This window comes from Marmota flaviventris, chromosome 8 (assembly GCF_047511675.1).
Source record: "Marmota flaviventris isolate mMarFla1 chromosome 8, mMarFla1.hap1, whole genome shotgun sequence".
NCBI classification, from domain to species: Eukaryota; Metazoa; Chordata; class Mammalia; order Rodentia; family Sciuridae; genus Marmota; species Marmota flaviventris.
In genome coordinates this window covers 70,950,824-71,022,912 of record NC_092505.1, presented here as the reverse complement: position 1 = coordinate 71,022,912, position 72,089 = coordinate 70,950,824, and the positions used below count along the sequence as shown (strand labels likewise).

The 72,089-nt window shown below is 38.4% G+C and overlaps 1 pseudogene; it reads left to right on the top strand.

Moving 5' to 3' along the window:
- Window positions 1-37,166: 37,166 nt before the first annotated feature.
- On the top strand, window positions 37,167-38,970 carry LOC114098967 (ERI1 exoribonuclease 2-like; annotated as a pseudogene).
- The last annotated feature ends 33,119 nt before the right edge of the window (window positions 38,971-72,089 follow it).

Below are 72,089 nucleotides of genomic sequence, written 5' to 3'. Positions count from 1 at the left end.
ATTTTTAAAACTTTGTCTTTAATAGTCTCTTTTATAAAATGATGGATGAGTCCATATAACTTCTAAGCCTTTTCAGGCTTAAATGCCTTTAGTACACAGCACTTGGTAAATAAGCATAAGTTCTTTAGAAATTATTTCAACAGTAGAGAAAAAACTTGGGGTTATTTACACTTGAAACCTCAAGGGACCCAGAAGTCTAATCAATGTGAGCCACTGAGAAAAGCAGGTAAGATTGAAGATGTTCTGTCTGCATTCAGGGGTTTGTCAATGTAATGTACTATGTATTCTTCATTTCTTCTCTGGTAGATTTTATGTCAAGCTCTATCCACAACCTGACATCAACAATGAAAGAATATGTCTACGGTAGAGTTCAGTGGTAGAGCACTTGCCTAGCATGTGTGGGGCTCTAGGTCTGATCCCCAGAACTGAAACAAACAAACAAAACCACCACAATTAAAAATTAACAAATAAAGTTATTGTATCCATTTAAAAATAAAAATATTTTTTATAAAAGTAAAAATAAATTTCTCCCTTCCTTAAATACAAGAATAAGAATGAGATTTTTAAAAATTCTTTTTGTCCTATGGTTTTTGAATATAAACTGAAAGGATATAATATACACTTGGGTAAAGTTACTTGTATTTTTATTCTTACTTCCATTAGAGTACAACAACGAAGTCTGCACATTGTTTGTAACTACTAAAATTCTTATTCAAAATATTCTACTATTGTACAAAGAAAAAACTGATATACAGGGTATAATCCTATTATATTTACAAGGCATTTAATCAGATTCTTGAAAAGAATAAAGCCAAAGAAAAATACTTGTACAAATAAGTAGAAATTAACTTGTCACAATTTAAAAATTTTGGCACATAAAAGAAGACCCAAAAATGTAGTTGGAACAATTCCTGAAATTGATTTTATATCAACTATGAAAAAAGTGAGTAAAACAAATTAAGTATAAATAGATAAATTCTTGTTAAGTTTTGATTAGTTTTTAAGTGACCAAACATACTTTGCTAAGGCATATAATATTCAAAATTACGAAAGAGTTTATATTTCCTTTCTTCATGGGTGGAACACAACTCAAGTAAATTTTCAAGAATGTTACTTTAAAGGGATGGGGATGTGGCTCAAGCGGTAGCGCACTCGCCTGGCATGCGTGCGGCCCGGGTTCGATCCTCAGCACCACATACAAACAAAAATGTTGTGCCCGCCGATAACTAAAAAAATTAATAAATAAATATTTTAAAAATTCTCTCTTTACACTCTCTCTGTCTCTCACTCTCTCTCTTTAAAAAAAAAAAAGAATGTTACTTTAATAAAAAATAATCCACTATGTATTATACAATAGTCTCTCATAAACTTTTATAACTTTGTCATTTATTACAATGGTCCCTGTGACATAAGGACAGAGTAGTATCAGTTTCAATGACAATAAGCAAACCATTAACCTAAGTCTCCTTTATAGAAAAAGTTACAGACAGACTGATGGAACACTTGTTTTTGGCTTAGATTTAGGCAATCTCCAAGTTTCTACTAGCCTAAGCAAACAGAACATCTGGAAATTCATTAAAAAATAGAAAGAAACGACCAAATTCTTCACCTTCAATGAAGCCAGAAGCAGACTTACTGATCTTAAAGGTACACATGTGTCTTGCTTCGTCTGTGATAGTTCTGGTTCCCATTTTCAGGGAGGCGTGGGCGCAAGAGGAGGATTACTGGGGATTTAGCCGAAGAGACTTTACCTCTGAGCTACATCTCTAGACCTTTTTATTTTAAATTTTGAGACAGAGTCTCGCTAAGTTGTTGAGGCCAGCCTTGAACTTGCAATCCTCTTGTCTCAACTCCTGAGTCACGGGGATTACATGCATGCACCACCACACCTGGCTGAGTGGCATATTTTTAATAGCAACCCCATTTATTCTCAGAAGAGCCCTATCTGGATAATAAACTATTGTGATGACTATAATGAGATTCGCCAGTGAATTTCATTCTTCAAAGGCCTTAAACAGGCAGGGCATGCCTGTAACCCCAGCTACACCAGAGGCAGAAGTAGGGGGATCACAAGTTCTAGGCCAGCCTAGGCAACTTTTAAGACTGTCTCAAAATGAAAAAAAGGTGGGGGGGTGGGTGGCATGCTGGGGATGTAGCTCAGTGGTAGAGCACTCCTGGATTCAATTCTTGATTCCGCAAATTTTTTTTTTAAAAAAGGCCTATAACTCATTCCCAAGGTATGCTATATGTGAAGGGCGAAACTCTCCTCTGAGGTGAAACAATATGGGATAACTTACAGAGAATGTGTACAATAAAATTCCCCTTATAGGAAAACCTTCTTTTTAATCATCTCTTTCTAACCCCACATCACCCTACTCTATTCCAAAGAAAGCAAACTCACCTCTCTGCACACAGCAGCGATCTGTGCCTCATCCATGCAGGTTGCTGTAACAACATCAGTCAGTGGCCCACCAGCAGGTATTCCATTACTACAAGCAAATCCTCTCCTACCATGTAAGTAAAACTAGAACATAAAAAACTTTTTTTTTAAACATCTGACACTCTATGTTCAAGTTCCAATATTCAGCACCATAAGGATAAAACAACAGAGCTGATAGTTTGAGAGCAAAGAAGAAAACTGGAAAGTTAATATGTAACAGCACAAAAAAATGTATGAGGGTCATTATGATTTGAAGTCAGTGTTTGCCCATAACAGTAGTCTGGTAAATAAGCATAAGTTCTTTAGAAATTATTTCTAAATTATTATTATTTGGAGTTTTCCGGCCCAAATAACCCTATAATGTAGGGATTATTGGTCTTGTTTTGAAGAAACAGAGATAAAAGCTTGGAGAGGTTAAGTAACTCCTCTTAGATCACATAGTAAGTGACAGAATCAGCATCTGAAGTCAAGTTCTAATGAATCCAAAGCCTATGGCTTATCTTAACCAGCATTCCATGCTGACTTGAAATATTATTTTAAAAAGCAGAGAAAGGTAAGACCCAAAGACCCCATTAGATTTTGGCTATAAAAACTCCCTCGTGCCGGGTCCCTCTCTCTTGCTCTTGCTTTCACTCTCTCTTTCTTCTCTCGCCCCTTTCTCTCTCTCTCTCTCTCTCTCTCTCTCTCTCTCTCTCTCTCTCCTCCTCTTTCTCACTGCTGCAATAAAGATCTCTTGGTCGCTCCAAGTATTGTGGTCACTTTCCTTTCATAATCACTTTTTTTAAAAAAATTAAATAGTACACTTAATTTTTTATTTTGTGTTTTTTTAACATTAATCTCTAAACTACAAGAGCTTTTTTTTTTTTTTTTGAGGTGAGGGGTAAGGGGTTTGAAGTCAGGGGCACTCAACTACTGAGCCTTATCTCCACCCCTATTTTGTATTTTATTTAGAGACAGTGAGTTGCGTAGGCCCTTCCTAAATTGTGGAGGCTATCTTTGAACTCAAAATCCTTCTGCCTCAGCCTCCTGAGCTGCTGGGATTATAGGCGTCTGCCCCATCACCTGACCTGTTTCATAACAGTTATTGAAACATAGCCTTGTGTCTAAATGGTAAAACAGCCCCAAGAAAGATAAAAAATCCAAACACTGGAGAAATTGCATTTCAAGAACAGATTTTATAGAAAAAGTGCCTGTATCGACAAAAAAAAAAAAATCAAGCTTTAGATCCACCTTCATTGAAGCTCCACAAATAAGAAAGCAGTTTTCTCTACCAGTGGCACACCAGATAGCCTGGCATGGTGGCACAGACCTGTAATCTCACTGACTCAGGCTGAGGTAGGAGGGCCACGCCCTGCAATTTAGTAAGACTCTTATCTCAAGAGATTGAGAGCACTACTTGGGTTCAAACCCAATACCACAAAAAAAGATGGGGGAACAAAACAATGGATTATGGACCCCAATTTCAAACTTGTATCATGGGAAAGAGACATTCTTAATAATGTTATTAAATTAATTAATATGTTATTTCTGGGTGGTAATACTATGGAGATTTTAAGTTGTTATATCTGTATTTTTGTTTTCACTTGGCTCACTGATAACACACCACCATTATCTCACTGGTACCTGAAGTAAAACAAAACATAATTAAGAGCTCTTGTCATAAGACAACACTGTTGTCTCACTTAGTCCATGAAACCATCCACTGTGCTAAGATACCAACTCTGCTAGGGCTGGGGATGTGGCTCATGGTAGAACACCTGCCTAGCATTTGTGAGGCCCTGGGTTCAATCCCCAGCACTAAAGAAAAAGATATTAGCTGTGCTTTACAAAGAAAGGTTAGATATATTAAGTAACTACCCTCAGGACACCCAACTAGCACAGAGTAGAGCTAAGATTCTTATGTAGGTTAAGTGACTAGAAAAACTCTGCTGTTAACATCTATTCTATGCCATCTCTAAAACAAGAAATAGCTATTTTTTCTACAAAAAACCTTGGGGCTGGACACCATTCACACACCTTATAATACTAGGTACTTGCAAAGCCGAGGCAAGAGGATTTTGAATTCAAGGCCAATCTGGGCAAAATAGTGTGAACCTGTCTTAAAAAATAAAAATGCATCTGCTAGGTTCTGCAACCAAAAACAATACACACCTCAGAAAGATTCCATCAATAAGGAAGGTTGAAGGGGCTGGGGTTGTAGCTCAGTGGTAGAGCATTTGCCTAGCATGTGTGAGGCACTGGGTTCGATTCTCAGCACCACATAGAAAAACAAATCCTCCTGTCTCAGTTTCCTGAGCTGCTGAAATTAGTGATATGCCACCAAACCTAGTTTAAAATCTATTTTCTAGCTAGTACAGTAGCACACACCTGCTTTCCAGCACTCAGGATATTGATATAAGAGGATTGCTTGAGCTCAGGGCCTGGCCAACATAGTGGGACTCTATCTCTAATAAACAAAAACCCACAAATTTTCCAGTGCTGAGAATTTAATCCAGGGGTGCTTTACCTAAATTGACCTAAATTTCCGGGACTTTGGGGGTTATTTTTATTTTTAATTTTGAGACATAAAACAATTCTCTTTAAGTTACTGATCCTTCTGCCTCAACCTCCTGGGTGACTGGCTCATCGATGTGCACCTCTGTACCCAACTCTATTATCAGTTTTGAAGTATGCCATACTTAACTGCAGCTACCATACTGACCATTATATCTCCAAAACTTATTCATGTTTAACTGAAACTTTGTAATTTCCAACTAAATATACTAGTCTATTAGAACTAATAATAAGTAAGTTCCCTTTCTATTTTATGGAATAGTTTCAGGGGCGCTTGGTATTATCCAGGCTGTTGGGTGTTCTCTCCTCTCCTTTCCAGCCCTTGCCAGGAAGCCAGCCAGGTCAGTCTCTGCAATTATTACTGTTGCTCATTTTAAGGATGAGAGCAATGTTAAATGTCTTGCTTAGAGCCAGGCTGTATTGGCTCCTGAGCTTGGGTCTCCAGAGAGCAATGCTCTTCTCTTCCAGGAGGGATTTGTTCCAGCCCCTCAGAGCCTTCCCTCCACCCCAAGGAAACATACTTCTCTGAACCTAGGACAAACAGGCAGAGTATCCCTAGGAAATAGCAAAAAATATGAGTATATAACAGGCATGGGGATCTTGGCACTCTCAATAGGGGAGTGAGTGAGGGCTCAGGCATGAAAGGCCCCCACACAGGGCTCAGGAGATGAACTTCTGGTGCAGGTCCTGGCATTGCTGGGTGGAAGGGTGAATGGGAAGCCAAGCCTCCCCTGGGGGAGCACTGGGCTGATGGGAAGCTAAACACAGAGTAGTACATGGGGGCTCTCCCTAACCTCAACCCGCAGCTCACAGTCAAGTCCCTGGGTGCTTGAGGCAGGACAGAGGAGAGGGCTGGCACCTCAAGTCCCTGGAAGGGCCCATGGTGGAGAGGGGAAACTGTGAGTTACCCACCCCACTACACTCCTTATGCTTCACTCCAAATGTTTCACCTCAAGTAAAAATTTCAATTAAAAAAAGAAAGACTCTTTTTTAAAGCATAAACTACTAGACTAGTCTCAGTCCTCATTAATAGCTGAGGAAACTGGGGCCCAGAAAGTTAAGGGACTGGCCCAAGGCCAACCAGAAAGTTAGTGGTTTAGTCTTTTCTCGTTGTCTATCCAGGGACACCTCAATGTGCTCTGAAGCCCCCTGACCTGGAACCTGCACCCTCCAGGTCCATAATCTCACTCCTCATTCTTCAAGTGCTTCAGTTTCAGGGGCTTCTCCCAATACATGTGCAGCCCACAAACACCCCTGTTTCAGGCACACCCACTATTCCTTACCTCCTATAAAAATGCAGACTCCCAACTCCCTTGGGGGCCCTGAGTCCTGGGCCCAGCCAGGTCTGTGTGCTTATGTGCTGGGGTGTACACCTCCATTGGCTCCCACTTGGTCCCCTGCTCCAACTGTAGACACACAGCTTCTGACATATACCTGGGGAGCAACAAGCCAAATGTAAGGGGTTACTACCCATATTGGCCTGGTCTCCCTGACCATACCTCAGCTTGGAAAGTACAAAGCCCAGGGCTCTCCTCTAGGGGGCTGATCCAGGCCCCTCTGCCCCATTTCTTGCCCTACAAAAGCAAGAAGAATGAAATTCCCAGGGGCTCCCAAAGTGCCCTGGACAAAACTACAAATGAAAGGAAAAGTGAGCATCAGGATCTTGGAGCTGTAGTGAGGGACCAGAGAAAGGGATCCAGCTTCACCCCACCCCACCAGCCCCAGGGTCCACCACTTCAGCCCCTGTTTTACCGACTTACTTGGGTCCCAGTGGCATACACATCATGATGTAACAATTTGTGAAGCAGCCTTGGTCAAGGGGATTGTCACGCTGGAGGGATATGGGGATGGAAAGAGGAGCTCAGAATCAGCAGGAGTGGGCAAGACCATCTCCCAGTGACCCTCCCTAAGTAGGTTAGTTAAATCAGGGCTCACCCCAGACCTGTGGCAAGATTCCAAGTACAGGGGAGCCCAAGAGTGACCCAGGGCCTTCTGCCTTCCCAAGCTCCTAGGAAGAGTAACCTCCCTTGACCCACTTGTGAGCAGCTGTCTTCAGACCAGTGCTGACACTGCACCCACATCTGCTGCCTTCTCAGGGCTCCCTCAACACCTTTTACCTCCCCCTTTGCCACATCCTTGCTCTATGTCCATTGGCCAAACATGTCCTCCTGCCATGTCCTTCCAGATACCTTTTAAGATCTTCCTAGTGCTGCTCTGCTCAACTGATCCAAAGATGGGATCACCTCCCCCACCCACTTTACTTTCTTATCTCTCAATTTTTCCTAAAAACATAGCTTCATTGAATTTCACTATCTGGGAGGGTGGTGATAGTGGGGATTCCCAATCATGTTTTCCTAGTTCAAAAATCAGCTGGCCTAGGAAAAGCTGGGCTGAAGACCTTCAGTACACAAAGCAGTAAAGGTCAACCTAAAAGGTCATGTCCTCCCATGGACACTGACTGGCTTCTCCTCTTCCTCATTCTCCTTTTTTGCTCCTTCCCCTGACTTCATCCATCAACCTCACCACCCCTCCTCTTCCCAGATCAGGTTAAGTCTCACCCCAACATCAAGAGATTTAGCTAGAAATATTCTGTTACATGGAGAGTGGCCCAGCAGCATGTCTGTCTACCCCCAACTCTCCCATTGTCCATGCATGAAGACTCTGATCTTCAATACTATTCTCCACATCAGAACCACTGTGGAATACATCCAAAAAGCAACACAAACCATTGTGCTCTATGAGGTTCTGCCTCCTTTAAGGTGCTCACAGCACCTAAGAAATCAGAATCCTACCAGATGCAGTGGCACACGCCTGTGATCCCAGTGACTTGGGAGGCTGAAGATGGAGGATTACAAGTTCCAGGCCAGCCTTAACAATTTAGCAAGGACCTCAGCAACTTAATGAGGCCCTATCTAAAAATGAAATATATCAAGGATTGGGGATGTAGCTTCAGTGGTAAAGCATCCCTGGCTTCAATCCCTACTACCAGAAAAAATAATAATTAATGGCAGAGTAGTAAAAAAAGAATTACGGAATTTTTGAATTTAGAGAAAGAATTTTTGATTAGATATGTATAAAATATAGAAAATGTGGATTGTACTCAATGTATAGAACAATGCTTTAAGAAATGATAATTAATAAATTCTTAAGAACTGAGCACTAAATTTGAATACCTTCGCCTCCTCACATGGAATCTTGTCAGACACAAATAGAATCCAACAGTTCTGAAGCACCCAAAACAGCCTCTCACACTGGCTCTACTACTGGGGCTCCTGTTCCCATTCTGTCTCTCAAATGCCCTCACACCCATAGGATCACAATCAAGTGGCATCTTCTTTTTGCCCCATCTTCTGACCAACTTCCTGCTGCCTCTCCTTCTTCCCCTGAACTTGTGGGGATCAGGGCATCAGGATTCTCTCTGTTCCTTTATCTCTTTTCTTCTATGTCAAATAGAAGAAAATAGTTGATTCTTTTGTTTGTTGGTTCACTCATTTATTCAGGTTTCTTTGTGTACTGGGGATTGAAGAACCCAGGGCCTTGCACATGCTAAGCACATGTTCTACTACTCAGATACACTCCAGCCAGAAATATTTCAGGGCATCAAAAATGTCTCAATCAAACCAGGCATGGTGGCACATGCCTGTACTCCCAGCAACTTGGGACACTGAGGCAGGAGTATCGCAAGTTTGAGACCAGCCTCAGCAACTTAGTGATATCCTGTTTCAAAATAGAAAATGTAAAGGGATGGAGGATGTAGCTCAGTGGTAAAGTGCCCCTGGGTGCAATACCCCATAGCAAAAAAATAAAGTCCAGTCATTGCTCTGGGTTTTGAAAACACTGCAAAGAGCATGGCTAGTCTACTCTCAGGGTGGTGAGGACAGCTGCAACATGAGACCCTGAGCACCATGGGGAGTGGCCAGGGTAGTAAAGGGAGAGGGTATCAAACGACCCATGTAGGCAACCTAGCTCACAGCACCCAGGTACATGCAGAAGAGAAGCCCGGAGCACTAAGCATAAGCACTAAGACATGCAAGAGGGTTATTTCAGCTCCTGGTTTCAGAGGCTCTGTCTATTCCAGAAGAGTAGTCTGGCTCTGCCCCTTGATGAGAGCTTCATCATGACTGCAAGGGCAGGGTCTGGGCTGATATGGGCCAGGAAGTGAAGGAGCTAGTGAGCATGGTCAACTCTTTCAGGGAATAAGGCACAGAGGGTACAGCAAGTAGAGTGGAGACCTGGGGTGGGGATTGCTTGGCTTTTAAGATGAGACACAAACATGCATAGATGATCCCAAGAAGGAATGTTACTAATAGCAACAGCAGTAGGTAGGGCACTCTCTGGTACCAGCCACTGTCCTATGTGTCTCACATGAATTAACCCACATTTCCCTGTTTTACAGATAGGGGCTAAGTAGCACAGCCAAGGTCTCCCTGCTGGTCAGTTATAGAGCTGTGATTTGGCTGATGTGCTCTCCCTAGAGTCCTTGCATCCAACCAGCACACAAGTGTCTCTAGGAGGATCTCTGGTCAGGAAATGGAGTAGGGAAGGGACTGGAAGTTGGAGCATGGAATTAGTGCCTATTTCAGGTGCTGCAGATAATGGAAAGGAGCCCTGTCTGGTGAATCCCAGAGTGCAGGCCACATTTAGGTCCCTTGAGACTGGGCAATCTGGACATGGGGGCCTCATTCTGAGCAGAGCAGAGGAGGAAGGGCAATGGCCTAAGGCCTGGAACTAGAAGAACCACAGGATGGGGGAAGGGAAAATGCTTCCAGGCAAACTAAATGAAGAACTGAAGCTGGAGAGAGGAGGAGGAGGGCAGGCCACAGGGCTGAGGAGTGAGGGCTAAGCAGAGGAGTCACAGGGGGGAGGGGACCAGATATGGCTGCGGTGAAAGGGTGACTAAGGATGGGAAGGGCTGAGCCCACAGGCTCCTCTGTCTTCTCAGCTGTCCCTGGGTCTGCAGCTTTCCCCTCCCCCATTGGTACTGCCCACCAGTCTTCCTGAAGGAGCCTTTAGAGGAGGTGTTTGTCCCGACCCCTCGCCGGCAAGGGAAAACACGACACAGGATTCTTCTTTCAGCAGTTTATTCAGGCCTTGATTCAAGTATCATCTTCTAGCGACCCCCCCCCCCGGCGGAGCGCCCAAGCATAGCCTAATAAAGCCTCCCGCATACCAATCTTAAGCCGCCATGTGGATCTTTCTCATAGGGTGGTCAGGGATTGCATGCCAACTCTCCATAAAAGGAGTTGTTTACCACAGGCCACAGTGGAAGCCGGCGCCATCTTCTAATGGCGGCCACGAACTATAACAATGGCTTACCACAGTTCCCCCTTCTATTTTAAATAACAATGCAGGCGAAAGTAGAGGTCCTATCCCACTGTGCAGAAGTGGCTGCAATGTATGGTTCAGTCCTAAGGAGGCGCCTTCCCCAGACCTGATCCCATATCAGCCGACGCCTTTTTTCGTAGGGCGGGGCGTGGACGTCAAACCCGCATGCAATAGGACATGCTTTCCTTGAGGTCCGTTGAGGGATCACTCAAGTGCAGTGCTTTGCCTCGCATCCTGCATCGTGACGACGGCGAGAAGTAGGATAACACAGGTAGCCTGGTAATAATAACAAAATTTAAGTTGGCAACACAATCCCTAAGCCCCAGAGGAAGGTAAAGAGTCTGTAGTCGAGAAGCAAGACCAGTCCTGAAACCCATCTGCGTGCAATGGTAACAAGACCTGCAGAGTGCAAGGGCTATTCAGCACTGGGAGAGAATAAGAAAGAGGACAAGCCAATCCCAGTGCAATGTGAAACTAACTTGGGGTGCAATGGCCCTGCCCAGAAATCACTGTTTAAGATGTGCAAGCCAGATTTGTGGAGAAATGCCATTTTCCAAGGCCGCAAGAGCCTGTACGATCATAGCCTTCTCTTGCGCATGGCGAGTTTTAAGGCGACAGAGAAGCCACAAACAAAGCACAACACCGAAGCAACACATAGCACCAAAAATGCCCACTCCCACCCATTCCTTAAAGAAGGAAAAAGCAGAAGATAGCCAACTGGTGAATTGACCCAAAGTCACTGGTTCGACACGGGTACTATTCAAAACAGCAATCTGAGTTAGTTGAGACTGGATCAAGTTTTCTGCTTCCATGGACCAGGTTCTGGATAGATACTCCCCGATGATGCGGGAGGCATTCCTGGAATCATTAAATCTGACAGAGGTTATACATAAATGTGCACGTTGATCGACACAACCCAAATGTACTAGATCAAACAATTCCTCAACTTGAGCTTGAAGTAGATCTATCCTTTGATTAGCAGCCAGAATCCCAGATAAAATGTGTTGATTAATTCTACTTTGAGATTCAAGTATAGTGGATGTTTGTTGAATAACCTGATTAATAGTGGCAGCAGTTTGTACCTGGCTGGCCATGACTACTCCAGCTGTAACTGCTGCAACAGCAGATACCGCCACAGCTGTCACTATAGCTGCCATAATTCCAAAATCTCTACGGGTTCTAATCAGTTCAACAATAGGAAAAGACTCTGGATCTGCAGTAACCGGGATCGGGACAAAGGTTGGAATTTTCATAATCACTGCCATAGTCCAGGAGCCATTCCAACACTCAGACAAGTAGCAGGTAACATTAGAACAATTAAGCATCCCCTGTGATGTACCATTAGCCAAAATAAACAGGAACGGAGATTGGAGACAGACTGCTGCGGAGGGTAATGTAGCATTAGATAATTGTGAATTATTTGCAGAAATTTTAAGCCTCCTGCCTCGCCCCGAGTCTTGGGTAATGCCAGAAACATTAAACAGCCAACTTTGGACTCCTCGTAATTGAGCCAAAGTGGAAATATCAGCTGTGGCCCCCTTTTTATTGGAAACCAACCATTGAAACCAGGACCAACCTGTTCCTACAGAGGAAGCATTGCTGGAAAAATTATACAAATATCTCTTAAGAGAGGGGGAAAAAGAGAAACCTTTAGCGACCTGATGTTTCTCCCAAGAATGATCTTGGCAAGGCGTGAATATTGGGGGGAAGCCATACTCAGGGGTGCAATAAGGAGAAGCCTTAAAATGAGTGGCATTAGAGGTCTGATTAGAAGGAGACAACGGAATTAACACCTAGGAAGTAATGGCCAGAGTGGTAATATTAAGCTCAGAAGTATTTGTTAAGTTTCCTGAGCCCTGGGTTTTCCCTGAGCTAATTTGGCGGAGCGCTGCACCCAAAACACTTTCTGGCAACAGGGCTGGATTTATGTGATAATTGAAGAACAGCAGCAGCAAGGCCAACATTAGTTAACGGCCCACCTATTTCTCTACAGACTTTCATCCAGGCCTCTATGCCTTTGTTTTTATAAGGAGTAATAGCTGCTTTACATTCTTTAGTACATTGTTCAAAGACAAGTTGTTTAATCAACGGCATTGCTCTATCAGGGTCACCAAAGATTTTTCCTGCGGCGTCCACCATCCTGGCAACAAAGTCTGAGAAAGGTTCTGAGGGGCCTTGTATAATTTTAGTCAAATTACCAGATACTTCTCCTCTATTTGGGAGTGATTTCCATGCACGGATACAAATGTTATTAATCTGTTCATATACCTCAGGGGGGTATCCTGTTTGTTGATTAGCAAACCTGCCTTGCCCCAAAAGCATATCCTTATCCCAGGCGGGGTGTCCCGCTGCATGATTTTGGGCAGCTTGCTCTACTGCACCCTCTAACATAAATGCTCTCCAATCCAAATATTTCCCTGGGGAAACACAAGCGCGGACTAGACTAGCCCAATCTGAGGGAGTCATGCAAAACCTAGTAATTCCCTCCACCTGAGTGAGAGTGAAAGCGGCATCTATGCCATAAGTGCGGACAGATTGTGCCAAGGTTTTAATTATCTTAAAGTTTAAAGGCTCATGATATCTTCCCCTGTTATTGTCCTGAAATACAGGGTATGCAAGTCCCATATCTGTATTAACTGTCCTCCAAAGTTGCACATGAAAAGACCTCCCGGAACCTTGGCTCCCCCCCACATACGGGGGTGGGGCAACTGGCACCATATCTTCTTCTAGATATTCTACCTCCTCCTCCTCAGAGTTTCCCTTCCCCTTCTTACAGTAGGCCTGCGTGCCCTGTGTCTCCTTTTTCTTCTTTTTCATTTTTATCTTACGTAGTTGTTGTAACAATATATCAAGGTCCTCAGAACTGTCTGAGTCGCTTGTGTTCTCAGGCGTTCTGAATTCGGTCAAGTCTGGATAGAGCCTTCTCCTATTTTTATTTTCAGGCTCTTTTGCCTTCTCACTACTCTTACTCTTAATACTCTCTGCCACTTCACTATGTGATCCTTCAGATTTTTCCTCATGTAGTTGCTCAAGAACAGCTTGACCCTCACTCACAGCTTCTTGGCATTTACTATCTACTATACATCCTCTAACTAACTTCCAAAGTGGTATAACACCACCCTCTAAGGTGCCTTGCTCACGAGTGAAATCTAGATCTTTCCCTAACTTGTCCCAGCTAGGAATCGTAAGACTCCCTGAAAAGGCAAACCAAGGAGCCGCTATATCGGCTTCTCTCAAAAACATCTGCAAAGTGCTCTGCTTTATCTTAAGTCCTTTTGAACGTAACAACCCATCTAGGGCCAACAAAATTGGGCTTGAAGAAGTAACGCCCATAATGTTTTCAAAGCTACAAGGAAAGTGAAAGTACAAAAGTCCCGCTCTCTCTTTGTTTACAGAGGAGCGTCCCGCTATTTGCTTGCGGATTCCCACTTACCTGGGAACTTACCGGTGCACCACCCTGACTGCTGAAAGTTCTGGATCCTGGGTTTGAGGAATATTCTTCCCCGTACGGGCCACCAAGTGTCGCGACCCCTCGCCGGCAAGGGAAAACACGACACAGGATTCTTCTTTCAGCAGTTTATTCAGGCCTTGATTCAAGTATCATCTTCTAGCGACCCCCCTGCCGAGCGCCCAAGCATAGCCTAATAAAGCCTCCCGAATACCAATCTTAAGCCGCCACGTGGATCTTTCTCATAGGGTGGTCAGGGATTGCGTGCCAACTCTCCATAAAAGGAGTTGTTTACCACAGGCCACAGTGGAAGCCGGCGCCATCTTCTAATGGCGGCCACGAACTATAACAATGGCTTACCACAGGTGTTGTCATATTAAAGGAGTCCTGAGGCCGTCATGACCACCCTTCTCATTCCTGTTCAACCCCCAAATGAAAAAGCAATAAAGACCCATAGATTGGAAAGAAAGTAATGAAACTGTTCCTTGTAGATGACATATTTTCCATGTAGAGTGAGAAACAACAAATAATGCTGGGTAGAAACTCAGTGGTGGAGCACCTCTGACTCAATACCCACTCCTGGAAAAACAACACCAATAAGAACTCCTGCTCTTTGGAAGATGCTATGAAGAAAATGAAATGATAAGCCATGAATAGCAAGAAAAGATTTGCAAAATGTGGATCTCAATCCACATTTCAAAACTCCTGAAACTCAATAAGAAAATAACCCATTGTTTTTTAATGGGCCAAAAATTGGAGAAAACACTTTACCAAAGACATACAGATGGCTGATAAGACATGAAAATATGCTCAACATCATTACTCATTGGGAAAACACAGACTGGAGCCCTAATGAGATATCACTACTCATTTATTAGAAGGGTTACAATTTGAAAACAAAACAAAATATCGACAAATAATAGTGTCAAATGTTGGTGATGATGTGGAACAACTGGAATTCTCATACACTGTGGGAGAAAGTAGAAAGGCTATGGTGTTTTCTATAAAGTGTCACACATGTTTACCTTATAACTCATCAATGCCACCCCTACAATTTCACCCAACAGAAATAAAAAGTTATGTTCACATACCCATGCCTCAATGTTCTTAGAAGCTTTATTTATAATTCCCCCAAACTAGCTGGGCACATTGACTCATAACTGTAATCCTAGTGGCTTGGAGGGCTGAGGCAGGAGGATTACAAGTTCAAAGCCAGCATCTGTAACTTAGTGAGACCCTAAGCAACTTAATGAGACACTGTTCTCAAAATCTTAAAATAATTTTTCAAAAAGAAAAAAATAAATGGGGCTGAGAATATTGCTCAGTGGTTAAACACCTCTGGGTTCAATTCTGGTTACAAAAACAAACAAACAAAAATACTGCCAAAAAACTAGATACAACGTAAAACTCCTTCCATGGGCGAATGTATAAATAATCTGTAGGCCATCTGTACAATACTATACAGAAATAAAAGGAAATAAACTAATGATATGAGAAAAAACACAGATGAATATGAAATGCTTTGTGCTAGATGAATGAAGCCAGACTAAAAAGGCAACAACTCCATTTATACATGACTCTGGAAAGAGAAAAACCACAAGGATGTAGGGAGAGAAATTGACAATAAGAAATGAAAGGATTTTCCGGGTAATGAAATTGGTGGAGAGTACTCAAGTCGACAGTATTTATTTATCAAATCCCTAACTATGGACTAAACAAGGTGAATTATACTATTTGTAAATTATTCCTCCATAAATGACATTTTTACAAAACTTTACCATGGGCCCCAGGTTTCCACTTCATCAAAACTAAGGGCCTTTCTAATCTTGACCCCATGGGGTCAACCTCATTGCCCGTGCCACCTTGTGCTTGAATTACATCTGTTTCATCGTTCTGTTAACACCCTACTTCCCAGTTTCCATGCCTTTTTGCACAGGTGTGCCTCTCACAGGCAATGCCATCCTGTCTTCTGCCAATCCAAAATCACAACTAAGACACACAGAGTGGCATGTCCTATTCTACAGCACATGTCTTGCCAAACTCCCAGTTTCTTCCTGTCTGCTACAAAACTCAGGACCAACCCCCCTCTTAGAGTGTTCCTGGGTTTCTGCTGGTGTCATTCTGATTGCAAGTTGCTTATCAACACAAGTGCAGGATATACTTACTCACCTCTATACCCATCCCTCAAATAACACGCATACTAGCTCACAGTCTGCTTTCAATGCAATGCGCCCAAGAGGGAGCATGGCCACATACCTCCAAGGGGAGGAGAGATCCGGGCTGCATCTTAAGAGGTGGGTCTGGAAGGACTCAGGGGCACCATCACGGCCAAGGAAAGTGGAGAAAGCTCAGGTAGTGCCTAGTGGCAGAGGTGCAAGATTTCACCTCCCAGCTGGATATCAGGGAACACACACAGGGTCCAGCTTACCTGGGTCTCATAGGAGCATCTTGCGGGGCTCACCACCCTGACCTTGATGAGCAGCTGCAGGATGAGCGGCAGCAGGAGGCGCGCAGCAGGTATAGCCACTATGATGCTATGCACAGGCTAAGAAGCCAAGCCAGGGGACAGTTCCTCCCTGGCCCCGCCTCTTCACCCGACTCCTCCCCTCCCTGGTGGCGCCCCAGGTAGCCACGCCCACCCGCTCTTCCTCCCTGGACTGGACCATTAGTCCAGTACACCCAAACCGAACCTCACCCGACCACACTGTGGTCCCTCCTATCCCTGTTCAACCTTCATTCCCCCACTTCGTGGGCTCCCTGGATTCTCAATTCCACAGGCCATCTCCTACCCCGCCCCCACTGGCCTTCAACGTGTCCTTCAAGGGTCCTCCCAACTGACTTTTCCCTGTAGCCCGGTCCAGTCAGCCCTGCCTTCAGTTACCCAGCCCCTTGGCTGACCACCTCTCCCTCCCCTCCACCGGAGCTGGTCCCAGTGTGGGCCCTTGGGACTGCGTGGATACTTCATGGCTCTGTCAAGGAAGGGCATGTGCCTCCTGCGCAGGATGACAAGCACGTGGCTAGCCAGCAAGGAACCCAGGTAGAGGCACAACCAGAGGAGCAGCAACATGTAGAGGCTGATGTTGCAGTGCCCCACGCAGTTGTTTACCCATCTGCAGTTGTGGTCGAATTCCTAGGGGAGAGGAGGCAGCACTGAGGGTCTATCTGACCTGGCCTCCAGCAACCCCAAATCCTGAGGCCTCCCACAACCCAGCCCTCTAGGCAGCCTGCTCTTGGCCATACACATGGGCTCCCATCTCCAGGGAGATGCTCCCAAAAGCAGCATTTCCATTGCTAGAGCATAGGGCTCCGTGGCTCATCAGTTCACCTGTCATGACTGAGGTATTTAGAGGCAAGTCCTGCCTGGTGTCACTTGGAGCAGGATGTAGAATAACTCTGTGCCTCTATTTTCTCAGATACTGGATAAAGATGAAAGAAACAGCCTTGCCCATCCAGCCGTATGCACTTGTAAACCCGTGCAGGGTGTGCACACGAGAGAAAAGCACTGAGAACCCAGGAAACCCTCCAACTGGGACACCCAGAGGTGGACAGGCAAAGATCCACAGAACAGGGCAGCAGCCGGCCTAAAGGTCTGGGTATATAGTATTACCAAGCCAAGGAATGGGACAGTCACTGCCTTTCTTCCCCCTGACTCCACCAGGCTCAGCACAGATGGGATGCCCTTTGCATGTCAGCACTTGTGCACAAGCAAGGCCAGCCTCTCAGGACAGATGTGATGACATAGGTAAGTGACCAACAGTGGCTGAGGGCACTTTTAGCAGTGTGGGAAGATGGTCTCTACCCACCCCAGTCCACTTATGATGGGAGGTTCCTGATCCTGACTAGGTGCCCAGAGATGGGTTGGTGAGTGGACAGGGAGGAGTACTCACCTCCACACAGATGTTGCCGGTTTCACAGTGGTAGGTTCCGGGCAGGTGGTAGAGATTACATTTGGTACACCATGGCATTGGGAAAGATTTGTTGTTCACCTGTGCCATATAGGGTGCCTCCGAGTCCTGCTCAACAGAGCCTGGCATGGGAAGAGGTTTGGGCAGTGGCATGAGGACCTTCGAGCACTCTGCTGCTTGGGGCAGCCCCATAGCATCACTAGACAGCAAGAGGGTGGGGAGGAGGTGGGCAGGGGAATCCCGGTCCCAGGTGAGCAAGCTGACCACTCACATGGGCTCCAGTCAAAGAGAAGGGGGTTTCCAGCCAGAAGAGCTCTCTATGGAGCTCCACCCTTTGGAATAGTGATCAGCGCTTGGAGACATGTGTGAAATGGGAAGGAGGAAGGATCAATTGTGTGGTTTGGAAGAGCCTGCTGGCCTTTCTTGCCAGCCTGTCTGGTCTTCCATTCTAAAGCAACTGGAAAACCTCCAGGATTCTGTTTTATCACACCTCAGTGGCTTGGGAAATGAAGTGCGAGGGCCTAATTAATGATGACATGGAGGAAAGGGATCCTGAGGCCATAGGTGGGGTGAGCACTTTAGAAATCACCCCTATAGGCATCAGCCCTTGGGGTGCTACCTCATTCTCCCAGATTCTGAGGCCTTACCTCTGTGCAAGATGCCTTGGTCCCATATATTCATGGAAATGAGGCTGTAGAAAGTGAGGAGACAGAGAAGCTCTGTGGTCACTGGAAGGGCCCATTCTCCATTCTGGGCCAGTCCTCAGCAGCTGAAACCAGAGCCAGACTCAGTTCTAGTCTGGGGAAACCCAGAGTGCCCCATGAGCCCTGGCTCATGCTCTAAATATCCAGGCTAGAGGCAGACCACAGAGAGTCCACCAAATGTCACCAGCATTACCAGCCACCCGCAGTTTCCTAAATGTGTCAGATACTCTAGATCTCTGTGCTTCTAACTATATATCCTTCTTTCCCCTCCTGACCCTCTCTCTCCACTTCCCTGCCTCTTCACTACCACTGTCTATTTTTCCTTCTAGCTCTTTGTAAGAAACCTGGCAGCTTTCATGGGATACTCACGGGAAGGCCAAAAATATGCCACTCAAAGTGACCAGTACTACCACATTAACAGATACCCAAAGGCTTGGGAAAAGCCAGACATGTTTGGGTGGGGATAAGAAAACATTTGAGATAGTCATAACTTAGTTGCCTGCTCTGAGAGCTACCAGATGGCTCTTTTGGGTTGGCACCCAGAGTGCCATGACAACAAGTGTGACATCAGAGAGGTTCCAGCATGGGGGCTTTGGCTGCTTCCTGTGACTTCTGAGAGCAACCTTCCCCTACCCCAACATACACACTTGTGAACTGGGACAATCTGCTCTTATGATGTTGGCTTTGTTGGATGTGGTTTGTCCCCCAAAGCTTCGTAGGCTGGAGGCTTGGTCCTCAGTGTGGCAGTGTTGAGGTGGTAGAACCTATAAGAGGTGGGGCCCAGTGTGAGATATTTCAGTCACTGGGGACTAGGCCCTTGGAAGGGAGTAACGTACTTCACACGGGCTCTCATTTGTTCCTGTGAGAGTGGGTTGTTATTAAAAGAGCAAGCCTCGTCTCTACCACATGCATGTCCTCCCACCATTATTCCATTCACCATGTTATGATGACCCTCACTAAAGGTCAGGGGCTGCCAAATCGCTAACTCTGAGCTAAATAAACCTCATCTCTTTATAAAGTATCCATTCTTGGTTTTTTTGTTAGAGCAAGAGAAAGCTGTCTAATATAGAGACCGTATAGTATGGTTTCTGGGGAGATGGCATGGGGAGAAGTTTGGTGAACGTTATCACCCTTTCAGACCCAGTGCCAATTGAAGCAGACAGAGCTCATTGTTTATCCTATCTATACTTCTTCCTTTTTGTTGTAACAGAGTTCCAGTTTGGGGAAGGAGGTGGCTCTCTACCAAACTAAATAACTTCCCAGTTTCCCTCATTTCCAGGGTGGGCTTTATGACACAATTCTGGTTAAAGAGACATGTGCAAATGTCGATTGAGGACTTCTAGAACAGATTTTGCCTTTTCAACAAAAGGGCAGATGATACAGTTGGCAGAGCTCTGCCCCCCTTCTTTCTGTTTTGAAGCTAGACCTGCTGGCTGGGATACCACCAGGGACCCTTTAGGCAACAAGTCATGCTACCCAGACACAACTTGTGAGGTGGTTTTGTCCCTGTCTTTTCCCTCAACTGCCTCCCCTTGGGCTTCATATTATAATAAATGGATTTTTATTACACTGACATGTGTCATTGTACTTGCCGTTAAGCCCCTGAAACCTTCTGTATTTGGCGGATTCTTCCCACCATAAGTCTTGGTGAGGAACAGAAACCATTTTCCCAACCCAATTGGAGCTGAAAATGGCCAAATATCTGTGGCTTCTCTCACAGTGATTACAGAGGCCTGCGATTCAGGTGACATCAGTTACACTCTAGAACTGCTACCATAGACTGATCAAGAAGTCTGTGCTGAGATGCAGCAACTGCATAGTCCAATGTCCATATGTAGCCCCTCCCCGGTCCTTGCTTCTTGGACTAAGGATTGAACCCACGGGCACTGAGCTCCATCCCTAGCACTTTTTATTTTGACACAGGTCTAACTAAGTTGCTGAGACTGGCTTTGAACTAGTGATCCCCATCTCAGCTTCCCAAGCCTCCAGGACTACGGGCATGTGCCACCATGCCTGGGCAAGGAAATTAAATGGATTAAAAATAGTTCACGGCTGGTGGCATTGAGATTAGGGAAAAAGGACAGTCATGGAGATACTGGACGATTGGGTCAGGAATATGGGGGCTGATTCAAAAGGTAATAAAATGGTAATAACTCCAGAGCACTTTCCCCTCCTCCAGCCTGTTGCCAAGTTTTCCTTCCTCCAGGGAATTGTTCCTCCTAGCAAAGATAGTGTTAGTGAGTGCCTCCTGGGTGGCTCCTTTCCTGCCTTCTGGGAAGATATGGAAAATAGGGAGAAGTACCCCAAGGAAGGCTGCCTTCCCTCCCTTTGGCCATATAGGTAGGATAGGAAGAGAAGGACATGATAGGAAAGAAACCTGAAATCTATAAAAGGTGCAGGTCACCCCACTCCCTTGGATACCAGCTCTGGGACCCCTTCTCTCTGGAGGACTTTCTCTTTCTCTCTCTTTCTTTTCTATCCTTTAAATAAAAATTTTGCTCTTGCCTCCATGTTTTTTGGGTGGCTAATCTTCAACATTGGGGAAAAGGACCCAATCCTGATTTTTAGGACCAATTTCAGATAGGGGCTCTGCAGGAAAGATCACCAGGATTAGCTCCTCAGCACCTCACATCTTCCTTAGGAAAAGTGCACCTTTCTTTTTTCCTGGAGGACAATAATGGGCACTTGTCAGCTAATTAAATGCAATTAGTTTAAGCTGTCTTTCTACAAGACTTGGGTGACAGGATTCATGGCATAGGCGACTCCTAATCACCTGTCCTACAGGCCAGGCAAGTTGGGTTCTGCCAAAGCTGTTTCTCACTATCCCATCCAGGCTCAGAGCCATGCCTGGCATGAGTACCCAGTGTCCCTAGTCCTGTCTGCCTTTGGATGCATGGAGACAGATAAAGGGTTGGAACAATTTTGAGATTCTGACCAGGGCCACACCCCAGTGATATTAAAAGGTTTCTTCCTGACTCTTCTCCTGATCATTCTTATGGGGTATCCTGTGGTGACTGGTTGATGAAAAGGCACTGTGGGAAAGCCCGTGACACATACTTCCCTTTGAGCTGAACTGCACACTCCCATACTCATTCCTCCTGAGCAGTTCCATCCTCCCCTCTCCAATCAAACTAGTCATTGAGAGAGGGACATTTTACATGGAGTTGTTCCTAAAGAAATGTCTGGGTTCCCTTCATTCACATATTAAGCCTTTACAAGCCTGTAGGGATTCTCCCCATTGTTGTTTCTGTGCTCCAGGGGTTTCTTTGGCTGTAAAAGGGAGGCATTTTTCAATTCACCTCTTCTGTAAACTCCTCTGGGAAAAGGGCATTAAGCATCTAACAACCATTAGATGTCTTCATTATACTCTGGAGATTCCTTTGTCCCACAATGTAGAGAAGCACACCACACATAGGTCTTTTTTCCCCCATAGGTGACCACATTTGGAAGTTTATAGTGGCAGGAGAAGTCAGGCATGCCTCTCAGGTTGTAGGTATTCTGACTGTGGAAATAGGGAAGTTTTCCCCTGGTAAGCGAACTCCCGGGTGATTAACTGGCACCCTGATTCCCACAATTGGAAAGCCCAGCACTTTCCTGGAGGCTACTAAGATAACTATGTGGGTGTACTCCCTGGTTTCTATAGTAACACCCTTGGATGTGTGAGGATCTGTGTTTGTATTAACCTGGACCTTATCTCAGTTTGCTAGCACTCAGGGTTAAAGGAATACAGGTTAGAGTATAATCATGGTGATGAGTAACATGTAAACTTTTTTGAGGTAATAAACTTGGCAAGAGGGAGGAGCAGACACTTCTTCTTCACTACTTCACTTCACTCCTCTCTGCTTCCCCTTTTATCTGCCACCTTTCCCTGCCTCCTTGTACCCTGTGTGTGTCTGTCCCTTTGTCTCTTCACAGGTTTTCTCCATAGGTATTCTTTACAGCTGATGTCCACATTGGGGCACTAAACCCCACAAGTCCTCCCAGTCCACAGAGAGTTTGGGACAACAAAATCAGCCCTGGAAAAGACTCTTCCAGACATTGGAGGTAATGGGGGAAGGGAGTGGTTCATGCCCATATAGAGAGAGCTTTTAATATGTGTCTTTTTATCAGCTAGTGATGCCATGGAAAATTCTCTGACAAGCAGATGCGTCATCAGGCTGAACCTACTTTCCTACTTCGCAAAGGCTGGGCATACTGTGACAATAATCCTACTGCCTTGCTAACAGAGATAAGCTCTTGCTATCCCTTTTATCCAGAAAGTGGGTCAGTAAATTTGAAAGACTGGGTGGGAGAAGATAGGTGAAACTCTTCATGAGAAGCCACATGCTTGTATACTGGTATTACAAACTTGGTTTCTTTGTAGGGATGCAATTAATAAAGCCTCAGTTTCTCAAACTGACCACTATTCTTTTTTTGTGCCTGGACATCCAAGTTCTTTAAAAGAGCTACCACAGCAGCTTCTGCAGTGTAGCTGGCTGCCTACTGCTGCTGGGAACACTCCCATGTGCTTGGCTCCCCTAGGTGATTTACTACCTTTGTCTTCAGGGGAGCCTGTGGCAGTCGCTCCTCCCCCAACTAAATCCAAGTTAACTAAGTGTTTAGGACAAGCTGTGGAGGAAAGAGGAATTTCATAGTTTAGCTGTTTGTCCCATTGAGTTGAATTTTGCTGATCAGCCAGAGCATAAGCAATTACCTTGTGTTATATTTAAAGAGTTGCAATGTACTTTTTTAGAAAACAATGTGAATAGTAATTTTACCCTAAATATGATTGAACTGTTGGAAATGGGATATGCCCCATTCCTAACAAAGCCCTTTCAACATTGTTTCACAAATCCCTTCATGCTACTAGAGGGAGCACTGGAGTAGATTTGATTACTACTGAAGACGTCCAAGTGAGACTTCCCAGGGGACAACAGCTCAGTTGGTAAAGTGTTTTCCTTAAATGCACAACCGCCTGGGTTTAATCCCCAGCAACAACTTTTAAATGAAAGGGAAAATATAAGGTTTGACTCTACTATTATTGGAGCATGTTTGTCAATTACTGAAAGTAGACCTAACTTAACGTTTTGTTTTTAATGAGCAGTCAATTACAGGATTAACAGACACTGATACTAATGTCATGGTAATAAATACTTTTATGATATGGCTTTATACATAGCCCCAAGAGGCCACCCGGTTTGGGGAAAAGAAAAATAAGCAAGTGTTCATTCATTCATGGCCTCAAGAGGCCACTCTGGCTTGGGGAAAAGAAAAAAAAAATAACCAAGTGTCCAAAACCTCCCTGTGGCTACATGCTCTGCTCCTTCCAATCCACAACAAATCATTGCTTATATTCAACAATATGTGGAAACTGTTACAAGATTTGGTAGGTTTAAAACAAAAAGAAAAAGGAAAAAAAAAATATTCTCCAGAAAGAATATAAACTCCAACACCATGCTCTAAGAGAATAGTCTTATAAAAGGAAAAATGGTTACAACTTTTTAACTTTTGCTGGATTTCTAACTTTCCTAGCCTTATATTTAAATGTGAATTACAGCCCCTATATGATTTACTAGGGTTATTTAAAAAAAAAAAAACACACAGTTTGGACAAAAGAAGAAAAAAAGGTGTCTTTTTAAAATCCAAGCTGTTTGGCCAGCTATTTTACCTGTTTTCAGTCAAGTTTCTTAACCAGCTCTTCCCCCTCCCTAATATTGCAACATTGAAAGACAAGTAGAAAGATTCCAAATGTGCAAGTTTTCTTTTTCAAAAAAATTTTTTTTTTTTTTTTTAAAGAATTTCACAGGAAGATAGGGCAGAGGTTGTTGGAAGGGAAGGGAGAGGGCACGGGATTATAAATGATGGTGGAATGTGCTGATCATTATTATCCAAAGTACATGTATAAAGACACAAATTGGTGTGAATATACTTTGTATACGACCAGAGATATGAAAAATTGTACTCTATAAATGTAATAAGAATTATAATTCATTCTGCTGTCATATATAAATTAAAAAAAAGAATTTCACAGATATAAGTTTTTAAATATTCTATGTAAGTTGTTATGTTTTTCTTATCAGTCTTGTTTTATCTAAGTACAAAGGTTTTTACATTGTCTTTGTCCAAAGGTGAATTTCTCCAGAGTTAACTCTCAAATACATTCAAAAATTTATTTTAATAAATCCTAAGATATAAATATGGTTATGTTAGGGATGAGTCTTACAGGAGTCAAGGACAAAAATGCCGGTTAAACTGAAACTTTGATTTCAGTGTCCATAATACCTGTGGGATTTTTATATCTGACATATTCAATTATACAGGCCTGTCTTATATCTATATATTATATACTTGGTAGTAAATTGGCTTTTAAACAAATGATCACTCATTAATTAAAATTTAAAGAATTAAATGGATCTAAATAATTTAATTCAAATGAAATTATTAAATAAATATATTTAAAGTTATGGCTCATGGGTTTCTCTAGGTGGCCAAACAATAAAGTCTTAACTTCAAAAAATATGGAAAATATCATATAATAATCATTACTTATCTGCCACCTTTCCCTGATTCCTTGTATCCTCTGTGTGTGTCTGTCCTTTAGTTTGTCTCCTCACAGGTTTTCTTTATACCAGGTTCTTTGGAATGAGGCACAAAAAAGGTCCTGGTTCATTCTGCCAATGATGTCAGCAATAGATTTGACAGAACCATGTGGTGAGAAAATGGTTTGCTGGCCATCAGACGCTCACATGGATTTCCCTAAAAAAATAAATGGACTTTTCTCTGTCTCAGGTGCCTGAGTTCTGTTTTCTCATTCTCAGATGGGAGCTTCATTCTCAAGTTATGCCAGGTTTACCACCAACCTACATCCTCTGGCAGCGGGGGGTGGGGGGTGGGGGGGTGTCTGAGAACAGGGGGGATTTTTTTGTTGTTGTTCAGAGGAAAGCCTTGTCCTCAAAAAAGAGAGGTGTAAATTGCTGGCTGCTAGAAGCTCTGGGAGCTAGATGCTCAAAAAGTGCCTTATTTTCCTCTGCTGCTAAGCCTGGAAAATGACTTAACCACAGTTGGAAAAAGGAGATGTCTCATAATTTTCTGCCTTCAACCTGGCATGATTACAAACTGGGGGAGTTAAAACTGGTATCCAGAGTAAATGTCATCTGAAGGATCACACCTTAAGAGACTAATTTTACAATACCCTATGTGTTAGGTTTTGCCTCTCAAGCTCAGAACAGTAGCTTCCCTTACTTCTTAGCTTCTACTAGATCTCTATCTCTCCAAGGCTTACAGAGAATGCAGAGCTTACAAGACTTACAAGGCTTGCAGAGAACTGGTTTGAGTTCTAAAGGGGGTGGGGGAGAAATGTCACTTTTAAATTCAAGCCACTGTGGGACCTAAATGCCTGGCTACCTTGACTACTTTTACACTCTACTACCTGGCTTTCTTTAAAAGTACTTTTTATACTCTGTCTTTGTTCAAAGTTCAGTTTTTCAAGGGTTGGCTCTCAAATTCATTGGAAAATCTCCTTTGCAAAATCCTAATTAGGACACAGTCATAGTGATGTTGGGAATAAATCTGATAGCCCTCGAAGACAAATGGCCACCTGAACACATGATTTCAGTGTCCACCATGACTGTCAGACTTTATACCTGGCATTTCAAACTGTACAGGCCTGCCCTAAATTGAAGTCATAATATAAAAGTCTGATAGGCTTTTAATTTCTAACTGTTTAAATCTAATACAAACTTTAATAAACATCTGTAGCATTGTCTCCTAACTGAGGTGACCTCCTATAAAAAGCTACAAGATCTGTTTCCTCTCTGTTTTATGTATGTGTGCACACCTGTGTATTGTTTTCTGTGTCCATATATCATGTATGTGATATCAAAATTAGACTATAGATAAATGAGTGTTCATAAATCAAAATTTAAAAGAAAAATGGATCTAAATACCATTTAGTTCACATGATTTAAACAAAGTTCAATTTAAATTCAGTAAACACTTGAGAGGAAAGATGTCTTTAAAATTACAAGTTTTTCTAGATTAGACAATTAAAAGAGTGTTGGTTTCTATAAAATATGTAGAACATATTGCCCATTGCTTCTAGGGATTTTTCTTCAAAGGGGAAGATAAAGCTAATTATACTTGTCTAATATCTTGTTTTTTACAGTTAAAAATGTATAAATCGATTTAACATCAATGGGATTAATCATAAATGTGTTTGTTAGCTGAGAATCTGATTAATTTGCAAAGTGATAGTGCTAAAACACCAACTGCTAAATATAAAATCAAGTATTCTTGACTCCAAGATTCCATAATCCAATTTGTCTAAATTCAGAAATTTCATAAATACTGTTTCATAATATAAATTTGAAAAGGGATAAACAACTAGGAAAGAGACATAAGAAAGTTCTAGGCATGAAAATATATTTTAGAAATATAGAATTAGAGTAAAAAGTTGTTTCTGGATAAGAAAATCTTTTTCTGGTGAAGTAAAAAGTTGTAGAATGTCTATGTAATCTGCAGAAGGTTTTGGATAGTAAATTTCAAAAAGTTTGTAAGTTGGTTACATATAATTAGCATCATTTTAAGTGATTTAAGGCTTTTCCTAAGATCCAGTATTAACATACTAATATAAACCAAAGTTTAATTTTCTATTTGTTGAAAGGAATTCTTAAAACATTAAACTACTCTTATATATCAAGATAATTTCTTGTGTTTGTTACATTTTATTATTTAGAGAAACTAGTCTTAAGGAATTATGGTTTATTCAACTTTGGTTAAAGAACAACTATTATTTTAGAGGTTTACACTACACTACAGATTCTGAATTTTTCTTTAAAAGCTAAACTTGGTTAGTGTAAGAATATCAGTGTGCTTGTGGTACTGTTACTTGCTTCTTGGTATACTAGAGGTATTCGTATCTTTCAAGTATACAAATCTTTTAATTATAAGGCTTAGAAGAGCATTCCACCAAGCTGATTTTCTTCAAACTAATGTTTGAAGTAAAGGTTTGGGACTATAAAAATTATGTTTCTTGGATCATATATATTATATAAACTCCATATGGTTTTACTCTTGCTAATATCATTTTATATTTTTCTTGTAAATTTTATAACTATTTTCTGTTAATACCTTATGAAAGTATGACTTTCAAAGTAACAACCTGAGTTAATTTGAGATGATAGGCCTTCATCGATAGGATAGACAAGATGTAAGGCTGACTCTCAGTACTAACACTGACCCCAATTAAATAGAAAGAGTAAGATGAGTACAAAGTTAGTTGTTAAAGTTAAAACCCAGTACTTTTAGAACTGGCTTGCTGGATGTTCAAGACCAAAAAACCAAAGATCATATGTTTTCTCTGATATGAGGACGCTATTTCACAATAAGAGGGAAGGCTATGGAAGAATAGTTACTTTGGATTAGACAGAGGGGAGTGAAGGTGGGAAGGGGTATGGGGGAAGGAAGGATAGTGCAATGAATCTGACATTATTACCCTATGTACATGTATGACTACACAGCTCATGTGATTCTACATCATGTACAAGCAGAAAAATGAGAAATTATACTCCATTTACATGACTTGTCAAATGCATTTCACTGTCATATATAACTAATTAGAATTTTTAAAAAAATATTAGGTAATACAATTTGTATATATATAAATATAAAATATTGCATAACAACTGAAAAGTATCAGTCCATCCTCTAAGTGAATAAGTAAATATAACTAAAATTTTTGGGGCCCTAACTTACCTTTGTGCTAGACATTCTATGAGAACTTTATATGTATTATCTCCTTCATGCGGCCTCATCATAGTAAAATCTGACACTGTATTCAAGTTCAAACTTCTAGTAATCCCAGTTAGAATACAAAATTCTTGGTCTTTCTGATTACAATTCTTTATCAGCAGGTATCCCTGTGTGCAAAACTTCGTTTTTTTTCTTCTAATAATTTGTTTATTTTTCATATTCTAATCTTTTAGTGTTACTTTTCATGTTTAAATTTTTTGCAATTTTGTAAATATTTTGTCTGTTATATTATCAAAGTTGATTTATCCATACAGAGCAAGTATTTAAAATTAGGAGTGGATGTATTAGTAGTAGATGTTAAAATACGCTTTTGTGGATAATCAGAAGCTGAAGTCCTTTTGTGGACAGTAAGTATATTAAATATCTGAAGAAGCTCGAATGAAAGCAATTTGGAATTTCAGGGCTTGAGTTATATGATTGTGCTGCAATTGTTATCTTGTTTGGTTCACAAGGTCATTTAATCACTGGTTTCTACATTCTGTTCATTACATTTATATACTTCACAACCTATATTTTCTCAAACTTTTGAAACATGAAGTGTTAGTATATGTCTATATTTCTTAATAGGCACAAATTCTGAATTTAGTAACTTTTGCAATTTTTTCTAGCACATAAAGTACTTTTTGTGTTTTTGAACAATTTGCTTAACTAGTATGAAAATGAAGTTCATGACTGTAGTCATTGTCTATCACTAATTGTACTCTCAGTATTAGCCTCTAGCTCAAATCTATATGAAGCATATCTTTCTACATTTATTTCTCCCAATTTTGTGTCTCAATCTCCCCCCACCCTTTCTTCTTCTTCTCTCTTTCCACATATATACACATACTTTTTTAGGTTTGAATTTTCCATTCTGGGCCTTCAGGTTAGGAATCCTACTCATAGTAGCTTTCTCAGATATTAGTTCTTCTTATTTTAGTCCCTTATGACCATTTTTTCTGCCTAACTTAACTGTAATACAACATGATTATATGCAGCATTACTGCCAGTCTTTGTTTTAGTAAAGCCTAAAACTGGAAATTCACAAAAATTTTAGGTCTGGATAAACAGAGAGTGGATATGAACAGAGAATAAGGTTAGAAACTTATTTGAAAATCTGTGGTTTTTCTTATTTCCATGTTCCACGTGGAGTTCTCTTCTATGCCTGTAAAATCTTAATTTTCTCTGGCACATAAAAATAAACAAATGAAATAAAAGTATGTTGTTCATCTACAACTACAATTTTTTAAAAAAAGACTGAATAATGATGAGTTAAAAGAAAAAATATGTTTTACTGATCTTACTTTGTTATTAATGTTTATTTTCTGTTTTGTTTTAGGCTACTCTGAGTGCACAAAGAATGAAATACATGCACAATTCAAGCATTTAAAATATATACTTTCCCTAGGCCCTTCATAAAAAGGAGAGATTATCATTGCACCTCCAATATTAAAGACAATATTAAAAAGATAACAAATCATGATTCTTATACAAAAATAAAATCAACACATCAAAGATTATACTAAGTTCAGTAGTGAGTGAAGGAACCAGTGAAATAAAACTCCCTCAAAATAAGTTTAAAGTGCTCTTACATACTATATAGACAATCAGGGATTCTGAAATATATTTATAGATGGATGCAAAATTAGTCAATATCTACAGGGCAATAATCATTGTATTCCACATGTCACATTTCACTAGCATTTCTGAGGCAAAAATTACTTGCATTATTTAGTCAAATGACTACCTAAATATGTCTTTAAAGTAGCTCAACGTACACAAAAGGTAAATAGCTGGGAAGATTGCACGAGCTAGAACATCCAGTAATCTTGTTAGCCTAGTTCAATGTCTTTCATGATTTTTTTCTGACATTGAGATCAATATTGACAAAGGTTTTTTGAAACTGCCTAAATTTGTGTCCTAATTAGAGTTGAAGTTTCAATTCTTAAGTCTATCAATGATGGTAGGATGATACTTTATAGCTAACAGAGTTATAGATTATGTTGGAAAAAAATAGCTTCCTATATGTAATAAAGAGGATAAAATCTGGGAACTATATACTAGGGGTAGAAACAAGGCTTTCTAGGGCAAAATGTAATAGGTGCTGATGGACTAGGACATTTAATACTATGAAACAATGTAAAGATGAGATCTATGGTTGGATGTGTGCCAGCAGACAGTGTGGCTGAGAGGTATAGCACTAGCCCTGGCAGAGCTCCAGACCCCAATATGGAGTTGGAAACCAGCAATTGGAACTGCTGTTCAAACCAATGACCTAGCAGTATGGATTGATTCCACCTCCCATGCACTAGGAATCAACCCTACTTCTAGCCTGCCTGATCTATGTAACCTAGAGATCTCAAATGAAGAAAGGGATCCTAAAAAAATCCCTGTTCCTAGATTTCTCATCTAGCCCAAGAACTCGGAACTAGGGGATACATACAATTTGATTTGCAAAAGCAAAGTAAGACATTTCTGGAACACAAATATAACATGGTAAATCCACTCCCACTACAGTAGTTAAGCCTTTGGTTAATGACATTACAAGAAAGTATTATTCTTCATTTACATTCAAGACAGACTTAGCACAGAAGTTTTTACATTGGAAATATGTGGATTGAAAATATCATATTTCAGAATATAATCTGCTATGAGATCCAGTGATGTTGGTAAATGAATAAGCTTTACTTTCTATTATGTGAAATTTTTATCAATTATAACTTCATTGAAAAAGACTAACTTTATATGAAACAGCATATTCCTTTAACAGGTATTTCAGAGAAGAAAGTGAGTTATCAGCATAATATATCATCTTTAAATAGGCCATAATATCTTTTATATCTATTAAAACCCTGTTGATCCATGCATCCTTTCAATGGGTATTTATATATCCAGTGACATGTAGATGCTAGTGTGCTATAAGCATAGCAAAAAAAACTGAACAGGTGAAGAAACAGCAAATTAACACTGAAGTAACAGCAAATTAACACTGAAGTAACAGCAAGAAGAAAAATACATGATGTGGAAAAAATTAAAATTAAAGGGTATACAAGTATCAGGCAAACAAGAAAATTTATTGAAGCAGTCACAGGAAGACTTAATGAAAAGATAATTGAACATGAACCTAAAATTGTGGAAAGAAAACACCATATGCAAATTACTAGGCAGACAAAAAAAATTGCATATGGTGACATTCTGTACAGGGATGTAAAAACAAAACAGCAAAGCTATATTTACCCTGGGAAGGAGCACTGGACACATGAGGGATGGTTAGGAGCAGCAAATAAGTCAGTATGGCTAGAACCCACTGACAGGACAGACAGTGGGGGATAGCGAGGCAACATCAGGGGTTACATTGGGTAAGTTATTCTAAGGACTCTGAAGAAAATGGAAAGCCCTCTCATGAAATGTATGATAGTAACAGTTCAATTCCAAGGCTGCCAGACATTTACACAAGCATAATATCCATTAATTGTATTAAATTTGGTTGTTATAAAATATTAACTTGCAGCATAAAATTTACAAACTATTAAATAGCACTGTGTGTTCAGTTGCTGTAACTGACATCTAAAAACCAGTAGTTAAAACAAGATAAGCATTTATTTCTATCTTGCATAAAAGTCTAGACAAGCAAATTAGATCTTGCAAATCAGTTCCATAGTATCAGGGATCCCAGTTCCTTCTATTTTCTCTACCATCTCAAGCATTTTGCCCTCTTCAAAATGGTTCAAAATGAACAAATATTCTAGTGAGTGAGAAAGGATAAAGGGAATGCCTTTTCCATAAGGATACAACCAATTAGCTGTGCACATTGTTTCTTCTCCTGGTCCCAGTGGAGTTTATTTTGGTTACATGTAACTGAATGGGAGGCTGGGATATCTAGTCTTTATTATGGGTGGCTACCTGCCAACTTAAAATGAGGAGTTCTGTTATAAAGAAGAAAGAGATAATGGATATTTGAGAACAATTTGTGATCTATGGTTTAAGTAGATTCAAGTAATTTTATTTTTAAATATACTCAACATCCTTTAAAAACAGTGTGACAGGAAGGACAGAGTAGCAGTAGCTGAGCAAACACCAAGGGATGGTGGTTCCATTCTAGACCAACCATGACTAGCTGTACAACCTTCCATCAGTCACTTAATATCAATATTCATTCCTTCTTTCGTAGTACCAGACTGAAAATACTCAGCTGCACCTAAGAGAAATATTGTCCCTAAAACTTTTAAAGTCAATTTGTTATATGCATAATAATGGAAAATACTGAAGCCTTCACAATGATACAAAAACTCAACAGCAGAAATATCTGGCTTCCAGCTCAAAGCACACTCTTAAAAGCCACTACCTGTTGTTCTACCAGTTTGGAAGTTTAAAAAACTACAAAAGTCAGGTAAAAATAATCTGTTCTACCTCTGTCCAGATGGAACTCTGTAACTGACTCACTGACAGGGCACAATGACCCAACTGAATGAACACAGGATAACTGGCTGATACTCTAGGTCATAGCTAATAGACCAGCCAGATAACCTTCCAACATGGAGATAGAAATGAGCAGTTCACTTTAGTACAGCCAGTATATCTGGTTACCACAGAAAGCCATTGGTTGTAAATGTGCCAGAGAACGCAAAGAAATGCTTGGGTTTTCCAAGTCATAGCAAATGCTAAATGACTCTCTCATGTGTTGGATCTTGCCAGGAATTTTGTTTCCTTCATTGACTGCATTTCTTCACACCCCATTTGGGATTCTGACATTTTGCTACCAGCTTTCAGATGCTATGAGAAGGTCCATTCACAAGGCCAAAGCCAGTCATGCCAATAAAGTCCTTTGTTGCTCTCTGCATGAGAGCAAGGAAGTCTCTTCCAAGAAAGAGAAAAATGAGAAATTTCAGTCTTCAAGCTGTGGCTGGTGTCAGATTCCCAGAAAAGCAAGTGAGTCTGGAAAAAAAAATAGTAACCAGGCATAAAACAAAAAGAAATAATCTACAGTCTACCAATATTGTGAAAAGAAAAATAAAAAGGTAGGGAGGCTTATAAAATAAGCAGAAAATCAAAAAATATACATACTTCCCTCTCCATTTAGGTCCTAACAGCTATAATCTATCTGAAACAAGTTTAATGATTTGACACTTTTGATTTCAGTAACTTTTGTTTAACCTTGTTGAATGAGCAACACGATTAAAATAAATGATTAAAACAAGTACTGATGTACATTATTCAGATGTTCTATGGGAATCAGTGATATCTATTTAATGGGTTAATTTGGTGTTCAGTTTAAAAGGCAAAATCCAGTTATGATGACAGAGCACAAATAGATAAAGGCTCAGATCTGCAACAGCAGCAACAAACCCCACAGGTAATTTGACAGAACAGGTTTCTGTACATACATTTAATAATTGAGGTGCTGAATACACAAGGTTCAATTTATTCACTCTGGTCTACTCATCACAATGGGACTCAGTCACTGGAATAAAATTTTGAATTTTCCATCTCATTTTTGGCTTTTTTTTAAAGTCAGGCATTTGATAATATGAGTTGAAAAAATAAACAAAATGTCATTGCACAGCAGAAACTTTCAGAGCCTAAAATCACTCACCTTTTCACCAGCCACCTGTCATGAATACATCTGTAAAGTTACATTTTCTTCACACACAAATATTTACAAATTACTTTTGGAATCTAAACTAAGAAAGCAGTTATATTTAGTTAAAACATCATTTACTTTAGAGTTGTCAAATGAGGATTTCAACCATGGCTCCATCAATTTCCCAGTGATTTAATGATTCAATTAATATACTCAAATCTATTTATATATCTATATTTATATAAATAGACTGGCTTGTTGTAGGCAATAAAAATATTAATTCATTTTCTAACTTAAGCATGATGTTTACAATAAAAGACTACAGAGAACAGTAGTAATAATGTTCTCAACCCAGTACAGTACAGTGGGTTGAGAACATTGACCCTGGTGCCAGACTGCTCGGGTATCTTAGCACTTTTGAATTCATACCTCTCTGTGCCTCAGTTTCCTCATGTATAAAATAGGTATGATAATTGCATGTAGGGCTTAGGGTTATTATGATAAGCTGAATTATTTAATTGGAGAGAGGGGCAAGGAGATCAACCAATGAGTAAAGAGGCCAGGAACCTGCAAGGAGCAACTGCCTTCAATGCACACACTTGAGCCGTGCAACGGACATGAGAGTTGAGTTTCCTGGTCAATTATGGGCCAGTGTGAGGCAGGGCAGAGCTTACTCCCAGAGGAAATGAGCATGTGTGTAGACATCCAGTATGTGTTAGTCAGGGAATCAGGCAGAATCTCTCAAGGGCAAGTGCTACCTGAGTGGGCAGCTTGGGTCTGAATGCATCCAAGCTGGGGCTGTGGAGACCACCACCCACATTTGCTGGGTCCAGAAGCAACAACAACAAGCTGGGATAATAACAGCCAGAAAGGAAAATCAGTGTTTCGGAGGCAGTCACATAAGAGAGCCTCCTGCTCCTCTTCCTGGTCTCACAACACCACAATAGAAATGATGAATGACTGACTATCTTATCCATGAAGAGTGCACAATAAGCTGGCAAGACAAACACACAATTAACTCAAGCATCTCATAATGAGGAATTCTTTGAGTTGAATCCTGAAGGATGAGTATGAATTTCCTATGAAGATAAGGAAGAGAGGGAATTTAAAGGTAATATCTGATGCATATACCACAAGGAACTTCTCAGAAGCATAACAGTGCACCATAAGTTCCAAAAAGAGCATTTAATTAGAATTTTGGGCCCCTGGGAGAAAGGATGACAAACAGGTGGGGAGGAGGTGAGAAAGTGGTACCGCAGGATGGAAAGCTGGAGCTTCACACTGGTGTAACACGGGGTCCAGTGAGCGCTGGAGGGCTCGTCTCACACACCGCAAGAATGAAATTTGCAGACTAAGGAGGGTGAGAATTCAGCAACAGATTTATTAGGAGCAAGAAAAACCTCCCTCGGCATACAGCGGTCCCAAAGGAGGTTACAGTGTTGGCGCTCTCTCTCTCTCTCTCTCTCTCTCTCTCTCTCTCTCTCTCTCTCTCTCTCTCGGGGCTTTTAAACTGTTCTGCTGAAAAACTAAACTTTCATTGGAGAGTCCCCCTTAATTGCTCTCTTTCTCTGACTCAATTTTAATTTCTTATTCCCATAATGGGATGGTTTAATGTGTTTGTTAACCTGTGTTGTCCTGTACTTGTTCCTTAAAACAAAAGAATTGCTTGGGTTCAAAACAACTCATTGGTGTTGACTAATGTTAGAGTTGTCAAAGCTTGAGGCAACACAGAATGTATGAGCATCAAAGCATGAGTGGGCCTTCCAGTCAGGCAGACAGAAAACAAAACAAAACCTCCAGTGTAAGATTTTAATTTGGGTTGATCATCCTGCCTCATTAGGATGAAGGGCTCTCCTTTTATATGAACATAAAGAGGAGGAAATTTATTCTGTAGGAAATTAGGAACCACAAGGAGTTGAAAACAGGAAAATATGACAATTTCAAAATCATATCTTGATCTCTATTTCTTCAGTAGTAATGGGGAAAGTGCATTAGAGGAGAGATCCTGGCGTGCAAGGAGGTTCAGGGAAATAAGACCACTGGAACTATGTCCCAGGCAGTTAGTTTCAAAACAATGAATGGCAACAAAAAGCAATGAGAATTTTTAGTCCCAGACATCATCAATTCTTATTTTTATAATCAACTGGTATGGAATGATTGTTTTTTTAAATCTTGGATATAAGAAATTTTAGAAAAAGAAATAAACATAGGATCTCAAAAGAGCACATATAGATAGATATATTTCACTAGACCAAAAATCTCTGCACACATCAGCAAACCATCACAGACCATCAATTTCTTGGTATCTGCTATTGAAAGAAATGACCGATTTACTACATATATACATGTACACATACATATGTAATGAAGTGGAGGGATACACAAATATCTCCCAAATTTTGGATGGTCATAAGGAAAGAGTATCATTTGCTAGAGGTTCAACTCCATATTGACCCCACTTTAGCTCTCAACCGTTCCTTCTTTTCTAATTGAGGGAAGAGAAAAATATGGCAAATAAGCCATAATTTTTGGCAAAGCACATCTAAGAAAAGGTCTGCCAAGGTCAAAACTGAAAATACAGCAGCTGTTGCACAAAACCTGTGCCAAAAATACCTCCTTGACTAGCAATATGCTTCTGCTTTGGGCCTACAATCCCTGACCAAGATATTCATCTCAACAGCTGTAGCTCAATCTAGAAAGCAGGTGGGGTATTTCCACTATATGGGAGAGGATCCCTAAAAAGGAAAGATAAAATGTGCATGCTCAATAATGAAAGAAATGTGTATGGTTCAAATGTGGTGTCCCCCAAAAGTTCACATGAGACAATGAAAGAATGTATGGAGGAGAAATGATTGAGCCATATCTTTAACCTAATCAGTGAATTAATCCCTGATGGGATTAACTAAGTGGTGACTGAAGACAGGTGAGTGTGGCTGAAGGAAGTGGTTAACTGGGGCAAGGCTCTAGGGGACATACTTTGTATCTGGAGAGTAGAACCTCTCTGCTTTCTGATCATCATGTGAAACTGGTTTCCTCTGCCACACTTTTTCACCATGAAGTTCTGACTCACCTCGAACCCCAAGGAATGGAGCCATCCTTCCTATGGATTAAGACCTTTGAAACCATGAGCCCTGAAATAAACTTTTCCTCCTCTGTGATTGTGCTTATCAATCCTTTTAGTGACAGCAGTGAAAAAGCTAAAATAAAATATGTGCATCCAATCAGAAGAAATGTATACAGGAAAGAGAAAGTAACCATTCTCACAGTGTGCGTAGACACAGCATGCATCCTGACAGTTTGGAAAAGAGCCTCCCCCCACCTTGTGTTGCAGAGGAGAGCTCCCAGGGCCCACCTAGGAGTCTGGGATAATTCCATTTCTTAATTAGAAAGGCTCTGCATGGACTTCCGGCAGCTGGACTTTGGAGAACCCGGAGTGTTGGGGATGGCAACCAAGCTCCTGGTGTGGCAGCTTGGATTAATTAGGAGAAAATCAATTGCACCAGCAATGAGAAACTAGGAAGAAGCAAATCCATTGTATGACTACTTAATTGTGATTGATTTTGAATCCACCTGCTGGAATGATGGGAAACACCACAATAGCCAGGAAAATAATTTAATTTCCAGCAGTATTGCTGAACACATTAACTGGAGAGATTGAATGCAAATTCCATGCTTATGTTCAGCCTCAAGAACATCCAGTTCTTTCAGAATTTTGCATGGAGCTGACAGGCATAAAACAGGCTCAAGTTGATGAAGAAGCCCCTCTGAAGATTTGCTTATCTCAGTTCTGTAAATGGATTCATAAGATTCAGCAACAGAAGAAAATTATTTTTGCTACTGGAGTTTCAGAGCCTTCTACTTCTGCAGCAAAATTGTGTCATTTGTTACTTGGTCAGACTGGGACTTGGGGGTTTGCCTGGAGTATGAGTGTAAAAGAAAACAACTGTTAAAACCCATGTTCTTAAATTCCTGGATTGATCTCAGAGCAACTTACAAGCTCTTCTATAGAAGAAAGCCAAAAGGACTAAGCGGTGCCTTGCAGGAAGTGGGAATAGAATTCTGGGTTGGATGATTCTCGCAATACTGCTCTTCTTGCTTGGAAAATGATCAGAGATGGGTGCCTGATGAAAATTACAAGGTCCTTCAACAAGAAAGTATAAATGCAGAATTTCTAAAGCTGTTGGATTTGTCTATGGAATCATAGGTATTCATCTATCTATGTGCAGAAGCAAAAAAATAAAAAATAAAAATGAACATCTTGTAGTTAATACCAAATCTAATTCTTCAACATTTAATTCATAATTGGTACTTGTCTCTACTACCATTCCTTCTGTTAATCATGTTTCTGAAATGGAAATAAGTTCTACTCTTGACTGTTTGCCTATGTTGGCTGAATGGGAAGACATAGTTTTACTGCCAGCATCTCAACCTGAGGAAAATATAGTCTACTTCCTATTAGTGACACAAAAGTAGAGACTTCACTTAATTCTGAAGAAAGAATAATGGTTTTAAAAGAGACAGAAGTGCTGAGTCATGAAAATTTTGGAGGCATCAAGAAAACTTTTCAGGAATTGGAGACCACTAAGTCCATTGTGTAGAAGAGTCCTCACACTACTATTTATATGTAAAAGAAGCTAAATATCCAGGTTCAGATGTGTCTGCCTTTAAGTTACCTGAACGCAAATTATGTGCCTTTAACAGTGTCAATGCATCTCATGCTTCAGTTTTGGGGAAACACCCTCTTTCTTTAGGTGTCTCTAAAAGGAATTCATCTAGTCCCCCAGTTTTCCCACCAGCAAAAAAAAAACCAGACCTTCACTATTCATGAAGAAACTCCAGCATCATCTGATTGCTCCCCAAGAAAAAGTTCTTGTCAGAAGGTTGCCCCCCACCCCTTGTATTAACTTCTGCAGTGAATCTACAGGAGCCTTGGAAGAGTGGGAAAATGACACCTCCCTTATGCAAGTGTGGCCGAAGATCTAAGAGACTTGTTGTTTCTAACAATGGACCAAACCATGGAAGAGTCTTCTATTATTGCCCTATTGGCAAATACCAAGAAAACAGAAAGTGTTGTGATTATTTTAAATGGGAACAAACACTTCAGAAGGAAAAAGCCATCAACATGGTTCTATCTCATTCCCCAGGGAGACTCAACTTTTAGTTCTCCAGTAACAAGCCATATTCGTGGCAGTAATTGTCTTCCTACTAAAAATTCTTTGAGACTCAGACCTTCAATGAGGAATTGATAAATTTTCTCTACAGTTAAACTGTTTTTACTTTTAGGACAACTTTTATGTGACTTTTAGTGCAGGAAAGACAAAAAAGTATAGGGCTACAAGTTATGGAGTCTTAACATATCTGAATTCTGTAGACTGTATTGTAGCAGATACACACACACACATATACACACGCACACATACACACACACACATACACACACACACACACAGAAAGAGAAAATATATTTCATGCCTTCCACTTTCACTCACCATTTGCTTAACAATTGCCTTCTGTTTGTTCAGGTATGAATCCTAATTATTCCTTAAATTCCCAAACATGAACATTCTGGTGCTATCTTACACATTTATTTATATTTCATATAGTAATGTTTGCTGAATTTCATACCTCCTTGAAGAATTACAAAATATTTTATAAACTGTATTCATTAGGTTAAATATAATAAGCAATAATAGTACATGATGTTCATTTTTCTAGTTAGACCTTGAAACAAATTATAAGCTAGTTTTAAATTATTTGAATAAAAATGTGACTAATAAAATTCCCTACTCTATTTTTAGGTAGATACTTGAAAATTATGATAATCTCCAGATTGATATTTTTTACTTTTCTGAAAAATTATAAGTTGTTTAGTTTTATTCAAGGCTTAATTATTAGTTCTAATTTGTATGTTCACATATTGGAATTATTTAACTAAGGCTTAAAATCCAATGTGGCAGAGATTTGATTGATTTATAGAAACTGCTTCTATACCAAACATTTAAGAATGCTGTGGTCTGGAGATATAGCTCAGTGGTTGAACATGTACCTGGCATGTGCTAGGCCCTGGGTTTGATCCCTAGTGTTACAAAAAAGAAGTATCAAAATAAAAATTCCTGAGCAATTGATGACATGTATTTTGTGGTGCCAAATTATAGGAACAATTACACTGGTACATAGGAATCTATTGACTATTTTATATCAAATTCAGCCTCTGATGTCATAATTACAAAATATTTTAAATCAACAGTTTATAAGCATACTGTCACATTTTTTAAAATCACCTCTTCCTAAACTTATAGTTTTTACAAATTTAGAGATACCATGTTTATTTCATATGTACTATAATAATGGGATGAATTTAAATTGTTTTCCATTCTTTCTTCTTCAGTTCATTTCTTTTTATCTTCCCACTAATAGTCTTTGGAAGCTCTTGAATAAATTCTATGTGTAAATATAAAGAAGAAGAAAATTAGTCTAAAAGTTTTCATCTTTAGATAAAGCCAGTTATGTAGTAGTTCTATTATGAATTCTACATGAAAAGATTAGGACACCTGTTGTGGGTTTTTGGTAACCAAAATGGGAAGGGGATATTGTTGAGGAGATTTTTCTTTATATTTAGTATTTACTGCAAGTTCACTGAGCCAAGTAAAGAGTTTAATTTTAAAAATTCAGATTCTTATTTACACATCATTATTTCGATTTGAAACACTTTATGTAGCATGTTTGAGGTGAGTGTTCATTAAAAAGGAAAAAATAAACAGTTGAAACAAATTCCATAACACTGAACAAATATTCATCATAAGTAGGATGCCTACCTTTCTTGGGTATTTGTAGGATGCTGTACTTCTTTTTACAGATCCTCAATCTCGTTTTTTAGTTGTTCTTGGTCATGTGACTTGTAATCAGAGTTCAAAACAATAAAAATTTTTACAACCTAAAATAAATATTTGAAACAGCAGGAAAAAAAGGCCCTGCATGGAATATACTGCATGGGGTTGTTTTGGCAGTAAACTAAATTGATTTATTTGAAATGGAGAGACAGAGAGATTGGCAGGGATATCAGCCAAGGAGAAAAGAGGTCAGGAAACTTCATGGGATACCAGCCTTCAGCCCACACACTCAAGTCTTGTGGGATAAATGACAGTTGAGCCTCCAGGCTAGTTTATGGACCAATGTGATGCTTATTTCCACAGGAAATGATTATGTGAACAGACCACAGTAGGAGTCAGCCAGGAGATGAGGCAGAATCTCTCAAGGACAAGTGCTACCTAAGGGGTCCGCTCCCAATGCCAGTTACTGGAGGTGCCCATGACTTGGTCCGGTGGAGGGGGCAGTGGAAAACTCTGAGAAATTGTCTAAGACACTATCATCTCTCACTTCAGCCTGGCAGCTGTGATAGAAACAGGGCCAAAGGCATTCATGGAAGTTCTCCAACAGGGGCAATGGCCATTTCCTGGCAAGGGGCAGCCACAAATAACAGAAAATACCTAAGACTCAAAATGTAAAGGAATTCTATGGTGATAATTGCAGTTAATAGCACCAAAGGACCCAGCAGTGATTTAGAAAATAAAAACTTGGGAGAATCAGAGGTAAAAATATATGCCTTTTTGTACATCATCATTTAATTTTAAAACAAGTAGAAGGAGAATAAAGACATATGGATATGAAATCATCATAATGCCAATGAAGCTTACTGAAAACTATAGGATTTTTATTATTAAAATAGGCATGTTTTCACCCTATATTAGATGCTGGAATAGCTGGACAAGAGCAAGTCTCATCCATGGATGTAGGCTTGGAAGAAAGGACACCAAATTGAATGTCCTGTGAGCAAACCTGAGAAGTAAAGGAGCTAGGCTGCACACATTAGGAACTGAAAGTTCCTAATAAAATTACCCCTTGTCTACCTATGAATAGGAGTGAGCAGAAAGAGAAGTTCTCTCCCTAACCTACCAGTTTTTCTCTAGGAGAGTAGAATAGCAATTTTCTTCCCTTTGCAGAAATATGAGGAGGCAGGGGATGCTATTCCATTAACCATACAATAATAGAAACTACTATTTATTAAACATTTGGTGTCTGCCAGCATCATGCCTTGTGTATATTATCTAATTTAACACTCACTACAACCTTATAGGTAGGTATCATTTTAAAATTTTATACTTTGCAGACCAGTATACAGAATCTGAGGATTAGATATCTTCTTACTCCAGATTACACCATTAAGAGGAGTCAAAGTCTAGAATCTGTGCTTTAAATCTATTTTTCTGCCTCCTACAGGTGAAGACTGTGAATTACCTAGTGCTGCACCAGAAAAGCAAAGAGACTGGGTAAGAATGGAAGTGAATCCAAATTCCACACAGTATTTGGAGGTAGGGAGAGGGAACTGATGAAAGGCCCTTGGTTTAGTTACAACTTACTTCCTACAGGTGGTTAGCTCCATTTTTAGACACACTCTTCAATGCAAACATATAGTATTTGCACAGGGTTATTTAATCATATCATATATATGGAATACATCGTTCCATATTCTAAGCACATACAGAGAAAATGACTGTAGACATTAACTTTGGTTGTGGCTCTCTTAACTAAATCTATAATCACCAGTCTTTTACCTGTATCTACAACATTTATATGTTGTTGCTAAAAGACAGCAATCTGTCAACAAAAGCATATTATTTTGTAAATACAGAGCTACATCATGCCAAAGTAAAATACTTGTGGTCAAAGACACTTAAATTGTCATTAACCTATTCAAAGCAAAATAAAATAGGTTGAACACTCCTAATCTCAAAATAAAAAATCCTAAATATTCCACAATCTGAAACATTTTTTAGTAACAATATGATGCCACAAGTAGAAAATTCCTGCCTGACCCCATGTAATAGGTCTTGGTCAAAATACATCAAAATTATATAGAATTACATATAAGGTATATATACATCAATTTTGTGTTTAGACTTGGGCCTCATCCACCAAATATCTCATTAAGTATAGACAAATACCCCAAAATCAGAAAAAAAAAGATCTAAAATCTGAAACATTTCTGGTCATAAGCATTTCAGATAAAGAAGAGTCAACCTGTATAAAAATAAGTAGATGATTTGCATTAAAGCTGTTATCATTCTTGCTATTTGGTGGTATTAGAGCAAAAAAGGATAAAATACATATTCATATGTGATCTGAATAGCTAAATCAGAAACAAAATGTTGTGATATTTGCATCTCCCAAAATATGTTTCCATAATATGCTTTTTGGAAGGCCCAACTTTCCCCCATTTGGACCATAACAGAATATACATAAAGATAATAGAAGACACACAAACACACACACACACAAATATTCCACTTGCATTACCTTGAGATGGGGGTATATCAGGACAATAAAATAAAAAACAGCATCTCAAGGGATGCTATTTTTCTTTGGTGTTCCCAGTTACCATCCTTGGTAACTCTCTTCTGCCTTTCCTGAGGTTATTAATCCTTCCCAGGTACACAACTGTCACCTAATTAGATTTCTTCTAGCATGAAGAGAAATGATCTGGTTAATGAATTGATAAATGTCCCTACATAAAAGTGTTTGTTTAAAGATTAGTCGACAAAAAAATTCTGAAAAAAATGATGTCCATCAGTTTTGAAAAAACATTACTCTTAAATCTAGCAAGCTCAACAAATTCCAAATACAAAAATGTGAAAAGATCCACAAATAGACACATTATGGTAAATATACTGACAGCCAAAGAGAAGATAAAATCTTGAAAATAGAGAAAAATGACTCATTATTCACAATGGCACCCCAATAAAATTAGCAGCTCACTTCTCATCAGAAACAATTATTGCCCAGAAGACAATAGGATAACATTTTCAAAGCACTGAAAAATAATCTGTCAACCAAGAATCCTATACAAAAGAAAGCTATCTTTTAAAAGTAAAGGCAAAATAAAGACATTCCTGGATGAACAAATGTGTTGCTAGCAAACCACTCTTACAAGAAATATTGAATGAAGTTCTTCAGGCTGAAAGCAAATGCCCCAGAGAGCAATTTGAGTTCACAAAAAAATTAAATAAAGAACATCAGTCAAATTCATTATGTAATTATAGATGACAATATGAATTAACATTTCTTCTCTTTTTTTCTCTTAACTGGCATGAAAATGATTGTTAAAACATGTATATAATACATAAATAGGTTGAATTGTAACACATGGGAATATATCTGCCAATAATAGCACAAAAGACATGGATGGGAGCAAAGCCATATTGAACCAAGGAGATGACCCCAGATGATAATTTGAATCCACAAGAATAAAAAGAATCAGAAGTAAAAATAAGAAGACTATACCAAAATAAATAAATAAATAAACATTCAAAAAAAAGATTAGTCAACAACATGAACAGAGCTACAAAACAAAACAAAAAAAGGAAATAAATATGTGGAATTTTAAATACAAATATAGGAGATTTAGGGGGAGGAAAGTCTCATTGGTTATTTTAAAGTTACATCATCTGTAAGTCATACACCTCTAGAAGTTAAGGTTGATACCAAGAACATCAGTGATAGAAAAGGATTCCAAGTGTGTAAGCTCAGGAATAAACAGATTCCAGGGTCACCAGGAGGGCCTCCCTGTTGTTGCAATAACTTCTATATGCAGGAGACTGCTAACTAAAATTCCCAAATTACTAGATAAAAATCCATAAGTATCCAGATAGAAAACAAAAATCTTTAAAGTGTTTCACTATTATTTTTCAACTATTTGAATTCAGCCATTTATTTATTTAATTTTATTGAATATCTACCAGTTTCCATGTGCTTTTCAATGCAATGGGGATGTATTAAAGAATAAATCAAAGTAATCTGATTTTATAGAGCTAACATTCCTAAAGAAGGGAATATAAAAATAAACAAGTAACAAATAGGTAATATTATTAATTCCACATGTAGATAAGTAGAAGCTTCATGCATGCAAGCTAAAATTCCATGCCTACCCATATTTCTGTTGATATATATTTTCTTAGTAAAGTATTTTGTATTTTCCATACATGGATTTATTAATGCACTTGTATGCTTTATGTTTTTAGCCTTATCAGAACCCAATACTTCCCTCAAGAAAAAGTAGAAAAGCCAGAGAAATAGAAGGAAAACAAAGCACTTCTGACAAGGATTAGAGACTGAAGCTACAAGAACTTGAGGACTCAAGAGCCCAGCAACCCTGGAACCATGGAGAATGGGCCAGATGTTCTATGGACCATTGCTTCCCTCTCAGCAGGTCCTGGAACCAGGCTAACTGCTAAGAATTAAGTTAGCACATTAGACAACCTCTCTGTGTGTACAATATCACCTAGTCATCTGGGTGTTGGCATCTGGGGAACAGATACTAGAAAATCATGCTGTGATACTCTGGCTACCACTTTTACTGTCCTTGGGGATTTATCTCAGACTGAGGGAACACTCACGACTTCTGTTAATCAAGAAAGAGGCCAACGGAGCCTTGAGTTATTATCTCATGGGACATAGCACATACACAAAAATAGAGCTGCTAATGTATCCAAGAGTTTAGGATCCCAGATCCTAGCGATAAGACTCAAAAAGTAAGTCAAATGCTGCAGGATTTCACTCCATTTGGTTAAGCTATATGGGCAAACTATAAAAGTTAAATAGAAAAAGAAAGAGAGAGAGAGAGAGAGAGAGAGAGAGAGAGAGAGAGAGAGAGAACGAACAGAGAGTTGTCTACAATCTTTCACTGCTGAAAAGACAGAAACTGTTCAAGACCACTCAACAAGATTTAGAAAATTCCCAGGCTCTTAATTTCTCATTTTGAAATTCTAGAGGACTACACCTAAGTACAGGGAGAACTAAAGTCTATAAAGCTAAAACATCCTTGTATCATCTCAGTTCTAGTAGAAGACAATTCTCTACAGGTCTCTTGCATATCTGCATCTTAAGAGCAGAAACACCAACTGCCTTTATTCTAGACTACTTTTAAAGAATATTTGTGTAGTAAACAATCATGCAAAAATGTATTACTGTGGAGAAAAGAGAAGTTTGTTTAAAATATGTAGATCTTGTAGATCTATTCAGGTTATCTATTTCATCTTGAGAAATTTTGGGCAGTTTGAATCATCCAAAGTATTTGTCTACCACATAAGGTGTTAGGTTCATAGGAACTGAATTTTCTAAGTAGTTATCTCTACTTATTCTTTTAATGTCTGTATGATCTGTTGTTCTACTCTTTTCAAGTCCAATTTTGATTTAGCTTGGTTAGACTTGATTAAAGATTTATCAAATTTGTTGATATTTTCAAAGAACTAACTTTTGATTATACTGACTTTCTCTAGTATATTTCTACTTCCAATTTTGATTAATTTTCTGCTCTAGTTATTATTATACTTGAGTTCCATGATCTCTTTTATCTAAAGTAGAATATTAAAACACAAATTTAAAATTTGGACTTTTTAATTTATTAGGTAAATAACCTAACACTTATGAAGATGTTGAGCACATACCTGTGGATTTTCTCTTTCAAAATGTTTAGTACATTGGCATGTGTGGCTTATTTTACATCATATGAAAACAGGTGGTGCAAAAACACCAGTTGCCTCTTCACACAATCATGGAGAGATAGGAAAACTGATGAAACTTGTCATTTTTTCTGATATTAATTGTACTTCATGTATTGTTATGGTTTGGAAGTGAGGTATCCCCCAAAAGCTCAAGTGTGAGACAATTGCAGGAAGGTTTAGAGAAGAAATGATTGGGCTATGAAAGCCTTAATCCAATCAGTGAATTAATCCCCTGATAGGGATTAGCTGAGTGGGTAGAGTGTGGCTGGAAGAGGTGGGTCATGGGGGAATACCTTTGGGGTATATGTTTGTTGAGCTGAGCTTAGTCTCTCACTGCTTTCTGATCATCATGTGAGCCACTTCCTTCACCATAGTTGTCTACCATGATGTTCTGCCTCACCTAGAGCCCCAAGGAATGGACCCAGCCCTCTGTGGACTGAGATTTCTGAAACAATGAGCCCCCAAATAAACTTTTCCTTCTCTAAAATTGATCTTGTCAGGTCTTTTAGTCACAGCAACAAAAAAGTTAACTAAAACACATGTAAAAGACTCTAGAATTATGCTGTATAAGATCCTGTTTGCAATGGCAATTATTTAGTTAGAAGAAAGTTGTCTTTCACAAATTTCACCAAATTAACTAAAACTACTCCAATTAAATTAGCAAGTTGTTTTAAGTGAGTAGCAATTGATGTCCTAAATGGTAAATAAGTGACTCATATTTGGCCTAGTATTAACTCATAAAATTTAAGATGGAAAGATTAGGTTTATTTATTTTCAATAAATCAGCTTGGAAAAAAAATTCTTTCTTGAGTACTCAAAAATAGAGGGTTGGGAGGAGCTGTTAAACACAGGTCTGTTCTTATTAGATAAAAAGCCTTGTTTATAATTAATCTGTGGTCATAAAAAGGCTTTTAATTAGATTTCTAACACAAAATAGGAAACAATAGGTTTGGGGTCTGAAACACAGTGAAGTTCAGCCATCTGCTGCCAACTAGCTGTTGCCAACATGTGATTTGCAAGTTAAATTACACCAGCTGATGACATACAGCACTACTTACTTCTTTAAATATCTTACTCAAAATGACTTTGCAGCTCTGCCACTTGGCTAACTACTAAATGATCTCAAATGCTGAGTTGAGACTTTTTGGAAGTCATGGAAGTTGCCATAGTTTTCCTTAGCAAACAATCTAAATAAAGGAACATAGATCTATGTTGTTATATTGTCCTGTGACATCATTGTAAGTCATATAAATTTGATCCTTGAGATGTTCACATTTGGATTTTACAAATTTAAAAGTTTTTTCACAATTTTAAGGTAACCAATGTTTTTGAACTGTATCTGAGGAAAAGGAATGATGGTCAAAAGAGATGAAATCAAAAACCTCTTTGAATTCATTGTTCCACCACTAGCATGCTTTATCCGTCAGCTGGTGAAAGAGTTGATGCTTAATATTCTAAAGCAACTCTTATAATGTATGCTTATTCCCAGGGGCCTAAAAGTACAAAAGTCCTTTTCCCTTAAGGTTTTAGGGTTGTTAACATCTATAGTTTTGTCTTAGAATTGGCTTGATTTGAGGTCAGAACTTTTAATCATTCAACCTGCACAAAATATTTGTAAAGTTTTAGTAGGACCTAACTAAACAACTGATGTAAGCCAATTACTGTAATTATGTTGAGACTATATAAACATTCATACACACACACATACACACACACACACAGAGTCTTTGGCTAATCATCCCACATTTCTTTGTGATTCTCATGAACACCTGTAAGAGAGAAATTTGAGCTATTAGGTTGAAAATGACACATCCAAGTGATCATTGCTTTTGTCCCAGTTATTTGTAGCCCCTATCCAGCCACAACATTTTGAAAATGACTGTCTAATATATAGCTACTGGTGGCTGCTCTCTTTAGATAATATTTGGCTTTCAGGCTTCACTCCAGGTGTCACTGGATTACATCACAAAAATCAGACTTTAACTCCTTCTTTTTACTATATCCATCCTCTATAAAGCAAAGACTGCATGGATTTCTCAAACAAGGCAACATATCTTCAACATTCTCTCACTGTATCTGTTGTCACAAAAAGAATTAAAATTATGTAATCAAAAAGTAAGGTGAATGAATAGATTTATACAAAATAAAATGCAGATTAAACATAAAATGGTTATGCATCTGGGATTTTAGGGAAGCTGGAGTACAAAGGCCCTGACTGGTCAAAACATAACTTGTTTAGAACCTTAGAACTGGAGGCACCCACTGGCCTGTGCAAGAAGCAACAAGGGGCAGGGGAAACACACAAGACACTAGGACAGTTTCTATATAAAACTTTTCTAACATCATTTTATATTTAAAAAAAATAGTTGTAAATGAACACAATTTCTGTTGACAGCCACAGCCAAGCAGCCCCAGCAAACTTCCAGCTGACTGGCTCCTCTGCCCTGATGCTCATTGGGCTGTTTCCCCGCCCTTTCAGACCATGGAGCTGCTCATTGGGGGACTCTTTTGGCTCCGCCCATGCGAACCAGCCAATCGGCCTCAAGAGCGGGAGGAGTGGAGGTTGAGAGGCTCCCCAGAAGCCAGTGGTGGCAGTTGGGCTCTGAAGGAATTCTTGAAGAGCTCTGTGTGGTGCTGCATGTTCTAAAAATAAAGTTCATTTCTGCTTGACAAGTTGCTCCTGAATTGTGCCCAGCCAGACTGCAGCAAATTTCTTTATTTTTATTTATTTATTTATTTTTATATGGTGCTGAGGATCGAACCCAGGGCTTCATGTATGTGAGGCAAGGGTTGTATCACTGAGCTACAACCCCAGCCCTCATTATTATATTTTAACAACCAATATGCTATATTGTTTTGCAATGACTGCATATTAGCTCTGGTCCATAGATTTAACATCCTCAACAGTGAGTTTTTCTAGCTCTTAGGAGTACAGAAAATGACTAACAAATACAACAAATCCTAAAGGTAACTCTATAATGTCTCTTCATGTCACCAATACCAACAATGCACAAAAAATTCTGTTATTGAAGGAAACATTATTGTGGTGTGTGCATGTGTGTGTGTGTGTGTGTGTGTGTGTGCAAAAAATGATAGGTAAAATTTGAACACCTAATAGTTCCAAGTTCTTAAATGTATAATCCATGCCTCAGCTTTGCAAGAATTTGAATACAGATTTTGTCATGAATACAGTTCCCTGTTCATGTTTTCTGTATTTAATTTCCACTTTCATTCTCAGGTATGCTACTCATCACACACTTTCCCCATCTCTGATATTTCTGAGATTTCCTAGTAAGTGTACATCATCTGTTTGTGAAGCAGAAAACCAGCTACAAAGTTAGTCTAAACATCTTAAATGGCTTATTTGTGAGTATAGAATTGGCAACACTTCATTCCATAAAATAGACTAAGAATTCCAATGAGCTGAGCATAAGAGTTTAGTTTGGTAGAAAGAGAAGGGTCTATAGAAAGCAGAAACAAAGAACAGAAAATGGATGGTCGTGTTAAAGTTATTCTCCTTAAAAGGCAGGGATAGGGAGACAGAATAGGAAAATAACTGACTGGTTAATATAAATTGTCTTCAGATTACCTTTCTGCAAGTATTAAAGAAGAAGGAACTACATTATAATGGTGATTAAACTGACCTCCTTGGGAAATTTTGTTGCTATCTCTGTCTCCTGATTTCCCAGAAAGCCAGATAACAATTTAGTTTCTTTTTGATTATGTGGAACTTGAGTGACTCCATTTTGATTTTGTGTTGGGGCTGAGAGTAGGAGCTTAGTCCAAAACAATGGTCTACATTAATTTTATTTAACAGCCCTTTCTCACAAAGTCCTTAAACTTCTGCTTTAATCACCATCTGAGAACTGTCAAAGCCATTCAAGGAGGGCAGTGAATTTAACAGCTTACAATAGCACATGACTCTGGTCTGTAAAATCATCCACCTTGTTCCACCTTTGCTTTACCTAAGCAAAGCCAGTCAGACTCCTTTCAGGGCTGCTAAATCTGCTGAGGAAGAGATGGTTCTCTCCCTCTGTGAGACCATAATTTTTAAGTGACTCCACCAAGTCTGGAGCTTTCAGCAGCCATCTTGATACCAGATGGAGGCAGTCTGCCTGAAAACAAAGCCAAGATGCAGCTGTGCAGCATGACTCGAGTTGTGGTCTCTATGAGAGTAGTCACTGAGTGGGTGTTTTACATTTGAATGCCTTCAAATTAAATTAAAATGTTCATTTCCTTGGTTGCTATTTGCTACACTTCAAGTGCTTAATATTCACATGTGACTACTGTACTGGGCAGTTCAGACATAGAACATTTCTGTCATCAAGGAACATTTTATTGGACAACATGATGTAGGGGAAGAAATAGCATCCTAGTTTTATCCTTTAGGTCTCTGGATCCAGCTTTGCCTAAAACTGGGTATGTATTCCATTCCATGTCAGTTTAAGCTAAAAAAAGAAAAAGGAATTAAAGAAAGCTTGTTTAAAATTTCAAATTACATTTCTAACCTTTAATACTTAGGAGCAGAAACCAGTCCTTGGCCTTTCCCCTGAACCACAGTCAGAAAACAAACAACTTTTTCACCTTTTCCCAATTTCTTCAATGACCTTTCCTGACAAGACTCAATCCCATCCTCTATTTCAGAGAAAACACACACACACTTACTATCAAGGGATCTAGGGACCAAATTTTGACAGGTGTCACTACAAGGCCAGTTTCTATTATCAAAGATAACCAAAGTTAAGACATAGCTCAAAGCACTGAAAACTTTTTTTATACAGAACTACTAACAGTAGGAGAAACAGTTTAACTCCATACTGATTTTCACAGAGGTGATTGGGCATTTTAAAGCAAGGACATAAGTGATAATTTGCAGAGTTCTTCAATATAAACATGATCAGACCAGCTGTGCCTGGTTTCTCAGAGACTGGGAGACAGAGGTCTTATCCTTCCTAACGAGGATTTTCAAAAAATGGCCTTCAGATCCTTGAAAAAGGCAACCCTGAGTTGTAGGAGATACACACACCTTTAAAAAGGGAGAAAAAAAAAAGACTCACAATTGTATGCCTTTTGAATAAATGTACTAAGAAGTAGAAGTCTGTCATCATTTGCTGGTTAGAACAAACAGCATATTCTGTTGACAGAGCTTTCCAGACAGGAACTCAAAAGGGGGTTGGGTTTTCCCAGGGACACAGCCTCAGGCTGCTAGAAGACATGTTAAAGTTTAATCAGGTCTGTGCAGGGCTTTGAATGGGATGTTTGTGCCAAGACTTCTTTGCAGTTCTTAATACCTAGATTTTTCCACAATGTACAGCCAAACAAATTTTGTAATTTAATCCACAAGGCAACTCTCTGATTTAAGTATCATTGTCCACTTTACAGATGAGGCAATCAAAGTTCAGAGGGCTTAAACTACTTGTCCAGGTCACATACTAATAAATTAAAAATTATGTTGGAAGCCAGATTTCTGATTAAACATTTTCTCCCATCACCCATAACTTTATATTCCTACAGATCTAATTTTTCATGCATGTGTCTATAACCAGTTTTCACAGAAGTGCCCTTGCCTTTAGATGACAAAGACCATATAGAAGTGAATAGGAAGGAAAAAAAATACCTACAAAATGCTAGAAACTTATGATTAATAGGCAGCGGGTGTACAAACGAAAAGTGTACAACTCACATCCGCTGTCATCTCAGCAAATGGCTTGGTCCCAAAGTTGCTGAAAGGGGAAATTTGATTATCTTTGCTTCCCCAAAAGACTGATGAATTGAATTCAGCCTGTTATTGTTCCAGATACAGTGTGAATCTTTCATAGGATTTTAATCAGCAGCATTATGTAACATATGGGAGTTATTTGGCTGAAAGGAGATTCTGTCACTGGTAGGTACATCCACCCAACATGAAAGGGAAATAATAATATGGAATAATAGGACTTTCTAATCTGGAGAGTAGCTTCCCTCTGAGAAATTCTGGGTTACTGTGCTACATCTTTACAACACCCTATTAGGTGGGTCAGGGAACTACTTGGGTATAATCTTAATGTTTCCTAGCTGATTCCATTAATATTTTTAATGCCTTACCTCTTTCTCTATCCCCACTTATAAGTCCTATTTCCTCTCGATTTTCAATCAATTATTGTTTATTCATTCCTCCCTATCCTTCACTTCTCTTTGTTGCTTTCTTTTTTCCTAACCCTATTTAATTAAAAAAAAAAACTATGTGTAAAATCAGAGTTTAAAAAGCAATCAAGTCTATACCTTAATTATATCATCCTATTTAAAATGATGATAAAATGTAGACATTACTTCACTTATTAATTTTCTTAGTTGTTAAAACATCATTGAATGTTTGTGTTTAAATTCTTAAAGGTTAGTTGCATCACAAATAGTCCTTTCCTTCAAGCATGGAAGACAAACAGCTAATGACAATACAATATGGTAACTAGATTGTCTTACTGAGCCCATTAAAGCACAGGAAAAACAAAGAAGTTTAGCACCCTCCTCCCTCTATGGCAGGTCAGGCCTGATTCTAGAGCCAGGCTCAGAAGCCATGGCAACCATCTGCATTTCCCTCTCCCCTCTCTTGGCTTTTCTGGACATGCTTCAACCCACTCCACAGAGGCAGTGAGAGTAGACAATGAAGAGCTGCTTCACAATCTCATGCACACATGATGATAGCATTGATTGAACTCACAAGTTACCTCAGGAGTGAGCATTTTGTTTTAACTAATCTGTGAGTCAAATCTAAAGCTCTTGGCATATGTTTATTTTCCAATTTCAGGAATAATAAAGAATGAACCATTGGTATTATTGTTAAAGCCTAGCTGACTCAGTAAGTACCTTATAGCTTATAGTATATTAATCAATAGAATAAGGTTTTATTATAGGAAAAGTAGTGTTTTGCTATCCTGGTGCTACTTAAAAAATTTAGCCTAAGTAACTCCATTTTAAAAAGAAATCATCTTGATTAGAATAAACAGTTAACCAAATTAAGAAACTTAAATTGTTGCAACTCCTGCCCAAACTCATGTGTCTACCCCATTCCTAAGGAAAAAGTCCCAAACTTTGCTACAGACACTTGCAACACTGTAGTAGTTCTTTACTGAAGATATAACTTTTTTTTCCTTTCCTTTTTGTTTATACACAATACCCAGGCCAAATAGATCTAAATAAATATATTATATGCATGAATGAATAAACTACTAATAAGTCATTATTTTCAAATATTCTGAAACTAGATTAAAAAGCACTTGTTTCAAGTATTATAAAAAATAAAGACTATTAGATTCATAAACCGTAACTAGGAAAATAATGAAAATGATATGCCAAAAGTCCAAAAAACACATATTAACCTCCCAACAAGTTTATTAATCTTGAGTCACACTGACACTATGATTTTAATTTGGTTAAAATGTTGGCTAACCACTTTAACAAATACCCCCTAAAGCCCCATCATCTTCACAAAAAGAATTCTCCTTTTTGCTTATGTCTGAGTCACATGGCAGGAGTAGAATATGAGAGCAAGAAGCTCTTTACCATGAAGTTATTCAGGAACCTTAATCTTTTTACTTCAGTTTTCACCCACAGTTACCCAGAAGTTCTCCAATGGATCCCCTACATGTAGTCAGCAGATGAAAGTAAAGAGACAGTATATGCAAATAGTATGGGAGGTTTTGTGGTCCAGGTATGGAAATGAGCATGTGATTTCCACCCACATTCCACTAGCCATGGAAATGAGCATGTCACTTCTGCCCACATTCTACTAGCCAGAACTCAGTCTTTGACTTTTAAGTTAAATGAAGAATTTCATTTTGATAAATAAATAATAGGCATAAAGCAGAGGAATTACTACAATGAGAGTAGAGAATCACCTTGGCTATGCTGAATAGAAGAGACAGAAAGACATGTTAAGAAGACATTTCAGTAATATGAGCAAAGAATTAAAAGGCCCAGACTAAGATGGTAAAAAAAGGATGACAAAAAAAAGTAAATATGCATATATTTTGAGCAACTTGTTGAGTGAGCAGAAAAGAAGTAACCCTCTTGAATTTTATTTTATACATATTTATATATTTAGATGTAAGTGTATATTTAAATTGGGGAAGTCTTTTTGTTAACTGATGCATGGTTTTGGGGGGGCTTTTTTTGGTATGTTAACAGGGATTGTGATAATAAAGAAAGATTTGGATGTAAGAAAAGTGCAGAAAGCACAGTGTCTGTGGAAAGTCAGGGAAGTTAATGAGGAATCAGGGAAGACAAACAAAGGGAAGGTTTGGAGGTTCTGTATATCACACTGAGAGTTTCAATGCCAATGTGTGACAACAAATTAAGTGTCAAAAGAGGAAAATTTGCATCTGAAATATTTCCCTGTGGTTTTTTGTTGTTGTTGTTGTTGTTGTTGTTGTTATTCAACACAACTGTCAAATATTCAGATGCAAATAAAATTCTTGAATAAATAAATTAATTTTGGCTGTGGCAACTAGCATACAGTATGCATCTTGGAGAATTCTACAAAGATTTGAATTTTAATGTGAAGAAGAGTACCATCATTGTGAAGAGTTGTACCTAGGGAATCTGACTGGTGGCCAATTAATCAGACAATTGATCTAATGGAAATTAGCTTAAGTCACATTGTTGGCATAATGTTCAATGAGTTTAAAATTGCAAGCCATCCTGCAGCCTTTCAGGAGTTTATGGGAGACATGGACAGAGTAGCTGTACGAGCAGATGGCTGTCCTTTAGTGGTAGTAACAGCCAGCATGAGGGACTAAATGTGAACGAGCATTTCAGTCTCCTCACAGAGGTCAGCTCTTCATCTGGAGATTCTTAAGATGATTACCAGAGAATTCCAGAAAATGCATGTTCTCCCAGCTCTGAGCTATTCATGGTAAAAGATAATTCTTTTCTTTAGGTCTTTGACACATTTAATTCTTTTTATGCAAAGAAAATCTTCACATACATCCTTCTATTTTTCAACACAAAACTGGTAGAGGTGACTTTAGGCATTTATTCTGTCTCTAGTCAACAGGAATATTTTACACAGCATTTTTATTAATTTATCAACAATTATACAATAATCTACATATACAAGTATTCTATTGAATGAATACCTTTTACCATGCATATTCAAAAGGTAGGATTTGAAATTTTAAGCATACATATTTAGTATGCTCACAAACAGTAATAGATTCAAGATGCAAAATGTGTCAGAAAAGTCCTAAATAAGAATATATCATTGCTACTCCATAATACAGCACCAAAGAATATTTGAGTTACTGTGGTCCATTCTACATTTAATCCCTGTCAGAGGCAGATGAAGTAGACACCAACAACATTTTCAAATTACTAACTGGGAACCAGGCACAGGAGATAAACTTGCTGTAGGAAATGGCAGAGGAATGGCAGGACTGGACTGCTGCGGGTTCTGCCCTCTTCACTACTTGATGTCTCCTGGAACAAAAGCACAGTTTATTCCATCATGGGAAGATACACATGAGGTTTGTGGTTGGGTGCCAGGGCATGTGTGAGACAGCTTTATTGCTGCTGTGACTAAAAAGACCCAACCAGAACAATTGTAGAGGAGGAAAAGTTTATTTGAGGGCTCACAGTTTCAGAGGTCACAGTCCATTCCTAGGGGTTCAAGGTAAGGCTGAACATCATGGCTAAAGAGTGTGGCAGAGCGAAGTGGCTCACATGATGATCAGGACCCAGAGAGATACCACTGTCAGATACAAAATATATACCCCAAAAGTATACCCTCAATGACCCAACTCTTCCAGCCACACTCTATCTGCCTTCAATTTCCACTCAGTTAATCTCATCATGGGAGCTAATTCACTGATTAGATTAAGGTTCTCATGACCCAATCATCTCTCCTCTAAACCTTCTTGCATCATCTCACACAAAAGCTTTTCAGGGACACCTAGTATCCAAACTATAACAGTACACCAGGAAGATGGAACATGTTTTTCTCCCCTCCACTTCCCTCCCCTCTCCTCTCCTCCTCCTGGCTGCCATAATCTGATCAGCCTTCCTCTACCATGCCCTTGGAGGAGGATATTCTGCCTCACCTCATGCCCATAGCAATAGTCAGCTGACTATGCTCTGAAACCAAACCATAAATCAAAACAAACTTTTCCTCCTCTAAGTTATTCTTGTCAGGTATTTTGGTCACAGAAACATAAAGATAACACTTTGCCTGAAATGCCTAACATTACTTCTGTTAGTGTTTTGGTTAATTTTTAAAATTTAATTTAACACTATTTTTCTCAAAATTTGCCTTCTTCCATTTCTCAGACAGTCTTAAGAAACCTTCAAAGTTCCATAAATGCATATAAAGTGTTATAATAGAAAGTTTCTCCTCATTCCATGATTTTTATGTATTAAAACATGAATTAAAATGGTTAAACTCAACAATTAATGGGTTAAGACAAAGCTTATTCAAAGTTTATCATCAGAAGAACCAATAATCCATGAAAGTCTTTTCCTCTAGCTTCCACTCAGATGAAAAATCACCCACGCATGATGACTCTTCTTCCCTCCATCAGTCTTATTCTGACAAATCAGAGCAACACTTTGGCAACCACAAAGAAGAATAAATACTGAAGCAAAAAGTATTTTCAGACTTTTTTTTCTATTAAATGCTTAGGGAATTATACTCCAGTAAAAAATAAAGCATTCTACAACTTATTATAAAAAATGTTCTGATTGAAAGTTTCCGACACAGCATGATACGATTGATTGTAGCAATGGCTCCTCCCCACCCCCACCCGCCACCCCTGCACTCAAGTAAAGAAAATCTAAACAACAATAATCAGCTAATTAAAATTTGCATAATTATGATTACAAAATTCCAAAAAAACTGTTTTAGTAACAGTATAACACTTATCCAAGGCCAGCTATGTTATATTTACTTTCTGCTTTAATTTATCTCAATCCAAAAGAGCAAAAACAGGATATGTCTAGTTGATGGTTTAATTAACTATATTAAGAGGTTAGAAATTGTTATGATACTGAAAATCTTAATGCCCTAGAAGAGTATCATCTTATTCTTTATTTCCTAAATAGAATTTTACTATTTTCTAATTATGTCCCAAATCAACATCAGTAAACAACAAAACAATGATTCAGGGGTTCAATCACTGAGAAATGGCAAGAACAGGAAAAAATCACTTTTAGTGATGTGGAAAGGATTGGTTTAATGTATTTGACAGTCATACCGAAACAACAGTAATGCAAAATTGAAACTCCATTTACTTTCTACAGTGAGCAGAAACATTCAAGGACATTTAGAAAACAGAATCAAAGAGAAGGTGTAAGATAGATTTTATTTGAGGTTTTTGATTTATGAGTTTGGAAAATCTCTAAGACAATGCAGGAAGAGAAAGACAAGAAAAAAAGGATGTTAAATTTTTCACAGTCCAAAACAAAGGCACCCAACACAATAACAGAAGGAGAAATATCTCAGAGAACTGTCAAGCTAAAGGGCAAAAATATAATGAAAAAAAGTCTGACAATTTTATCTTGCTCTCTTCCAAGTCTTAGGTTTATGAGTGCATTAGTTCCCTGACTGTCAAACATATGATTGAACTGTAGTTACTATTTTAGCAATGGCAGTGCACAGTGTGAGAAAGTGCTCACACCCACACCTCGGCACTCTTGGTTGAAGCCCCAACTTCTCTTTCCCAGTATTTCTAATCATAGGTATCTAACTCTTCATTCACTCGATTCTTAGATTTTTTTTTCAAAAATAAATGGGCAGAACATTTATTTGCTTTCATTTAAGAATGTATGACCTCTTTGTGTGATGCAGTCAGATTTAAAAAAAAAAAAAAAGAAAAAGAAAAGAAACCACCAAAATTTCCTATTCAATTCAAGAAAATCGCATTTACTTTCTTAAAAACCATCAGTGATTAACATTTCTCAGGGATGATGGGTTCAAACCATTTTACACAGCTGTCATTGGTGACATTTTAAAGAGATTTGCCTGAGAATTTCAAACTATGAAAAAACTTTGATATTTAACTGAAATATCAAATAGGGTCTGCTTTAGTGTTTATCACTAAATCTTTCCACATCTAAGACCTTTCTAAGCATTTATTTTCTATGTGTTATCCTTTGGGAACAGATCTTGATTTCTTTTTCTATTCCAACATCTGTTTACATGCATAATAATCACAGAATCAGACATTCCAGATTTTAAAGTTGGGTTATAGATGGAGTTGGAGTTATATATATTTGCTTACATGAGCTAACATTAATTTTATTTCTTTCTCAAAACTGTTAGAAACAAATATGAGAACTGATGTCCTTGATCATTACCACTGGAATGTAGAAAATGATCACCACCTCTCAGACAGAAACTCTTGTCCTCATTTCTTCTCCTCTTGATATGTTGATTCCAAAAAATGCAATGCTAACTAAAATAGCAAACTATAATAATCTCTGAACCCCTAGGCAGGAGCCTCTTACAGAAAAGTAAAGAGTTTTTTAGAAATATAAGTTATTTGCTCAAGATTGATAACAAAAATTTTGATTAAAAATGAAATGTCTTCCTCTGTACCATTAAGCAAGCCTATGTTATTTCTTTTATTTTAAAGATCCCTTGGTATCCTGGGTTCCTCTCTTTAGCTTCTTTTCATTTTATATACAGTTACTATGTGTATCTTTAATCTCCTCAAATCCTAACAGCTCTAGCTCCTCTCTCTATAAATAAAATGTTTATAGAAGAGTATAATTATTAAGAATATTCATTGGACAGGTATAAAAAGTCTTAAATTTTAAATGTAGTCAAGAGGCAGTAAATTGTACCACTTTTTTTGCTTCTTATATTTACTCGTTTAAGGATCCTCTTAGCAAGGGAAGAAGCTCTGAATCTTTACTGTCGTTCTTTTCCTAAGGCAATGTTGTTGGTTTGTCAGGACCTCTGCAGTTTTCTTTCTTTGCTTAAGGAAATAATCTGATTCTATGACAGTGTAGGAAAAGAATCTGTGATTAAAGAAAACAAGTAAATAAATCATCTTAAAATATGTGTGCACTCACTACAGAATTTCAAGATGATTACTGTTTTTGAACAGCTTACACTGGCGCATATTTCTTATACTTTCTTGTTTTGAATTAGAAACTTATCATCGCTCATTCTAAACTCCAAATCAAAGGAAATGGGGCACCAAAGGAAACAGATGTTCAGAATTTAGCAGTATTATACAGAATATTTTTAGACTACTTAGACCTCTCATGTTTAGCTCATAAAACTTAAAAATCCAATTTAAGATCTGCTTAAGACTTAAAGAAAGATATTGTTAAAATGGAGATGCAATATCTAAACTTAAACTTTTTCTAATTATTGTCATTGCTTAGGGCCATACCACCCTGAACACATCCAATTTTATCTAATTATTGTTATTAAAGAATCAATGGTTTGGGCTGGGGATGTGGCTCAAGCGGTAGCACGCTCGCCTGGGTTTGATCCTCAGCACCACATACAAAACAAAAAATGTTGTGTCCACTGAAAACTAAAAAATAAATATTGAAAAAAAATTATCTCTCTCTCTTAAAAAAAAAAAAAGAATCAATGGTTTTAGCTAGGCACAGTGGTTACAAGTTCATACTCCCAGTGTCTCTGGAGGCTGAATCAGGGGCATAATAAGTTCAAGGCCAGAATGGGTAAGTTAGCAAGATTCTGTCTCAAAACAGAAAGAACTTAGGTGTAACTCAGTGGCAGAGCACCATGGGATCAACAGCCAGTACTAGGGGGAAAATTGGGGTCTGTTTTTGTCCTAACCTTAATGAAAAGTCATTGAAGGATTTTAGATAGATGCATTGCATGATTAGGTTTATGGTTTACAAATGAGAGCTGAGCTGCCGGTGTGGCTGTTAATCTAGCTGAAATATAGTGAATTAGAAGGGCACAATCTGGACATAAGCCTATTTGGGAGTCTGTTTTCAAAACCTAGGGAAATGAAAACAGTGACCCAGATTAAAGACTGACTGCACATAGAGAAATAGTTATGGAAGAATCAAATTTACTGACTTTTTGAAATGTGGGAGATATTTATGAGAGTGGAGAGAGAAGAAATGTAATAGAAATTCTAGGATTCAGTTTGAATATGATTGCCAAAGAGGACAATAGAGATAGATTTCTAGGTTTGCTTTAAGAATGATATCAATTGCTAAGTAGGGGACCAATAATCAAGGGAACAATACAAAATAAAACCTGAAATGGAGATAAAGAAGAAAGGCCAGAAATATATGAAATATAAAACAGGACAAATGAGTTTCATAGAATATAAAGAAAGTCAATGTTATCACAAGGGTCCTTATAAAAAAAGCAGGAGGGTCAGAGTTAGAGAAAGAGATGATGACGGAAATAAAGATGTATGTGTATGAGAGAGAGAGAGAGAGAGAGAGAGAGAGAGAGAGAGAGAGGTGTGAATGTGAGGAATGCAGATGGCCTGTAGAAACTGGGAAATCCCAGAAATGTATTTTTCCCCTGGAGAAAAGGAACTCATATGTTTTGTTTTGTTTTTTAAGATGTTTTTAGTTGTTAATGGACCTTTATTTAATTAATTTATTTATATGTGGTGTTGAGAATCGAACCCAGTGCCTCATACACGCTAGGCGAGCACTCTACCACTGAGCCACAACCCCAGCTCCAAGGAACTCATTCTTGACAATCCATTTCACACTTCTAACATCCAGGACTGTGAGATAATAAATTTGTGTTGTTTTAAGCAACAAACTTTGTAGAAATTTGTTATACCAGAAATAAAATATGATGCTATATGAGTTAAATTTTACAATAAAAAATTTATTGATGATTTTCAAAGAGATCATCATTTTAGAAGAGGTAGTGGAGATTGTGGTATTCTGAGTGATTAAAAAGGAAAACTGACCTTTTTTCGGATCTGCTTTTGTCATATCTCTGCCCTTGGTGTTGCAGGTTGGCAACTTCATCAGCTCCAAGTCAGGGAAATTGGAGACAAAAAGGAAACTCAAGGAATCCACCACTGTGTGACATCTTGGTCTCCAGATTCCTATCTCATCTGCCACCTTCTTTCCAGTTTTCAGAGTTTTCTTATGTTTGTTTTATAGAGAAAGTTCAGAATCTTTAGTTGCATTTACCAGAAGGAATAAGGAAAATAATCCCAAGTTGATTTTTTATATTATTTTACAAAGTTCTTCTTTATCTGTGTTTTCCATTTTTTTCCATTGAACATGAGTTATGTGCATTTTAAATAAAGGTACTTTTGTAATAAAATACTTAAACCAACATTTTACATACCCCAGAGTAATCAGTATACAACTGAATTTAATTTTGCCTAAAATAAAAAATCTGAAACAAAGTAAAACAGACAAATATAATAAATGCCCCCAATCCATTTTTAAATCATCAAAGACACAAACTCTCAGTATTTTCTAAAATGTGTACCATACAAGATGGTTGTTCAAAACAATTAACAACTGGTTAGGCCCATGCAGAAACTATTAAAATGATTACCCAGCAGTGCAAACAGATATGATTTTATAATCAAAGTAATACATATTGTCCCTAGCACTACAGGGAAGCTGACAAAACTCTAAAAGCATTCCAGGGACAACTACCTTTAGAAAATAAAACAATTTCTCCCTTGTGAGACTTCTTGTCAGGAATAAACATAGTCTCAGCTTGATTAAATTCAAAGTTTTATTTTGTCATTAGATTATTTTCTCATGAAAACCCTTCCAGCTTCTGTCAACACCTATTTGTTGCCTGGAGAATACAATTTGCAAATGCTCCTAGAGTGCTTTTATGCTAAACTGCTATTCTGCCAAGCCATCTCCTGTTCATATCCTTCTTTGCCAGCTGATAGTTATTGCCACTCAAGTAGAATTTATTCTGTAAAATGACTTATTCTATAAGCTCATATGTTTAAGAAAACTGACACATCTAAAATTAAATCATGAGATAGCAACACCTCCCTAGACCTATGGGTACATTTATTTGTGAGATGCCTATCAGCAATAAATAATAGCAACAAATTTGAAAAAGGAAAAAGGGATAGGTTTAGAGGCTAAAATCACAGATTTTTCTGCCATGTCATTCCATATCAATTAGTAGGTCTCCTTGTTGAGAATTCTGCTACTAGATCTTGACTCAGATGGATACTATAAAGTTTAGTAAAAATCTTCCATGATCACAAGATGAATAAATTAAGAGCTCTGTGCTATGTATTTTGTACCTTATGTGCAGTAAGATTCAATAAGAATTATATAGCATGCTAATTTAATTCCTCTTTACATTGGAAGTATTGTTTTGTTTATTCCAGGAAGATGAAATTTAGAAGATCTTTCAATCTTTCCACTGTTCGCACTGGGAAGGGAACCTACTTTTTCTTGATAATATAATCTATACTGTTTTGCTCTATTGTATTACAGCATTTAGATAACCCATGAAGGAATGCTAACTAAGATGTGTAATGAAACACCACTAGAGATAATTACACTGAAAAAAGAATGATTATATACAGTTTAAACTTAACTACCAAACAACGTAAATTCAGTTAAATTATCCACATTATTTTCAAAACAAATAACTTTATTATATATTCCAAATGGGTATTTAAATAACATTTGGTATAAAAATATTTTATTACTATTCATTTCAGGATATACATACTTATATTAATTATAAGGGAATCAAAAAGCTTTCATAGAAATTAAGAAATATCCTGCAATCTGTACATGTGGAAAAATGAGAATTCATACCCAATTTGAACCAAATGTATGATATGTCAAGATCATTGTATTGTCTTGAGCAACTAATAAAAAAATAAAAATAAAAATAAAATAAAAAGAAATTAAGAAATATTTCTGTGAACCAACAATGAAAGAAAATTACAAATAATATATATACCTAAACCTACAGGCCTACTTGTTCTCAGAAGGCAGGTAGAATCATCGAGGAATAAAAGTGATCAAAGCAAGAATGGAAGCTTAGCTGTCTTTATTGTTTGGAACAGGAAACACACCTCCTTGGTGCCTGAAAGATGGCTCAAAAAACTGCTGCAGAGAGCTGAATGAAGACATAATCCATATGAAGCTATCAACTGGAGGAGGCAGCACCTCACTTTAAATTTAGATAATAAGCCAAGCCACTCACTAGACTGGCTTCACAGTCTGTATTATGGTTTGGATGTTTTAATTGTGTGTTGACTAAAGGTCCATATGTTAAAGATGTTACCAATATTTAATAGGTGAGGCCTTATGTGAGGTTCTAAAGCCTTCAAAAGGGATGATGGGACCTCCCCATCCTCTTTCCCTCTTGGCTCTGGTTCAAGATATGACTTTATGCCCCTCCATGCACTTCTGCCATGGTGTGCCATCTCCCTCACCAGTAACTGCGCTGATGCAGGTACTGTGCCCTTGAACCTCCAAAACAATGAGCTTAATTTACCTTTTGCTTTTATGAATCACTTGTCCCAGATATTTCATTAGAGTGAAAAATCAGCTAATATAAACTGTGAAACTCTCCAAAAGCCCTCAAAGCAAAAAAAAGAAAACAGAATTTTAACACCCCTTTGTGGAAGAGAAACAAGCAAAATGTGATGAACCAGTAAAAAGAAGAGCAGAAATAGAAATAAAAACTCATTATTCAAAATAAATTACTAAATACACATGAATATATTGAATATTACAAATGGTCCAACAAACAAATGAAGCCAAAATAAAGCAACATGAACAACAAAAAAACAGATAGCACAAGAGACAAAAGCAAGATGGCAGATGAATAATACCCTCCAGCAATCATCTCCCCATAGACACACCAATTTGCATAGCTATATAGGAATGAAATTGCCTTCATAAGAGCTAAGGAAGTCAAATAAGAGATCACAGTGCCTTTTTTTAGTATGATAATAAGAAAAGATGCATTGAAGAAGGGAGGAAGAAAAGAGTTGTTGGAGTCAACTCTCACTATCTCCCTGAAGAAGTACAGTGTGAAAAGAGTGTCTCCCTCTTGGAGGTGGAGGAGAGAGGTAATTAAATCTTTATATTAGAATTGAAACCCAGTTCTAGGCATATCATAGTGAAACCCAGAAATAGGAAGAGATCCATGATCCTTACCCCAGGCCTATACCTAAAGACTGAGCTGCAGGAATTGCATTAGGCAGAGACAGAGAGAGAGAGAGAGAGAGAGAGAGAGAGAGAGAGAGAAACTGCATCCACCACTACTCCTTGAACCTTGGTCGGAAAAGGGAGAACACTTATAAGGGAACAGGGCAAGAAAGCACAAGGCTTTGCCTTAAAGTTCAGTGCCAGGGCTGGCCACGGGGAGAACCATTAGTAACAAGGAGAAACTGAAGGCCCTCCATATAAGCAAAAGCTCACAGATAGAACTTTTAGATGTGCTCCAACAAAAGGCAGAGATTTGTGTCCCAGTAGGACAGTCTTGATTTTGGTCTTCATCATTGTCAGACTTGGAATGGGCCTAGGGAAGGAATCATCGGGTTTTCCCTGACCCAGGAGACTGTTCAGGTCTTTATCGCTGTGAGATTCAAGTGTGACTCAAATTAGTAGCAGCCAAGGTGGGAAAGGAACTGCTTTCTCCAACAGTATCCCAAACTTGAGCAGCATAGCGTGATGGAAGAGGACTTTTCCTTAGAACCCAGTGCCAAACTGATGAAAGCCAGCACTGGACGTATCCCAATGGCATCCAGATCTAATCCAATGCCTGTAGACAAAACTCCTGGAATAGACTCAGTACCAGAGACAAGGGACCACAGTCTACCAGAATTCTATTCTGGTCAGTATTACCTATGACTGGTTGTAGTGGTCTTGAGCAATCTCAGTAGAAAGCAGCCCATAGCAGTATGGGCCTTGTCCTATGGCAGCACTGTACTGTTCTCAGAAAGCTGTGTGAAACAGCACTGCAGCATTTGTGATTATTGGACTGTGCACCACATTCCTCCTCTAACCATAAGCAGCACAACATGGAGTGAGTAAGTAATTAACGGAGGAAAAGATATGGACACCATATTATGGTATAGGAAGATGGGACTTGTCCTTCGATAGTGACTTCACGCAGAGTCATTAAGACTCCCATCTTGCCTAACCATAGGCCAGCATCTGTGGAGGACGCATATGGGCCTATGTAAGCCCCAGGAAAAGGCCTAGAGTAACAGACTATCCATCATAGGTACTCCTCCATTCATGCTGAAAAGCATACCAACTGTGAATTTGGAACAAACTGAGGCTTGGACCACCCATTAGTGCTGCAACAGTGACAACAGACCAACAGCAGACTAAACCTGAATTTAGGACACCTAGTGCTGAAGTAGTGGAGGTGACTATGAGCTCAGAAAATAAGGAGCCTGCCTACTTAGAATTTCTAGAAACAAAAACCCAAAGTCAGGTTATTAAAACTGGAAACTAATCTTTCAATGTGCAGATAATAATTTATAGCAACAAACATTAAGAACTTCAAGGGAACTAAGACCTCATATAATTGTCAAAATATTGTGCCAGAAATCAGCCATATAGGAATCAATATGGGCAAACTCTCAGATAAAGAGTTTAAAATGGCCATTTTAAATGAAACTCAATGAACTTCAAGATAACACAGAAAATTACTCAATATTCTCACAGAGTAATGTAACAGATAGAATGAAGAAATTTTAAAAAATCAAACAAATTATTAAGCTAAATATACTCTAAGAGAAATTGAAATTGTGACAGAAGGCATCTATGATAGAGATCAAAAAAATAATTATTGAGCTTGAAGATAGACTAATTGAAAATATACTATTATAGAAATAAAGATTGAAAAGTAAGTAAGATTAAAGAGAGCTTATGGCAACTTAGAAACCACATTAGAAAAGCAACTTTTCAATTTATTGTGATTCAAGGGGCAAACTGAGAATACAAAGGGTTAGAAAACTAATTCCAATGGATAATAATATATGACTTTTGAAACGTAGAGAATACAAATATCCATATACAGGAGAGTCAAAGGTCACTAGTCAGCTTCAATTCAAACAAGTTTATAGCAATAAATATTATAGTTATGCTTCAAAATTTAAAAATACATCATGTTACAACCACAAGACTGGAATTCTAATTAGAATAAGATGTAATCCACGTTTGTATAAATATGCCAAATTATACTCAAGTATCATGTATAACTAAAAGTAACAAGAAAGTAAATAAATGAATTTATTTAAAAATTTAAAAAATACAAGAAGACACTCAAGATAGCAAAAGAAATGAAACCAGTAACACATAAGGGTGTTTTAATTCACCTGATAGCTGATTTCCCAGCAGAAACATTATATGCCAGAAGAGAGTAGCATGAGATTTTTCAGAGTACTGAAGGAAGAAAACTCCCAAATGAAAATATCTACTCAGCAAAGCTATCAGTTACAAATGAAGAAGAGATCACAAGAATATCTTCAAACAAAAGCTGAACCATTAAGTGTCCACCAGACCTGTGCTAAAAGAAATGGTAAACGGAGTTCTTCCAAAGGAAAGAAAGAGTTGTTAAGGGTAAGAAGAAAGCATTGGAAGGTATAAAACTCACTGATGAGAGTATCTATATAGAAACATTCAGAATGCTCAAATATGTAAACATGGTGTAGAAAACATTCACACTGTTTTATGAAGACAAAAACAAATAATGTTAGAAGTAGTAATAACTAATTATTTATCTCTAGCTTCTACACATGAAATAAAACTTGCAACTCTTGACTTTCTGAATCCGACTTGTTTCTTATTTAGCATGAATGACACAATTTCATTTTTTCTATGGATGAGTAACACTATTCTGTAAACATACTACGTTTTCTTTATCCATTCATTTGCTGATAGGCATCTAGGCTGGTTATGTAGCTTAACTACTGCAAATTACATCGCTATGAACATTAGTATGAAGGTATTAAAAAGTGTGAAGTTATGAAAATAGAAGGGAGAACGGTGAAAAAGATGAAGGAATTGAAGTGAAGAGAGAAATGATGGGGAAGAGAAGGAACTGCAGAATGAAATCAACCAAATTGTGCTGTTAGCATGCATGAATATATCAAAATGAATTACACTTTTATGTAATATTATAATGCACTATTTCAAAACACAATAAATAAATAGAAGGAAAACCTATGGAGTGGAGGAAGGCAGTCAAGGGAAGAAGAAAAGGAAAGGGGAAGTACTAGGAATTGAAAAAAGTGTGTAAACTATATATCAAAAAAATTAAAATTCTATTATTTATCTAGAATATTAGCACAAGAAATAAAAGTTTGATAATGCCCAGTTTAAAAAAAAAGAAAAGAGAAAATTCTATAAAAGCACCTCCTCAGGAGTTGTTCAGTTTTGCAGTTTCTGATGCAAATGAAAAAAGAAATGCTATACTAACCTTCAATGTGTCAAAATCCCAGTTTATGCAATCTGATTGTATTAAACACTTTGCAAAAAGAGTCTTTAAATAAAGTAGCAATAACTACATTAATATGTTAAGAAATATGCAAAATAGGAAAATATAAAATGGGATATCAACATTCAAAATTAGAAGGATGAAGTAGAAGTGTAGAAGTTTTTATTAGTATTTTAAAAATTTTCTCTATGACCATATTACCTTTTCTTTTTTTTTTATTTTTTTCCTTTTTATTGGTTGTTCAAAACATTACAAAGCTCATGACATATCATCTTTCATACATTTGATTCAAGTCGGTTATGAACTCCCATTTTTACCCCAAATACAAATTGCAGAATCACATCGGTTACACATTCACATTTTTACATAATGCCATGTTAGTGACTATTGTATTCTGCTACCTTTCCTATCCCCTACTATCCCCCCTCCCCTCCCCTCCCATCTTGCCTCTCTACCTCATCTGCTGTTGTTCAATTGTCTCCCTTGTGTCCCCCCCCTTTCCCCTCACAACCTCTTATATGTAATTTTGTGTAACATTGAGGATCTCCTTCCATTTCCATACAATTTCCCTACTCTCTCCCTTTCCCTCCCCCCACTCATCTCTGTTTAATGTTAATCTTTTCCTCATGCTCTTCCTCCCTGCTCTGTTCTTAGTTGCTCTCCTTGTATCAAAGAAGACATTTGGCATTTGTTTTTTAAGGATTGGCTAGCTTCACTTAGCATAAACTGATCTAGTGCCGTCCATTTCCCTGCAAATTCCATGATTTTGTCATTTTTTAGTGCTGCGTAATACTCCATTTTGTATAAATGCCACATTTTTTTTATCCATTCATCTATTGAAGGGCATCTAGGTTGGTTCCACAGTCTAGCTATTGTGAATTGTGCTGCTATGATCATTGATGTGGCAGTGTCCCTATAGTACGCTCTTTTAAGGTCCTCAGGGAATAGTCCAAGAAGGACGATAGCTGGGACAAATGGTGGTTCCATTCCCAGCTTTCCCAGGAATCTCCATACTGCTTTCCAAATTGGCCGCACCAATTTGCAGTCCCACCAGAAATGTACAAGTGTACCCTTTTCCCCACATCCTCGCCAGCACTTGTTGTTGTTTGACTTCATAATGGCTGCCAATCTTACTGGAGTGAGATGGTATCTTAGGGTAGTTTTGATTTGCATTTCTCTGACTGCTAGAGATGGTGAGCATTTTTTCATGTACTTGTTGATTGATTGTATGTCCTCCTCTGAGAAGTGTCTGTTCAGGTCCTTGGCCCATTTGTTGATTGGGTTATTTGATATCTTATTGTTTAATTTTTTGAGTTCTTTGTATATTCTGGATATTAGGGCTCTATCTGAAGTGTGAGGGGTAAAAATTTGTTACCAGGATGAAGGCTCCCTATTTACCTCTCTTATTGTTTCTCTTGCTGAGAGAAAACTTTTCAGTTTAAGTAAGTCCCATTTGTTTATTCTTGTTATTAACTCTTGGGCTATGGGCGTCCTATTAAGGAATTTGGAGACCGACCCCACAATACGTAGATTGGAGCCAACTTTTTCTTCTATCAGGTGCAGTCTCTGATTTGATATCAAGCTCTTTGATCCATTTTGAGTTAACTTTTGTGCATGGCGAGAGAAAGGGATTCAGCTTCATTTTGTTGCATATGGATTTCCAGTTTTTCCAACACCATTTGTTGAAGATGCTATCCTTCCTCCATTGCATGCTTTTAGCCCCTTTATCAAATATAAGAAAGTTGTAATTTTGTGGATTGGTCTCTGTGTCCTCTATTCTGTACCATTGGTCCACCTGCCTGTTTTGGTACCAGTACCATGCTGTTTTTGTTACTATTGCTCTGTAGTACAGTTTGAAATCTGGTATCGCTATACCTCCCGATTCACACTTCCTGCTTAGAATTGCTTTTGCTATTCTGGGTCTTTTGTTTTTACATATGAATTTCATGATTGCTTTATCTATTTCTACAAGAAATGCCGTTGGGATTTTGATTGGCATCGCATTAAACCTGTAGAGAACTTTGGGTAATATTGCCATTTTGATAGTGTTAGTTCTGCCTATCCATGAACAGGGTACATTTTTCCATCTTCTAAGATCTTCTTCTATCTCTCTCTTTAGGGTTCTGTAGTTTTCATTGTATAAATCTTTCACCTCTTTTGTTAGGTTGATTCCCAAGTATTTTATTTTTTTTGAGGATATTGTGAATGGAGTGGTTTTCCTCATTTCCATTTCAGAAGTTTTGTTGCTGATATACAGGAATGCCTTTGATTTATGCGTGTTGATTTTATATCCTGCCACTTTGCTGAATTCATTTATCAACTCTAGCTGTTTTTTTGTAGACCCTTTTGGGTCTGTTAGATATATTATCATATCATCCGCAAATAGTGATGATTTAAGTTCTTCTTTTCCTATTTTTATGCCTTTAATTTCTTTTTTCTGTCTAATTGCTCTGGCTAGTATTTCAAGAACTAAATTGAATAGAAGTGGTGATAGAGGGCATCCCTGTCTTGTTCCAGATTTTAGAGGGAATGCCTTCAGTTTTTCTCCATTTAGAATGATGCTAGCCTGAGGCTTAGCGTAGATAGCTTTTACAATGTTGAGGTAAGTTCCTGTTATCCCTAGTTTTTCTAGTGTTTTGAACATAAGGGGATGCTGTACTTTGTCAAATGCTTCTTCTGCATCTATCCAGATGATCATATGGTTCTTATCTTTAAGTCTATTGATGTGGTGAATAACAAATTTTTGATTTCCGTATATTGAACCAGCCTTGCATCCCAGGGATGAATCCTACTTGACCATGGTGCACAATTTTTTTGATATGCTTTTGTATCCGATTCTCCAGGATTTTATTGAGAATTTTTGCGTCTAAGTTCATTAGAGATATTGGTCTGTAGTTTTCTTTCTTTGAAGTGTCTTTGTCTGGTTTCGGGATCAGGGTGATGTTGGCCTCATAGAATGAATTAGGAAGTTCTCCCTCTTTTTCTATTTCTTGAAATAGCTTGAAAAGTATTAGTATTAATTCTTCTTTGAAGGTTTTGTAAAACTCCGCTGTATACCCATCCGGTCCAGGGCTTTTCTTGGTTGGTAGTCTTTTGATGGCTTCTTCTATTTCTTCCTTTGTTATTGGTCTGTTTAAATTGTGTGTGTCTTCCTGACTCAATCTGGGCAGATCATATGACTTAAGAAATTTATCGATATCTTCACTATCTTCTATTTTATTGGAATATAGGGTTTCAAAATACTTTCTAATTATCTTCTGTATTTCTGTAGCATCTGTTGTGATATTGCCTTTTTCATCCCATATGTTAGTAATTTGAATTCTCTCTCTTCTTCTCTTCGTTAGTGTGGCTAAGGGTCTGTTGATCTTATTTATTTTTTCAAAGAACCAACTTTTAGTTTTATCAATTTTTTCAATGTTTTTTTTTTGTTTCAATTTCGTTGATTTCCACTCTGATTTTAATTATTTCTTGCCTTCTGCTACATTTGCTGTTGTTTTGCTCTACTTTTTCTAGGGTTTTGAGATGTAGTGTGAGTTCATTTATTTGTTGGTTTTTTCTTTTTTTGAGGAATGAACTCCAGGAAATGAATTTCCCTCTTAAAACTGCTTTCATTGTGTCCCATAGATTCTGATATGTTGTGTCTGTATTATCATTTATCTCTAAGAATCTTTGGATTTCCTCCTTTATGTCCTCTGTAACCCATTGATCATTCAGTAACATATTGTTCATTTTCCAGGTGATGCAGGATTTTTCCTTCCTTTTTTTTATCATTGATTTCCAGTTTCATTCCATTATGATCAGATAAGGTGCATGGTATTATCTCCACACCTTTATATTTACTAAAGTTGCCCTATGGCATAGTATATGGTCTATCTTTGAGAAAGATCCATGTGCTGCTGAGAAGAACATGTATCCACTTGATGATGGTTGATATATTCTATATATGTCAGTTAAGTCTAGGTTATTGATTGTATTATTGGGTTCTATAGTTTCTTTATTCAGCTTTTGTCTGGAGGATCTGTCTAATGGAGAGAGCAGTGTGTTGAAGTCACCCATAATTATTGTGTTGTGGTCTATTTGGCTCTTGAACTTGAGGAGAGTTTGTTTTATGTACGTTGCAGCACCATTATTTGGTGCATACAAATTGATAATTGTTATGTCTTGTTGGTGGATGGTTCCTTTTAACAGTATATAGTGTCCTTCTTTATCCCTTTTGATTAACTTAGGTTTGAAGTCGATTTTATTCGATATGAGTATGGCCACTCCTGCTTGCTTCCGAGGGCCATGTGAGTGGTATGATTTTTCCCAACCTTTCACCTTCAGCCTCTGTATGTCTTTTCCTATCATATGAGTCTCCTGAAGGCAGCATATCGTTGGATCTGTTTTTTTTAATTCAGGTTACTAGCCT